At 47.3% G+C, this 71,036-nt stretch overlaps 1 protein-coding gene and 1 long non-coding RNA gene across 4 annotated transcripts; one reads left to right on the top strand and one right to left on the bottom strand.

The window, feature by feature from the left end:
• Window positions 1-21,956: 21,956 nt before the first annotated feature.
• On the top strand, window positions 21,957-40,134 carry LOC103345257 (L-threonine 3-dehydrogenase, mitochondrial). 3 transcript variants are annotated; one of them, XM_008248938.4, is made up of 9 exons: window positions 21,957-22,065; window positions 30,452-30,651; window positions 32,343-32,385; window positions 33,639-33,709; window positions 34,857-35,006; window positions 35,115-35,287; window positions 36,755-36,845; window positions 38,499-38,768; window positions 39,681-40,134. In XM_008248938.4, the coding sequence occupies exons 2-9, from the start codon at window positions 30,468-30,470 to the stop codon at window positions 39,818-39,820; spliced, it is 1,122 nt and encodes a 373-aa protein (XP_008247160.2). In that variant the 5' UTR covers window positions 21,957-22,065; window positions 30,452-30,467; the 3' UTR covers window positions 39,821-40,134. The 3 variants fall into 3 exon arrangements, with proteins under 3 accessions (XP_008247160.2, XP_017193231.2, XP_008247167.2); XM_017337742.3 differs by having other exon boundaries at window positions 22,051-22,171; XM_008248945.4 differs by lacking the exon at window positions 21,957-22,065 and adding an exon at window positions 22,077-22,209.
• Window positions 39,211-64,463, bottom strand: LOC138848789 (uncharacterized). Its single transcript, XR_011386862.1, has 3 exons — window positions 64,260-64,463; window positions 58,613-58,779; window positions 39,211-39,393 (listed from the first exon to the last, which is right to left on the bottom strand). It is a non-coding gene; the product is annotated as an uncharacterized lncRNA (long non-coding RNA).
• Window positions 64,464-71,036: the final 6,573 nt, after the last annotated feature.

The raw sequence follows: 71,036 nt of genomic DNA, 5'->3' as shown, positions 1-71,036 counted from the left end.
TCTAGGTATAAAATGTGAAAATATCATCAACAAAAATATTTGGAACTAGTAAGTTACTATAAGTTGCAAGATACAAAATTAATATGCAAAAATCAATTGTTTTCCTACAAACCAGCAAGGAAAGTTTGGAATTAAAACAATATCATTTACCTTAATCCTCTGCTCTAAATAAAATACTTAGGTGTAAACCTAATCAGATACATATAAACTCTATGAAGACAAACTCAAGAAAGAGATCAAAGAACTAAATATTCCATGTTTATGGATAGAATAATTCATTATGTCAAGATGTCTGTTCTTTCCAACTTGATCTAGAACAGTTAAGTCCTATGCAGATTCTCAAGTTATTTTGTGGCTATCAACAAATATATCGTAAAGTTTATAAGAAGCAAGACCCATTAATAGCCAGTATAATATTCAAAGAGAAGAACAAAAGGAGAGGGCTAACCCTACCCAACTTCAAGACTTCCTATAAAGCCATAGGAATCAAGGCTATGTTTCTTACCTCATTTCTAGAAGTTTTCTGTCAACCTTTGACATTCCTTGCCTTGTAGAAGCATTACCTTCATGTTCACATGCGAACTCCCTGTCCGTATCAAAATTGCCCCCTTTTAATTCTTAGTCTTATGGGATTATGTCCCACACTACAGACTTCATCTTGAAATATATCAACAACAACCTTATGTTCAAATACTAGGTCTTATTCTGGGGGTTAGGACTTCAACGTGTGAATCTGGGTTGGGGGTACAACTCAACCCATAAGAAACATCATGATGGTGAATAATGCATTCAATCCACAGATCACAGAAATATTACAAGTGGGGAAAACAAATATATATGTATACATGTATGCATATGTGTGTATATATATTAATAAATATAACCTCCAATTCCTTGAAGTTCTTCACCATGAGAACATCTGCTCAGCAGGTCCAGGTGATCTTGCAAAGGGATACAATGGAGGAAATAAAGGTAACACTTTCTAGGTGGATAGTTATATTTTGGCTACCAGTAACTGAGTTCATTTGCTTTAATAAAGGTGGAAAGACTGTTTCTGGTGCTTTCTACTGTCATCTTCCTGTTGTCACTCTTGAGGTTGATTCTTCCTAATATTTACCCTTCTAGGATTTGCTGCCACATCCCCCAAGGATTGTAAGACAATGCACACGAATAGGACCAAAGCTTAGCATAGCCCCTACTGGAGCTTCCCAAGGAACTATTCACGAGTGCTGCAGGACCTGGCTAACAGGTTTGGGAAGAAAATGCGTGGGAACGGATATTAAAGGCACTATACTTGGAGTTGTGAGCATAAGATTGGGTGAGGAGGAGCAATGATACAGGGACACGCTCCTGACTCCAAATTGCCATTCTGGAAAGAACACCTGGAGCTGATGCATGGAAAAAGTACAGCCTTTAGTAAATTAGGTGGGGATGCCTGATGGCTTGTTCAGTCTGGGCAGAGTATCAAGGAATGAACCAAAAGGCACAGCGAGGCAAGCATGGTAAATCTGTGCAGGTACTTCAAAAATTTGCAGAGAAGTAGAATTAAAAGAGTTTATTTTTGGGTAGAACATGATGAAATCCATCCACATGAGGGCGTGGGTGATCCCATGAGGCTGCCTGTCCTGCCCAGGCAGGAGCTTGAGCATGCCTCCCGGGAAGGATCCCCGCAGCCTGGCTGCTGGCAGGTGGTGGGAGCCCGAGGCACCTCCCCCGCCCCAATCAGGTAAACTGCTCCTGAGTGTGGCCCAGGCCCATCAGGAAAGCTACCGTAGCCTCTGTGACCTTCAAGCTGATTGGAGCTCTAGCCTATAGAATTAGTGTTGCCTTGAATCAGTTACACCTCTTCTGCCTGCTCTTTTTAAAAAAAGTGTGTGTGGTCCTTAATAAAGTAGACATGTTCGCTGAAACTTGTCTCCAGTGCTTCTTGAAGAGCGCCGTCGCCCCACCATGACGACAGCATGAGGGCCTTGAGGATGAGGGGTCTTTACACTTGATCTTAGCCAAAAGACTGAGAAGCAATATGAGTGGTCTTTAAAAAGTTAATGGAAATGTATTATAAGAAAACCACACAGGGCTGGTGCTGTGGCATAGTAGATTAAGCATCTGCCTGTGGCACCGGCATCCCATTTGGGTGCCAGTTGGTGTCCTGGCTGCTCCTTTCCCAATCTGGTTCTCTACTTATAGCCTGGGAAAGCAGTAGAAGATGGCCCAAGTCCTTGGGCCCCTACACCCATGTGGAAACCTGGAAGAAGCTCCTGGTTTTGGAGAGGTCCAACTCCAGCCGTTGAGGCCATTTGGTGAAAGCTTCTTTCTCTGACTGTAACTCTCTCAAAATTTTTAAAGAAAATTGCACAAATTTCAAGATTTCATATATGATCAAGAGTGAGCGAGTTGAAGACTGATGCCATGGGTAGAGTTGGGCTCAGCGGTTAAGTTGTTATTTTGGGAGCCCACATCCATGTCAGGCACCTTGGTTTGAGTTCTGGCTCCACTTCTGATCTAGCTTCCTGCTAATGCTCACCCTGGGAGGTAGCAGGTGGTGGCCACAACCCGGGTCCCTGTCACCCTTGTGGGAGATGTGAATTCAATTCCAGGCTGCCGCTGCGGCCTGGCCTAGCTGCAGCTATTGCAGGCATTTGGGGAGTGAATCCATAGACAGCGCACCACTCTCTGCGCCTTGCAAATAAATACAAGTAAAAAAATTTAAATGTCAGCTGGCACAATGGGAAGGAAAAAATTCATATTTCCCTATCCAATTTCCAAATAAGACCTTTTTATTTTTAAAAAGACTTTTTTTGAAAGCGTTGGGGGTGGGGGAGACAGGAAGGGGGATCTTCCATCCACTGGTTGACTCTCCAGATGGCCACAACAGCCAGCACTGGGTAGGCTGAAGCCAGTTTTGAGAGCTTGATCCAGGTCTCTCACTTGGGTGCAGGGGCCCAGGTACTTGGGCTGTCTTCTGCCGATTTTCCCAGGCCATTAGCAGGGAGCTGGATCAGAAGTGGAGCAACTGAGACACAAACTGGCACCCATGTGGGATGCTAGCACCACAGGTGGTGGCTTTACCCGCTTTGCCACAATGCAGGCCCCAAGTAGGATTTATTCTAAGACCCAATTCTACTTAAGGGATGACTCCACAGCACCGTGGGGAGTTTATGTATCAGCAGTTTGCACCACTCTTTCCCTAAAGGGATGTGACCATTTACCAGAACAAGTATGTGCCTGGGAGAAGTGAATTCACAGCTCTTTTGTGGCTCTTAGATGAAGCATCTGAACTGGACCCCTGCCATCATCATGCTTATTAGAATACAGGGCACTCAGCATGGATGGGGAAGTGGAGCCTTGTGCAGGACCATCCACAGTGGCAGAGATCACTGCCCTTATTAAGGACCACCAGGGGCTTAAAGATGCAGGCGTGTTGATTTTCTATATATTTCCATTGAATTGATGTGACCTTCGCAAATCCAAGTAGGTTATAGGGATGATGGCGAACTATTATAAACTGAAATGATTCCAATTGAGTCACCTGGCCCGGATGTTGTCTCTGTATGAAATCAGACCCACACGGCCTTTAAAACTCGGCATGCCATTCATCTGGTGCACTGGTTCTTTTCAGAAGCAGCCTGCATTCCCTTGGCAAAGCCACATCCAGCCAGTACACATTCATGAACTTGTCCTAGGCCTAGGTTAATTTTCTACCCTCTGTTATAATATAGTATTAAGGGACCTTGCTAGTTTGCCAATTCCTGTTCTATTCCACAGATAGCCAGATTAAAAAACCAGCAGGCCAAATCTTCACTGCTTGTCTTCATAAGCTGGAGTTGTGGCATAGCAGGTAAAGCCGCTGCCTGCAGCGCTAGCATCCCATATGGTTGTCGGTTTGAGACCTGGCTGCTCTTCTTCTGATCCAGCTCCCTACTAATGGCCTAGGAAAGCAGTAGAAGATGGCCCAAGTGCTCAGGCCCCTTCACCCACATGGGAGACCTGGAAGAAGCTCCCAACTCCTGGCTTTGGCCTGGCCCAGCCCCAGCTGTTGTGGCCATTTGGGGGAGTGAACCACTGGATGGAAGATCTAACTCTTTCAAATAAAGAAATCTCTAAGGGAAAAAAAATCTGATGAGAGGCAGACATGTAGCCTAGTAGGAGACAGTGGTCCCACATCAGAGTGCCTAGGTTTGATGCTGGACTTGGGCTCTGACACCAGATTCCTGCTTGTGCATATCCTGGGAGGCAGTGGTGATGTAATTGCGTTCCTGTGCATCTGGAGAGAGCTAGCAGATGGGAGAGCTCTGTCTTAAATCTGTCAGCTGTCTATGAATGTCATAGGATTTGAAACATACCAATACGCTCATATAACTAGAAGATCTAGCATCATATTTGATGCTACTATCCATGCAACTTATCAAATAGTACCAAGATCTCCCTCTCAGAAGCTCCAGGGGTCCTCTGGAACATCCCAAGGTTCAAGGGCAAAAGACCCCATTTGATTGAGATCTGTCAAAAATATCAAAGGTTCAAAACTTGATCAAGATCATAGGTTACCGCACATTAGTCATTCAACTAACCAAAATATCAAATGATTTCAAAAATAGACAAAGCCACAGCATCACAGGAGAAATCGGGTATAGTTAGAGGCGGCTCAGTTTACCTAGAGAACAAGAGGACCTCATATACTCTATTCCCCATAATGAGCAGGTCAATTCTCCAAGAAAGCCTTGTTTTAATGCACAGACCCGAATTCTAATGCGCATATTTCTACCCTTAATGTTGAGTTCTTTCAAAAAGTTTAATTTCCTTCTAATTTTAGCCAGTTGATAAGATTCTTTTCACAAGATTCATCAAACCTAGAGCCTGGCTCTCCATTCTGTTATTTGTCTCATTCCATTCCTCTTATTTTGGAATCACTGATTACCCTACTTTAAGAACTTGGGAGAGGACAGGCGTTTTGCTTGGTGATTGAGACACCTACATCTCCTATCGAAGTGCCTGGGTTCAAAACTCAACTCTGGCTCCCAGTATCAGCTTCCTGCTAACGCTGATCCCGAGAGGCAGCAAGCAATGTCTCAAGTACTTGGGTCCCCATCAACCTTGTAGGAGATCCAGGTTGAGTTTCTGGCTTCTGGCTTCAGCCTGGCCCTTCCCCAGCCAACACAGGCATCTGGGAAGTGAATGGGAGCTATCCGTCTCTCTGCCTCTCAAAAAATTTAAGAACATTTGTTTGAAAGGTGAAGTTACAGAGAAAGACAGAAGATCTTCCATCCAAATGGCTGCAATGGCCAGAGCTGGGCCAGTCTGAAGCCAGGAGCCAGGAACTTCTTCCAGGTCTCCCATGTGGGTGCAGGGGCCCAAGGACTTGGACCATCTTCTGCTTCTTTCCCAAGCACATTAGCAGGGAGCTGGATTGAAAGCTGAGAAGCCAGGACTCAAACTGGCACCCAAATGGGATGCTGACACTGCAGGCAGAGGCTTAACCTTCTATGCCACAGCACTGGTTCCCTGAGAATTTTTAAAATAAGAAAAGGGCACTGGCATTGTGGTGTAGTAGGTAAAGCTGCCACCTATAACCCTGACATCCCATAGGGCACCAGGTCAAGTCCCAGCTGCTCTACTTTCCACCCAGCTCCATGCTAATGTGCCTGGGAAAGCAGTGGATGATGGCCCAAGTGCTTGGGCCCCTGCACCCACATGGGAGACCTGGAAGAAGCTCCCGACTTCTGTATTTAGTCTGGCCCAGCCCTAGCCATTACAGCCATTTAGGGAGGAAACAGTAGATGTAAGATCTGTCTCTTCCTCTAACTCTTCCTTAGAAATAAGTCTTTAAAAATATAGAAAAATTGATAAACTATAGAATATGGAAGATTTTTAAAAATAACTTCAAACATGTCTTACTTCTAAGCATAAGGAGTCATTTGTATTTTTAGTTACCAAATATTAGAATTTAACTTTCAGTAATTTCTAGTAAAATTCAGAAAACAAGCAATCTTGAACTTTTACATCAGCATGTTTTATAGATGAACACTATTTTACGATTTCCAGCTCAGGCAATACCATGCAAAGACTTTTAGTGTGTTGCTGAGGACCAAGTTGAAGAAAAGCCAACTATGCAAGGTGAAGTTCCCCTCCACTTATGCTGCAACAGAGCTTTCAAAAGGGACCGGCTGTTGTCAGTCTTCTGAAGATGAACCCATCACTGGCTAGAAGGTGTCACCACACCCTGAGGTTGCAATGAGCCACTTTTTAAAAAGAATTATGAAAGAAAGAGGAGAAACATGAGAACTTCCATTTGCTGGTTAACTCCTCAAATGGCTGAAGCCAGGAGCTTGGAACTCTATCCGGGTCTCCCACATGGCTGGCAGGGGCCCAAGCACCCGGACCATCTTCCATTACCTTTCCAGGCACATTAGCAGGGAGCTGGAGCAGAAGTAGAGCAGCCAGGACTCCAACCTGGCTCGCATATGGGAGGCTGGCATCACAGGTGGCAGCTTAACCTGCCGCACCACGCTGCCGGCCCCACCCACTTCTATTTTTCTAGAGCCTCATTCATGTTCAACAACCATTTGCTCCAAGGTATTTTCATCATCTGCTGTTCGCCCTGTCAGCATGGAAGTCGGGTCAGAAGGCCCTTATTGTGTTCTTGATGACCTAATTATTGCTCTAAACCAGATCTCAGGCCTCAACATCACCACCTGCCAAGACAAAGAAAAGCAGAAGTAGGAGCTTTCTTAAGACAAAATGATCAAAGGTGAGGCCTGTTATAGACGCCAGTATTCTGCCTTCTCCCAAATGGGCTAGGCAGGGAGCTAGTTAGGGAGCAGTGGCGCCAAGAGGCCTATGTCAGTCTCTGTTATGTAGCCCTGCCCCACTACAAGACTCCACCCCCTTCCATGCCAATTCAGCATTCACATTCCCATGATGCACCTGAGCCTTGTCCATCATGAAGATGCCATGATGAACACGTGTGTGCTAACGCCACGTGAAGATGCCAGAAATCCTTCCCAGAGTTCACCACACACACACACACACACACACACCGAGCCCCATCCAAACTCCACCCTATTTGTATATTCAATTTCGGCGTCACTGCCACCCAGCAAGGGGGCAGGTGAACTAGGATGCAAGCGATTCGCCTCACGAGGCTGCCTGCGTTCGCTTCTGAGCACGTGCTATCTCCTTACATAAGTCCTGCTCCCACATGTGCACTTTATGTCTTGGAATTCTTTCCTCCAGCAGAGACGAACACACGGAGCAGCGCCAGCTAGGGGACGTGTGTACACCACAACATCGCCACTCTGGAAGGCCCCAGGATTTATTCTTCCTTCTTCAGGGGCCGGGAGGGACATACTTCCAGCAGCTTCTCAACCCAGCATGTGTTGCTCTCACTCGGGTCCAGGGCAGGGCCCATTAACAGAGCAAATGAAGCATCTTCTATGCCAGACTAAGACACCTGAACCTACTGCGCTGAAATCAAGATTTTAACCAAGGCACAAGGGCAGTTAAAGAGGCAGACCCACCATTCCATGATCCCCTCCCCCCCCCCATTAAGTCTTCTGTGCGCTAACTTAAAAACATTCTATTCTTTCTGTGGAGTCATTGATCTTTAATGTGCCCCACAAGTTAACAAGTAAACAATTATATCCAATCCCTCAACATGGTCCGTCTATCCAAGTTATTTCCAGTAAGGTTCGTCTATTTCTGTTTCTCTTAAGTATAGATTCTGGGAATTCCTACATATGAAATGAGCTGAATACAAATGGAAAGTTTCCAAACCCTTGACCTACTTCAGTTTATCTTCTGATCCAGGCAGCATGGCAAACCCCACCAGGGTCCTGTGCCCTCTCAGCACAAACCCGTCGTGGGGACCAGCCTGAGGTTGAGCATTCCCCTCACGGCCAGAGCCCTGGATGGAGTTCCAGAAGCGGGAGTGAGACTCCAAGGCTGCAGATGAAACTTGCTGCTCCCACTGACTCCAGTTGAGGCTTTTCTCATCCAACCCCCGCAGACACCCGAGGCTTCCCTCCAGGACCCAGCCCTGTTCCTACTGAGCTCAGTCCGACTTCTGGCCGACCGGGTCAGACATCTGAGACTCCCCTGCAGGATCCACTGCTTTTTCTGCTGAAACTTCCCAACCCATCCAGGTCCAAAGACTTGCTCAACCGAACTCCACTGTAAACGCGCATCTGGGGGGTCTTCACAAAGAGAGAACTCATCCATAAACCCCAGAAACAGCAAGAGAACAGCACAGTGAGCTCAAAGGTATCTGTGAGGGGTTCTCTATGCTCCCCGCGGTCTCTGGGGCTTCTGCTTCTTCCAACCATGCCAACGCTGTGAACAGGAAAATTCCTGAGGCCATTACATTTAGTAGTCATCTGAGCAGAGCAGAGCAATACCAAAGTGATTCGTGCAGCGAGCAGCTCCGAGAGTCAGGGTTACTTCTGAGAACTGCAACCAGCACAGGTGTCTGAAAGCATTTATAGAGAAACAGAAGGAGGCTCACGAAGCATCTTACTTGGCAACAGCCTAGTCAATCATTTACCGCTTAACTGGCCACAGGACTTCTTGCCATCAACCTTGGTTGCATGATGAAACTCTAGTTAGTTTGGTCTGTTGGGCCCAAGGTTGGTGCCCATTCCAAATCCATGGGCACCTGTAAAATTTCACTAAACACAAAAGCACGATTCTTAAAAGTGAGGTAAAGGGACAGTGCTAGGACTCGTGATACAGTGTATTTAAAAGGTCAATGCTCTGGGCCAGTGCCGTGGCTCACTAGGCTAATCCTCTGCCTTGCGGCACCGGCACACCAGGTTCTAGTCCCGGTTGGGGCGCCGGATTCTGTCCCGGTTGCCCCTCTTCTAGGCCAGCTCTCTGCTGTGGCCCAGGAAGGCAGTGGAGGATGGCCCAAGTGCTTGGGCCCTGCACCCACATGGGAGACCAGGAGAAGCACCTGGCTCCAGGCTTCAGATCAGTGCAGTGCACTGGCTGCAGCGGCCATTGGAGAGTGAACCAACGGTAAAGGAAGACCTTTCTCTCTGTCTCTATCTCTCTCTCACTGTCCACTCTGCCAGTCAAAAAAAAAAAAGGTCAATGCCCCAGGGACAGATGCCCTGGCCAGCACCCTGGTGCCCTGTGATTTGATCCAATTTCTTCACCTGTCTGGGAGGAACGCCACGTCTTTCTTCACCGAATGGGGTGCATATGGTGACTTCCGTAATCTTTAAAGTCTCTTCACAAGCTAAAAGTCAGTTACTAGGGCTTGAAAACCCTCACTAATTTACTAGAACACAGAATGTAGTCACTTTAGGGTACGGAATTAGCAATCCCCTTGCTCTGAACTGGCTAGAGGCAGTGGGATCCACACAGGCAAGGCAGGGAGTTAGTGAGAGACACAGGAGCTAAGAGGTTTGCAGCAGTCCTGTGCCTTGGCCCTGCTCCACTAAAAACTCCACCCCTTAACTTGCCAGTTCAGCACACCCACATTCCCATGATGCACCAGAGCCGCCTCCATTGTGATGATGCTGTGATGAACACATGTGTGCTGAGCCTACATAGAGAAGCCACAAGTCTGTCCCAGAGATCAACACGCACACTGAACCCCACCCAAACACCCCCTGCCTTATACATTCAATTAGGGCGCCAGCCCCTAAGCAACAAAGGGGGCGGCTGAACTGGGGTGCACATGATTCTCCTCATGGGAGCGACTGTCCTTAGAAGGCTGGCCACACTGACTTCAGAGTGTGCTTTCTCTGTGACACCTTAGGACACACCCTGCTCCCGCTCCTGTACTCTACGCACAGACAGGAACTTGGGACACATCCAGCTTGGGGACCAAAAAGCCAACAGGCAGGAGAAGTGGGGGAGCAGGAAACAGACACGACTCGGACATGTGCTGAGTGAAGCTTTTATTTCTGTCTCTTTCAAGGATGTAAAATGTGCTACTGTGCTCCATTTAAGCCTCTTTTTTCCTCTTCTTTTGTCTTTGGCTCACAGCTTCTGTGCATCTCTTGAGAACCTAAATACGTTAGTGTTCTGTCTTAGTAGCTGGGAATGAACTGGAAGCTGAACCCCCATGGAACACAGGACGCGGGGGACAGCTGATGGGAAAAGGCAATAGGTGCACCCTGAGAAAACCAGGGGAGTGAAGAACACAAGCTGCCGTGCCGGAGGGACCTTATGGGTCTGCCAGACCAGGGCCCTCCTGGACCCAAATGCACTCTGCAAGGCAGGAAATGCAGGCCTCTGGTCGATTCCCAGTTCCCAGCCATGGTAGAGCCAGCACAGTGAGATGCCCTGCCTCTGAGCTGGTGCAGGAGTGCATGGGTGTAGCCGCTGTGATCACCTGCCCACCTGCAGGGTGCAGGCACACAGCACTGCTCCATCGCGCCCCCAACCTGGCAGGCACTGTGAGGGATGCGGCCTCTGCCAGGCTCCCCAGAGGTGGTCTGGCTTTTTTTTTTTTTTCTTTTAAGATTTTTATTTATTTGAAAGTCAGGGTTACACACAGAGAGAAGGAGAGGCAGAGAGAGAGAGAGAGAGAGCGAGAGCGAGAGAGCTTCCGTCTGCTGGTTCACTCCCCAATCGGTCGCAATAGCTGCAGCTGCGCCAATTCGAAGCCAGGAGCCAGAACCCCTTCTGGGTCTCCCACATGGGTGCAGGGGCCCAAGGACTTCCACTTCTTTCCCAGGCCACAGCAGAGAGCTGGATCGGAAGAGGAGCAGCTGGGACTCGAACTGGCGCCCATGTGGGATGCCAGCACTGCAGGCAGCGGCTTTACCCGCTACACCACCGTGAGTAGTCGAGCTTTTTAAAGCACAGCTCCGGCATGGATGGTGAGTGCATGGCTAACCCCTGCCTTTTGCTCTCAGGGCCCCACGCTTCCTTCATCACCCTTCCTACTTGCCTTCTGGAGAGGGAGGGGTAGGTCGCTGAGGGACCCCATCACAGGAGTCAGGGAGGGTGCTTCAGGGGCAGGTCCCAGGCAGCCGGAAATTCTGGACCGGATTCCCATATCCAGCTTCTGGATTTGAGATCTGGGGGCGGGAATAGGTAACCAACCACCTTCTGGCGGGAGGTGGGACCAGGTACCGGGCTTCTTGTTCTGATAAAACCTGTAGTTTTGACAAAATCTGCCCCCCTACCCCACGCATTTATTTATCTACCTGATTGGCCTAACATGGCTGGCGTGCACACTCTGCCATCATTCCTGGCCATGTCAGCTGGCCAGGGCAAATAGGGCAATAGGCCCAGCTGCAAAGGGCACTAGGCCCAGGGCCAGGCTCACTCCTTGCCCAGACATGGGATTTGCAGGGCTCCCATGGAGTGTCAGCTTCCATGGGCAGTTGATGTGGGCCACTCCACTCTGTCCAGGAGAGCTACCTGGGTCTTGGTAGCTCTCATGACCAAGTACCCCACCCCTTGCTGGTTTAGCCCTGAGGTTCAAGGCCAACCTTGGGTGCAGGTTTTAGCTCCAAGGTCTGAAGATGCCTGGATGTGGGTCTGGCCCTGAGGTTAGAACCAGACCCCATGTGTGCTTTAGCCTCCCACCAGGGCCCAGGAACCTTGGGTGCAGCAGAGTACCTAAGCAACAAGGGCCCTGGGCATGGTGGTGACCCCTCTAGGAGCCAAGGGCTATAGGTGCAGTGGTGAAGTCCCCAGAGATGAACAGAGTGCAGGGGGGTTGCATCTGAGGTTTGGGATGGGATCCCAGGTCTGTCAACCCACAAGGAGGTGCAGAAAGGGCTGGGACACAGAGCCACAGGAAGCCCCCATGTCGGGCTGCAGAAAGGAGATCCTGGGATACCAGACTTCCCCTAATGCCAGGGCTCAGGGCGGACACCTGAGCATGACCAGCCTCATGCAGAGTCATGCCTGCCTTTTCTCTTCCTGGCTCATGAAGCTGTTCTTCCGCTATGGGTAATTCTACATTCATTCTCATGGACCCACTCCTAGGGTACCTACTTAATTATTGGGAGACTTCAGAAACCTGTCATGGGATCCCAGACTCCCATTAACCAGCTGGTACATATAGCATTTTAGGTGTTTAATAATGGAGACAGGGCTGAAGAGGGAAAAGCACTTCAACAGGAAAAGCAGCCAGGCAGCAGCCTCATGAGAGCGATAGCAGCACCCAGCACCCAGCAACCCCAGGGTCAGTGCAGGAGGTGTTCTGCCATGGTTAAAAGGCCCAAAGGAAATGTTTCCGGTGTGGGAAGCTGGACACTGGCACAGGGCATGTCCCTACCTGAAAAGTCTACCTGGCCTTTGCCCTCCATGCAAAAGAGAGGGGCACAGGAAGTAGGATATTGCCTTCAGCTCTGAAGGGAGTGGAGGTCTCCCAGTTCCCCCATGCCCTTATCTGGGGGCTGACAGGGCCCACGACCCCTATAATCACCTCAGGCTTGGAGCTCCAGGTGACTTTCCATGTCGCAGGTAAGAACAGTGGTTTTCTAATTGATACGGGAGCCCCTTACCCTGTACTGAGTTCCCACGTGGCCTCCCAGCCTCCTAGAGCTGTCATCGCAGGAGTTGATGGCAGACCTCACCCTCAAGAGTTTACTTCCCCTCCGCCTTGCAGATAGAAGGTATTCTCAGCGCTCACCAGGTTTTGGTGGTGCCACCGTGTCTCCTTCCCTTGGCAGGGACTTGCTATCATCTCTGGACTTCTCTCAGGTTCATTGCCCCTAAGTCTTAATATTTTTTTTTTTTTATGCTGCTAATACGTGCTAAGACAAGTCCCAGCTTGGATGGTCTTTCTGCTGAAATCGGAGACAGGGTGGATGCCCAAGTTTGGGATCAAGGCCCACCTGGATGGGCCACATGTGCTGTCTCTCATGGTCCTCTTAAAGGACAGGACGGCGTTTTGCCATTGACACCAGTAACCCCTTCAAACCAGAAACTAAGTGGGGACTCCAATCCTTGACTGGTAGGTTTCTCAACCACGGAGCCCCAGTTCCATGTCAATCCCTTTGTAATACCCCCATCCTACCTGTTTTGAAGCCAAAGGGGGGTTACAGAATGGCTCAGAGCTCAGTACCATGAATGAGGCAGTCATTCTGCTTCCCACTGCTGCGCCAAATCTCTGCCCTACACTAGATCAGGTAGCTAGGGCACTTCATGGGACACAGTCCTAGACCTAAAGGATGCCTCCTCTGCAAACGGTCCCAGTATCTGTCCTCAAATGGACTGATTCGTCCTCAAAGATAACTCAACAGTACAACTGGACTTCCTCAGGACTCTAGATAACCCTTATCTGTTTGGCAACACCCTCCCAAAGGAAATTAGGAAGCTCCAATTAAAGATGGATCCATTCTATAATAGGTAGAAGATATTCTCATTTGCAGTTCCTCTCAGGAGGACTCAGTTGAAAACACCATACAGATCTTAACGTTTTAGGAGACTAAAGATATAAAGTCTCCCCAACCAAAGCTCAGGTTTCTAAACAGGAAGTAACCTACCTGAGAGGTCTGTTTCAGTTGACCTACAGATAAAACAGTGCTCATAAAAGTTAACACCATCAGGGCTGTGGCATAGTGGGGAAAGCCACTGCCTGAAGTGCCAGCATCCTATACAGGCACCGGTTCAACTCCCGGCTGCTCCACTTCCAATCCACCTCTGCCATGGCCTGGGAAGGCAGCAGAAGATGGCCCACGTCCTTGGGCCCCTGCACCCAAGTGGGAGACCCCGGAAGAAGCTCCTGGCCTGGGGAGTAAACAAGTGAATGGAAGACCTCTTTATCTCTGTGCCTCTGCCTCTCTCTAACTCTGCCTTTCAAATAAATAAATAAATAAATCATTTTTAAAAATGTTAACACTATTACATTAACCCAAGTTCCTTTTTGTTCATGTGACTTAAATAAATCTGATAAATAGGTTGTTTTAAATTCATTGATAAAAACAAAGTAAAGATGTTTTCAGAGCCATTGACATATTTTGTGCCTGGATTTGCTTACTTCGAGTAGATATTTAAAATTATAAAGGTACAATTTAGACCTAAGAACAAACAATGCAGGTGAAAGTATGAAGCAGTGTTCATTACCTCCTATGTATGAAGTACAGTTTAGTTTCTACAGCTGTTCTTTGGCAAGAACATGACTTGAGATAATAACAATGCTGTCTAATATATTAGTTTCTTAAGTTATCTAAGCATAATTGTTTAAAGTAAATTGGGTAAATGTAAAGGAGATAAATGTTTCTAAATATAAGTTCATGTACTCTTGGCTTCTTAAAATCTTCAAAAGGCTTTGCTCTAAGACAATATAAGATGATTGTAAAGTTTCTAAGTGTTAAAATTCTACATATCTTTTATTGAAAATGTTTTTGTCTTAATTTAGAGGCTTCAAAGGATTATTTCTTTTTTTTAAGATTTATTTATTTATTTATTTATTTGAAGGTCAGAGTTACACAGAGAGAAGGAGAGGCAGAGAGAGAGAGGTCTTCCATCTGCTGGTTTACTCCCCAGATGGCCACAATGGCCAGAGCTGTGCCAATCTGAAGCCAAGAGCCAGGAGCTTCTTCCGGGGTCTCCCACACGAGTTCAGGGGCCCAAGACTCGGGTCATCTTCTACTGCTTTCCCAGGCCATGGCAGAGTTGGATCGGAAGTGGAGCAGCTGGGACTTAAACCAGCGCCTGTATAGGATGCCGGCACTTCAGGCAGTGGCTTTACTCACTGTGCCACAGCACCAGCCCTAATGGTGTTAACTTTTATGAGCACTGTTTTATCTATAGGTCAACTAAAACAATTGGCAACAATGGCCAGAGCTGAGCTGATCCGAAGCCAGGAGCCAGGAGCTTCTTCCAGGTCTCCCACATGGGTGCAGGGGCTCAAGGACTTGGGCCATCTTCCACTGCCTTCCCAGGCCACAGCAGAAAGCTGGACCAGAAGTGGAGCAGCTGGGTCTTGAACTGGCGCCCATATGGGATGCTGGCGCTTCAGGCCAGGGTGTTAACCTGCTGTGCCACAGCGCTGGCCCCACAAAGGATTATTTCTAGAAATAAGTGGGGGCCCACGCCGTGGCTCACTAGGCTAATCTTCCGCCTTGCAGCACCGGCACACCAGGTTCTAGTCCCGGTCGGGGCGCCAGATTCTGTCCCGGTTGCCCCTCTTCCAGGCCAGCTCTCTGCTGTGGCCCGGGGGGTGCAGTGGAGGATGGCCCAAGTGCTTGGGCCCTGCACCCCATGGGAGACCAGGATAAGTACCTGGCTCCTACCATCGGATCAGCGTGGTGCACTGGCCGCAGCGGCCATTGGAGGGTGAACCAATGGCAAAGGAAGACCTTTCTCTCTGTCTCTCTCTCTCACTGTCCACTCTGCCTGTCAAAAAAAAAAAAAAAAAAAAAAAAAAAAAAAAAAAAACACCCCTGTGTCAAAGCAATAAGGCTAAGAACAGCCTCAGTACCTCAGTAATTTCTATGTATTAGTGATATCTACACAAAATCTTCATCTTTGATTTTGAAATCTGTTTTTCTAAGTGTAGTTTCTCCTTTTAATAGTTTCCGTTTAATTGGTAACTCTGTCAAATATCTAGTTAGCTCCTCTAAGCTATGTTCTCCTTGGTTCTGCACCTGTTATGACCCGACACTAAAAATGTTTATCCTAGAAGCTTGGGATGGTAGGCTGACTGGATTCTGTACTCCTGGTTTTTCTTGATGTATTTGAACTGTTCCATGTAATTAGACAATTTCTGCTTTTGTTTCAAAGAGGTCCTCTTCTATTCAAGCTGTGCATGTTCTTTTACAATGTGCTGCAACTTAGAACCTTGGCCACAGACCATTCCAGCGCCTGATCAAGCTTCAGCACCTTTCCATCAGGCTTGGCGCCCGGGTTATCTAGATGAGCACACTACCAGGAGAAACTCGCTGCAAGAGTCTTAGTTACCTTTTGGTAATTAAATGAGGGAGAGAAATTTTATGTTTTGTCAAGATCATCTCCTGTATTCTCTGCTATCTTTGTTGGGTTTTGAGTGTTTAGACAACTGAGTCTTAAGAGTTGAGATTTTTGTTCTTTTTTTTTTTTTTTTAATATTTAAGTGTAATTAAGTCTGGTCTAAAACTGAAGTACAATTAAATCTGGCCTATAACTGGTTAAATCACCCTGATTAAATGAATGATTATGATTATTTCATAATGATCAGGCATCCTACTTGACCTAATGTTTCTGAAGCATTTGATATCTTTGACAGGCATTCTCAAAATCAAAGTTCTAAATTAAGCTCTTCGGCCTTGAGAGTTCCAGCTGGGCCCCTGGAAATCTTTAAAGGATGTAGCTCTCATCTTACAGAGATAATAGCTAATTAGGTTCATTTTGGTTATATGGAAAGTATGGTCAAGTTATAAAATGATAAGCTTTGTTACATTTATGTAGGTGTTATTGATGTAAATATTCTAGAGATTATAGAACATGTCTAGAGATCTGATCTTCCTGGTGGGATGTTATCGTCATGATTATTAACTTAATTAAAAACATACAAATAGGAATTTGGGACCTTTCAAAGTTCTCTAGAATTGCTGCCATGCCGTCATTGCTTGGATGGTGGAATAGTTCATAAGTCACTGCAGAGCTTTTTAAAAGTGCTCTATGCAATGGAACAACGACATCACCTTGTCCATTGCTAAACAGTTTCCCCAAATTTCAATCATGTTCTTGTTCTTCTCTGGAAATATTTATAATCAGACTCATGGACAAGACTCTAACAAATACTCTTGAACACAGGATCATGACAGCCTTAAGATCAACGGACTGGGCTGGTGTTGGGGCACAGGGAGTTAAGCTGCCACCTGCAGTGCCAGCATCCCATATGAGCGCCAGTTGGTGTCCCAGCTGCTCCACTTCTGATCCAGCTCCCTTGAAAGCAGCAGAGGATAGTCCAAGTGCTTGGGCCCCTGCATACACATGGGAGATCTGGAAGAGGGTCCAGGCTTCCGGCTCCTGGCTTTGGCCTGGTCCAGCCCACCCCGTTGTGGCCATTTGGGGAGTGAACCAGTGGATGGAAGATCTCTCTCTGCTTCTCCCTCTCTCTCTAACTCTGCCTTTCAATAAATAAAATAAACCTTAAAAAATCAATGGACTAATGAAGAATTTCTAGAACTCTGATAAAAATCTAGTAAATTTATAAAACTCTAATGGAGATCAAACAAGAATTAGTTAAATAAATCAATGAAATAATTAGTTAAAATGAGACTGAATGCATTGATGAAATTTCTGGATTTCTATGTTTTTAAAACATATTGTTAGTACTATTTTTTTAAAGATTTATTTAGTTATTTGAAAGACAGAGTTATATAGAGAGAAGGAGAGACAGAGAGACCTTCCATCTGCTGGTTCACTACCCATATGGCTGCAAGAGCCAGGGCTGGGCTAGGCCAAAGTCAGGAGCCAGGAGCCAGGAGCTTCTTCCACATCTCCCAAGCGGGTGCAGGGGTCCAAGGACCTGGGCCATCCTCTGCTGCTTTCCCAGGCCACAGCAGAGAGCTGGATCAAAAGAAGAGCAGCCAGGCTACAAACTGGTGCCCATTTTGGATACTGTCGCTGCGGGTCATGGCCTAACCTATTGCGCCACAGCGCCAGCCCCAGTATACTTAAATGTTTTGTCTTTTAGATTTAAAGATTTTTTTCTGTTTGAAAGACTAGGGTTTGCAAGATTTTGGTGAGCCATGTCTTTGTAAACAAAGATGAAAAGGATTTACGTTTTCTCTACTTAATGCTTCAAAATTTGAAAACTTTTATGAGAGCTTCTGCTTTTCATGACACACGGGTTCAGTAAGCATCTGTTCTCTTCATAATAGAACACAATTAGAAACACTGGTATATCTAAAAATATATATGGAACGCCTGATTTCAAGAGCTCCACATAGTGGTGAGCAAATAAAATTGTTACTATTAGTAGGCCCTGGAACTTCAAAAGATGAGGTGCTATAGCTGTAAAAGAGAAAAAAATAAATTAATTCTGTCTTGGTTAGATTGGCTGACTTTGAGAGTTTTTTTTAAATCTGAGCTTACTGTGTAGTAAATCAGCTTTTCCTACTGTTCTTAAGGTGAATAGTCAACAAACTACAATATGTCAGCTATAAGACTGTAACTCTTTATTGTTTTTAACATGCAAACTTGATTTTTTCTGTCCTTGTTGATTTTGTTAAATATTTTCCTTTTTGAGTTTTGGGCTTATTGCCTGTCAAAATTCTACAAAATGACAACTGCCAGCAAGATCATGCTGTGAGATGGTGGCTATCGGCCCCCCAGAAATGATAGCTATTTTTACAAAGGACTGCAGGTAAACTTGGCCTACGGCCCCCCTTTCTATCTCTTTGTTGAGGGACTGTCAAAGGGTTTCTGACACTCTCTCCTGGTTGGCAATCTCCACCCCTCCCCCATCTGTGGGACCAGATAAGACCAAACATCAGGAGGAAGTTGATGCTGACACACAGGCAGGGCTTAGCTATAGGATGATGATCGATGGTGTTTTTCAGCAAAAAGATGTCAAGGGGAGAATAAGGAAGTTAAGATGGAGTCACTGGTGTCAACCATTATGAAGAAAGGGTTCTTATGCATGACTGCCTGAGACTCACCGTCACAATATGCTGCCAGAGCTGCCGCCTCCACAGAGGGTCACCACTCCGAAGATAAGCTAACCAGGCCCGCTGCTTGCACTCCTCACACCTCAGGCTAGAATCTGTATCCAGCACCCTTCCTAGGGCGGGTAGATCCCAGAGAACTCTTGGACTACTTTGCAAACAGGAGGCAAGGATGAGATGAGGCTGAGACTATTGATGCAAAATCTGAAGAAGGAACTGCCCAATGATGTGTTTTTCTAAGAGCCTGGACATAGTCACCTGAGGCCGACAGCTTGTCTGGGCACACCAGCAGGCACCTGCCATGCTCTGCAGGAGGCAGAGTGGTGCACTCCGGGGCAGCCCACCTCACCATGCACTGCCACTTCTGGAACAAGGGGGAGGTTCCTGGCTCACTGCGGCTGTCTGGGAAACACTGAGCCATATTATCTGATCATCTAAACACTACTCTAAAAATTGCATCATCTTTAAATCCAGCCACCTTGCATCCAGAGCCTTCCGGGGACCTAGGTACAGCAGGTTGTACCTGACTGACGTCTCATTGGAAGCTCCAGGTTGGAAATTCTTTATAGATGAAGGCAACTTCATGGATTAGGGAAATTAAAAGACTAAGTACGCAATAGTAACCTTTCAGGAAACTCTGGAAGCAAGAGCATTGCCGTTGGAGTCGGTGCCATGGCTCACTAGGTTAATCCTCTGCCTGCGGCACCGACATCCCATATGGGCGCTGGGTTCTAGTCCAGGTTGCTCCTCTTCCAGTCCAGCTCTCTGCTGTGGCCCGGGAGGGCAATGGATGATGGCCCAAGTGCTTGGGCTCCTGCACCCGCCTGGGAGACCAGGAAGAAGCACCTGGCTCCCGGCTGTGGCAGCCATTTTGGGGGTGAACCAACAGAAAAGGAAGACCTTTCTCTCTGTCTCTCTCTCTCATTGTCTAACTCTGTCAAATAAATAAATAATAAAAAAAAGAGCATTGCTGCCAGATACTGCTGCCCAAAAGGCTAACCTCGTGGCCCTCCCCCTTGCCTTATGCCTTGGAAGATGCAAGAGAGTCCACATATATACCTACTCCAAGTATGCTGTTTCTGTATTTACATGCTTACTGGGCTAATTAGGAGGAAAGATGATTGTTCTTGTCAGATGTGAGAGGTTTCCTACCGAGGAAGGCGATACTCCAAAGCCAAATGACTTAAAATACCCTCGCAGCCACCTGAAGGGGAAGTCTGTGCCTTCGTGCAACCCTAAAGGTTCTTGGAACACTTTCCTAGCTCTCTGAGATATGCCCACCCAGTTTACTGCTGTGTCTGGCCTCCACACCAGGGCTCCACTGATTGGGGATTGAAAGTGCTGGGCGACAAACTGTCAACCTTTCTAATCTGCATTTTAGGTATCGGAATATTAACATGCTGTTGCTTTTATTACTGCTGTAAAATGATGATACACCTGCAAGAGAAATCATGCACAAACTATCTAAGTCAAACCTACCCTCTTCCAAGGAGCTAGAGACTGGTTTTCTCATTTGTTTTCCTGGATACCATCTGGAATCACCCATAGTATCGTGAATTTACAGAGGGCTAAAGTCATTATGCTATGTATACAGAAATTTTGTAAGCAAACATCTAAACTAACAATCAAACAAATGTTTGACTTGTCCCTGAAAGGGGAGAACCGAAGATGCATTTCACCATGTCAATAAACCTTCCATTCCAAAACAACAGTAACAGCCACAAAACCTCCTCTGCCTCAGCCCAGCAGTCAGAAGGAAGCAGTCAGAATGGCGTCGCCACCCCTAGCCCAGAGATGTAGAATGGAAAGTCGAAGGTGGGCCCTTGGTAACTTCAACAAGTGCATCTTCCCTCCCCTGCTTTTCACACTTTAACAAAAACCAACTGGTCCCCTTGTGCCTTCCTGCAGTTAGTCTTGTAGCTTTCTCTGATTGCCTAAGGGTTCCAGGGTCCAGGGTCGTCTTCCCTGACCCTCCTCAACCACCTTCCTCTTTGAAAGATTCTCCTGCCAGCTTGCCGGTCGGAGAAGAGCGTGTTTGGGCTGGCTGCGGCTGCCTTCCTCCAGCGGCCACTCTAATAAAGCGTCTTCTTCCGTGTCCTTGCTGCCCAGCCTCACGCAGCCGGGGGCCTCATGCTGTTCCGGTACCCATCCGGCCTTGGTGTGCAGCCTGGCGGGCACCCCAAGTTTTGAAGCCAAACGCATAGAAGGTGAAACTGGGACCCAGGCTTTTGTCCTCTGCCTTCCCCACAGGTGCCTTGCCTGCCCTTTATCAAAAGGAATTCACCGACTTGAGGGAGTGGATCCAATGGCCTTGCAAGCTGTTGATCACACAGACAAGGAGTCAGGTGCTTCTCCAACAGCCAAGAGCCCTGATGGCCAGTACTGTCCCGGGTGGTCTGTGTAGGGGCATTCCAGGTCCAGGCAGAATGCTGCTGCCTCCTTCCCGTAACCCCCAGACCCACTGAAGCCCACCAGGCCACCACACATCCCCTAAAGCACACAACACTGACCAATCAGAGGAAGGTCAGGAGCGCCACCCACTGACCAGGGACTTGAATACGTGCTCATCACGCACCTTGCAGCCCCAATTTCAATCGTTAAGAGCCCTCACCCCTAACTCCCGCAGGAACTCGGGGATTAATCCTCGCTCTGTGCTTCGCCTCCACGTCAGTGACTGGCCTTCCGCGCGTCTGCCTAGTGGACCCAGTTTGGGGGTTCCACAGCAACACCTCCAACCAGCTTGGGGTGTTGTTCGGCAAGTTTCAAAACCTATCCGGGTAACTGGACCATGCTGCAGAGTTTGAGAACCATTGCCTTCCACACGCACTCCTCAAGCCAGCGCAGGCCAGGAGGGCTCGGCCCCACCCCCACGGGTTCAACCCCACTGGGCTGCAGTCTGGCCTGAGAATCTGCATTTCCAGCAAGCTTCCGGATCCTTAGCCTGGGGGCAGGAGTAATCGTCCAATTTGAAAAACGGTGTTTCCCAGCTAAATAATCGGAATGAAGTGCCTCGTCCAGGTCTCTCCAGGACCGACCTTTGGAATCCGGGTCCTGGGCCGTTTCCTAAGCAGATCTCCCCAGTTGTCGTCTATGCGGTCCGCATTCCTTTCGCAGATCAACCGGCTCCGGGAGCCGGGAAAGCCCAGCGCCGAGTTCGCTGTCAGTGGCTACGGGGGACCTAGTTCTGCCGCGTGGAAGTGCCGCTGCCGTCGGGGAAGGGGATGAGCGCGCGGGAGACCCCAGCCGTCCCCGGATTCCTCTCGGTGCGGTGTGAGCTTGAAGGGTGCGCGCCGGGACCCGCTGTGGGGGGCGGAGGGAGGCGTTACCGTGGCAACCGGCGCGCTCCGCGGGGAGAGCCTGCGCCGCGCCAGGGGATTGGTGCGTGGAGGGGCGGGCTCGGGCGGCGAGAGGATAAAGGCGCGGCGACTGCTGCGTGCTCCTGTCTGCCGGCTGCGCTCGCACGGAGCGCGTTCTCTCCCGGGCTCCGGCGCCGCGGCGGAAGGTCAGTGCGGGCGGTCGTCCGGCATCTCTCTCCGGGCGAGTGCCGGGGGAGCAGAGTCCCCGTCTCGGAGCGCAAGCCCGCTGCGGCCCGTGACTGGCCGGAGCCGGTGCGTGTAGGTGCGGCGCCGCAGACTCTGCACTCCGGGTGCGAAAGCGGGGCGCCGGCGATTGTCTTGGAGCTGGGAGGTCCGGCGGGGCCCGAGGTGGGGGAGGGCCTGGGTGCGACACGCGTTCCCTTTTGCTTTCGGGAAGTCCCCCTCTGCAGGGAACGGGGGCGGGCACGGCTGCTCCTACAAAACCAGTTTGCCCGGTCTTCCACTGAGCCAGCGCCCCGGGAGGATGGGACTCCGCATCTGTTCCGCAGGGGGCCCGGCTGCGGCGTGGAGACCCGCGTGCGCCTGAAGCCCCCGCGTCTTGCTGGTCCTGGCCCCGGGCGCCGAGGTGGGCGGGTGTGGACGGGCGAAGGGCCGCCCGCCCCGCAGAGCCAGACTGCCCTCTGGGACCCGGTGTAGCTCCCTGTGCGAGCTCCGGGAGATTGTCCCCATCCTCTCTGGCTTTCGGAGCAGTCTCGCGGGACGTCCAGATTTTTCATTGGGTCAGGGGTTAAAAACCAAAGAAAAAAACACTTATCATGGATGGAGATTGACACCGGTCCGAGCAGTTTGCCAGGTGCTTTTCTTAGGCTGGCTGCGATTCCTAGATCTGATATGGTGATACTAGCATTGCTGCCTTTCAGAAGATGAGGAAACCTGGGGTTTGCTATGGTGATGACCCAAGTCGCAGAGAGGCAGCGGCGGCGCCCGGCCTGGAACCCCTGGCTGACGGGGTGCTCTCCTCCTGCGGAGGGGGCGCGGAGGAGCGGTGATGAGCTGCGTGGGCCAAGGGCGGCGGGAAGGCGCTCCTGGTTCCTCTCTGGCCCTTCTCCGAGGCACTTGGTTGTATCTCTTGCCTTGGGGCAGAACCGTCGGGGTGGTGGGAGGGAAGGGGTTGGGGGCTCAGTGTACCTGGTTTCCCTTACCCCCTCCCCCTCGCCCCTTGGTTGTTCATATCTATCTACTTGCGCGGGTCATTTGATCCTGCAAAATGAGATCCCAGTTTCGGGGTTGCCATGAGGGTTAAATAAAAGTTCAGGAAAGCAAGTAGTTCATCAACTTTCGAGGTACTTGATTTTTTTCCCCCTGAATCATTACCATTAAGAAGACAAGGGTATTATTTAATGAACCAGAGAATTTAAAGCCGAGACCGCCTTGCAAACGTGTCTGGTAAGGGCTTTTGCTCCTTAAAGCAGAATGAGATAGACAGTTGAGGGGCTGGCACTGTGGCATCGCGGGTAAAGCCTCTGCCTGCAGTGCCAATATCCTATATGGGCGCTGAAGAAGCTCCTGGTTCCTGGCTTCGGATCAATGCAGCTCCAGCCGATGTGGCCATCTGGGGAGTGAACCAGCAGATGGAAGATTTCTCTCTTTCTCTCTCTCTGCCCTTCAAATAAAGAAACGAATCTTAAAAAAAAATAAAAAATAAAAAGAGAGAGAGAGAGAGAAAAGAAACAGATGGTTGAGGTGGGAGAACCCAGGGGAGTGAGGGTGGACGTGGTCATCAGTTCTGGGGCAGGGGCCAGGACACTGTGGAGCAGGCAGCACTGACCGGCAGAGCAGGGAGGAAGCCTCACTTTTGAGGGTGTAGGAATGAAGGCACTGGCGACAGACAGAAGCATTTTATCTTTAGTTTCAGGCAGGTAACATTCAATTTAGCAATTTAAGTTTTAATTTTTTTATTTATTTGGAAAGGAGGGTGAGAGAAGAGGGGAGGGAGATCATCTATCCCCAGGTTCACTCCCCAAATGTCTGCAGCCACTAAGGCTGGTCCAGGCGGAAACCAGGACCCAGGAACTCATTCTGAGTCTCCCATGTGGGTGGCAGGGGCCCAAGAACTTGAGCCATTGTCTGTTACCTCCCAGGGTGCCCATTAGCAAGAAACTGGATCCTGTATGGGATGCAGGCCTCAGAGATTCCAAGCAGCATTAGACAGCTTAGACACCACCTTAAACGTTTTAAAGCATTTAGTTACTAGTGTCAGCATGTGGTTGATCTCCAGAACTTTCTCCATGTTGCAAAACTCAGGCTCTGTGCTCCTAAATCCTTATTTTCCCTCCTGTCTCTCCCCAGTCCTTGGCAGGCAGCCTTCTATTTTGTGGTTCTGTGATCTTTGATTACTTTGGGTAGCTCACAGGAGTGGAAGCTATGTCCTAGGTGTCCTTTTGTGACCAGCTTATTTCACTTATCCGAGTGTCCTTGCAGTGTATCCATGAGCACGTGTTGAAATTTCCTAGTTTTCTGTCTTTTGTGTTTTCCCCTAAAGGTTGCTTTATTTGAGAGAGAGAGAGAGAGAGAGAGAGAGATCTTTCATCTGCTGATTTACTCCCCAAATGGCTGCAACAGCTGGGACTGGGCCAGGCTGAAGCCAGGAGCAAGAACTCCATCTGGGTCTCCCACAGGGGTAGCAGGAACTCAAGTACTTTGGCCGTCAGCCACTGCCTCCCAGGTGCATGAGCAAGGAGCTGGATCGGAAGTGGAGCAGTGGAGACTTGAGCCTGCACTCTGACATGGGATGCAGGCATCCCCAGTGGTGGCTTACCCCACTCTGCCACCATGCCTACTCCAAATTTCCCTTTTTAGACTGGATAATTTCCACTGGATTTATGGGCCACATTATTGTTGCTCATCCACTGGAGGTGAGATTCTTATAGTTCTGTGTTTAAGCACTGGAAGCATTGTTTTACCTGTAGTCTCTGTGGCTGAGAATGATTAGAGCTTACAAATTTTGTGAAATCTTTGGGAATATTAAGGGAGGACAGATGACACATCCTTAAGGAAAAGGCCTATTTTCTTGGCCTTTGGTATTTCAAATAACACATTCTGTTTCAAAAACATTAAAGGAATCATCTATCTTCAGAGTGTTCACAGTTGATTTTTTTGTTCCCCTGAGAAACTAAAGTACTATTTTTCTGAGAACAGGAGCATTGCATTTCTTTGGTAATATAGACAAAATCTGCCTGGTTATTCCTCACTACCTGCTGGGAGTTGCCCCGGAGAGCTGACATCTTTGTCTCTTGGCGCCTAAAACCAACACGTGCAAAACCAAGCTCACTGTCATCTCACCTGCTGGCTTCTCCAGGAAGCTGGCCCTTGCAGCAGCCCAAATTAGAAGCTGTAAGGTGATCCTCTGCAAACAGCCAAGTGTGTATCTCCATCACTTCCAGCCCCCCCTTCCTGGCGCCCTGCTGTTAGTGCAGGTCAGAGTGCAGCTGGGAGAGGAGAGTCAGTGGACCTGTTTCTTTTTCATCCCTTGCGGTTAACGGTTAATGTATGCTTCTACCTGGGAGAAGAAAGTCCGTGGACTCTCACTTGATCTTTAAGGAGGAGGCACTGAGAGTACTCTTTGATGGTGTCTCTCTATAAATTTAATAATTGGCTTGGCACAGCAAGTTCTACTTTAGAACGTTTGTTCCCAGACTATGAACTGGAGAACGCTGGGGGCTGCTGCGAATGCCTGTAGGGCCTGTGAGGTCATGACCCTTTATAAAAGAATATGAAGATGTCACTCGCCATTTTCATTTTTACTCTCACTAGCGCAGAGTGGAGTTTTCCAGAGGTTACACAGCTTGCAAAGAACTCTTCCTCTGATGGCTGATGAAACGCATGCTTGTGCATCCCTGTGTTTCTGGAATCACTCGAGATAGTCGGCTTAGGTTACATACGTGTGTACGTTTAGAGGTGAACTCAAGTGTGTTAGCCTGTAAATGCACAGTAGTTCTGTTTTCACCATACCTGCTATCATCTTGAATCTCCTTCTCTTTTAGTAAGTCATTACTCTGAAATCCCAGAGTCTTCCTTTGTCTCTGGAAAAAATAAAAAAGTAAGTGTAGTTTGTAATCTTGATTTGAAAACTCTTCTAAATTTTTAAATATTATGAAATTATCTTTGATCTTAGAATTTTCTAAAATAAATGTATATTAATTTATACATTTATATTCAGGGTAGATCATTGGTTTAAAAGGGGGATGTTAGAAGATTTTTCAACCTCAGATCTACACCATCCATGTCCTTAAATACAGTGTATCAGAGTCCCTGACTCATGGAAGGGAGGAAAATACTCCAGAGAAATCTGCAAAGTACAAGATTGTCTCAGATGTTACTCACTTACTGTTCGTGTCCTATGCCACAGAGCCATGTTGAATAGTACAGTGGTGCTAGTAGCAACATTTTGAGTCCAGCCATTCAAGGCCCTTTAAAGGAATTGAATGCCTTAGCTGTAGGTAAGATGAGCCCTTTAAAAGCCAAAAATTACTTGTTATAGCTTTTCAAACTAGAATGGTCAAAGGTATTGAAGCACCAAACAGGACAAGCTAACCAAATTGCATCGGGCTGGCAAAACGCAACACAAAGCCTTGTGGGGATGAAAAGCATTGGGAGAAATCATAGCGCTGCTCTTTTCCAGTGATAGAGTAATTTTGTCAAATTAGAGTTAGCTGCAGACCTGACTGAAGACTGGGGATCCTGACAGTAGAAGTGTATTTTGGCTTTACAACTGGAAGAATTTGCAGTCATGGCTCGATGGACCACTTTGCTTATATTCTGCTGTCAGCACCAAACCGTCATGGAAGAACCCCCTTTTAGTGAATGCTTGGCAGCGTATTGAAAGTGTTGAATAACTTTTGGGAATTTCATGATTTATTCTGGAACAACTGCATTGATAGTACATGAGTACCATTGGCCCTTTTGTGGGTCAAGGCAGGGGTACCACGCTGTTAGGAGTGCTATCTTCTTCACTGCTGTTGTCTTTTAATCAAAAATAACAAGAAATTGCCAGCCTACGACTGTCACAGATAACATGAAAATGATGACTTTTTGTTAAATCCTGACTTCTGAGTACACATCTTTTTAGTGTGCTGTGCAGTGAATGGAAGTCCCGTACAGTATTCTTGTTGCACATCGAAGTGTGATTGTTTTGAGGCAAAGCATGTGCGTGGTTGAATTGTGAGCTGAACTGGCCACTTGTCTTCCTGGATCACTGTTTGGCTTCAGAGGGTGACTGACAAACATGGTTAGTCCCCCATGGATAATCGGCAGACATATTCTATAAAGTGAGCAGAGAACACCTGTCGCCTCAAGGAAACAGCTGATGGTATTTGTTGCCGATCGACTTGTGTCTAACATTAGGAGCCTCATGGCTTCCCCATACTCAGAGGAATTTTCTGATTAGGTCAGTGTGATATTAGCCAGTATGACTTTCTGACCCTGTGTGGTGAAATGTGTTAACATTTAGAAGCTGTATATAACTCATCGATGTTTTCCCAGAAAACCAGTGCATGATGTTATGGGATATGCAGGTATAAGAGATCCATTCAAAGCATAGACTGGGTTTTTAGTGTAGCAAAGCACAGAAGGTGCATTGGTAAGATTTCTATTTACACTGTGCAACCAACCTTTAAGAAAGTACCCTATGGTGAGTGGAGTCCTATCAAAGATGAGTATCAAGAATTATCTGAAAAGGCTGATAAAATGCCATTCCGTCTTCCAACAACTTCACAGTGTGTGTTTGGATTTTCTTCATATGCTTCAACCAAAGCAGCAGGTTGAGTGTAAAAGCAGAGATTCAAATCCCGCTGTTTTCTAAAGCAACCATCAAAGATAAGACAAAGTGTAAAATGATGGCATCCTAAATTTTTTTTTGGAAAATGTTTTCATAAATATGTTAATTTATTTACTCTTAAAAATATTAAAAACTTCTTGGTTTTGATTTCTGACACAGTATATATTGATGGATATAACCCACATTAACAATAATCCCTCTTTGGAATCCTCAAGTTTTAAGAGCATAAAGGAGCCTTAAGACCAAAATGTGTGAGACCTGTTGCCTTAGGAATTTTGTATTTTCTTGACAGCAGCAAGATAATAACATTGACTTGGAAAGGATACAAGCTGTAGGTTCTCGGAGGTGTCCAGGATGGACACATGTTGTTTTTAACATGCATTGTTAGTCACACAGTTCCATTCTAGAGGCAGCTGAGCTTCTTGGTGGTTGACCAGAGCTGGGCTCCAAGGGGTGCTGTTTGCTACAGTGAAACCCAGCCTGAGCACAGAGTGCACCAAATGTCAGAGTTTCTAACAGTGGGCTAGGGAGAGTCCACACGACTGTGGGGTGTTCACTTTGTTTAACTAAGACACACTCCAATGAAGAAATTCTTGAATTCCTCCTCCTGCTAAGAGAAGAAGATGCATAGAATTGAAGCTCTTTTCAAGGTTTGCTTTTTTTTTTTTTTTTTTTTTGACAGGCAGAGTGGACAGTGAGAGAGAGAGACAGAGAGAGAAAGGTCTTCCTTTGCCGTTGGTTCACCCTCCAATGGCCGCCGCTGCAGCCGGCGCACCGCACTGATCCGATGGCAGGAGCCAGGAGCCAGGTGCTTTTCCTGGTCTCCCATGGGGTGCAGGGCCCAAGCACCTGGGCCATCCTCCACTGCACTCCCTGGCCATAGCAGAGAGCTGGCCTGGAAGAGGGGCAACCGGGATAGAATCCGGCGCCCCGACCGGGACTAGAACCCGGTGTGCCGGCGCCGCAAGGTGGAGGATTAGCCTATTGAGCCACGGCGCCGGCCTTTTTACTGATTCTAAGTCTTTTCAGCCTTAAAAAAAAAAGTACTTTTGATTCTGGCTAGCCATTATTTTGCTTTTGGGAATTGTCTTTGAGTTTCCAGTGTTCTGGCAAGTGTGGTCTTTCCGTGGCTCCTTCCCTATCCCTTTGAACTTGCTGAGATAAGTAACTTTAAGATCTCAGGCAGTGGAAGGCTGGCCCTAAAGCGGCCCTCTGAGGGCTGCCCGAGGAAAGGCTGGGGCTTCTCCTTGACTAATGTGGCCCATCCTGGACACCTCCCTTCCAGCTTTTCCCCATGCGCAGTGAAGCCAGAGATGTCCCCACAGCTGGAAGATTCGTGTCAGCTCACTTGCTTAGGCACAGGAGCCAGGGGGAAGGACCTTGCAGGCTTACTCAGCGCTGGGCTGAGCCGCTGGCCTTATGGAAGCTTCTGGGGCTCCTCCCGCCTTATTCCAACAAACCACAGAACAAAGCCCTGCTGACTCATAAGGGCTGTGAAAGTGTGTGTTTTCACAAGTCGGCATGTTCCTTTTGTTTTCCATAAGTTGGCCTTGGATTGATTAGGACAGCTTCGGGTGCCTTGTTGAGTACAAGTTCAATATTTGCTAGAAACGTGCTTCACACTTCCCCCTTCAGTGCAAGCTGTGAGGTGGTTGAGATGTGAACTCTGTTAACTGTGTGGGGTAGGGCACCAGAGAAGGCTCATCCGCCCCATGTGTGGAGTCAGGGTGCAGATGGGAGAGACCTGTCTTTAGGGAGGGTGGGGAGTTTGCTGTCAGAACCAGCGGAGCAAGCTGGGTGGCTCTGGTATACTTCTGTGACATGCTTGCCTGGTTGTTGGGGGTGTACCGGGGGAAATGGAAGTCTCAGGCCATGTGTCAGACTGCTGAGGAAAGAGGAGTTGGAGTCCATCAAATATATACATGATCTTGGAAGCAACGAGAAAGAACGTGCAAAGACAAAAATGATCCACAGTTTACTAAACACTGCTGTGGGCCTTTTGCTTCTAACCATCTGCTCCTCTAGTCTGGTGCATTCCAAAGATAGCATCTGAGTGTTAGCACAGGATTTTCAGGACCCTGTTACTCAGTCGGGGACTGGTTTGTACCCTCCGTGCTCAGACGAGTTAGTAACAGTTGTAGCCAAGATTGAAAACCTGAGCCGCCACTGGCTGCTTTCATGGTGCTTATAACTCTGCATCATAACCTCCACTGCTGTGTTCGAACCTGGTAAAGTGTCAGCTTTGTGCAGTGTCGGTTCTGAATCTGCGTATGAGCAGGATCCAGCTCCCAGCCAGCCTCTGATGGCTTTCTCCTGGCAAGCTCAGCAGTCTTTTTTGTTCACCTCCTGTAATCCCAAAGTGCGGCTTTGTCATTAGTCGACCATCTTGGTGTTAATTTCAGTGAGATTGGCTCTCTGCTCTTTTTCCCTGGCCTCTTGCCAGGACAGGGCTTGCTGTAGCCCTGCGCCTCCAGGGCGCATGGCCTTCAGGCCATGTGCTCTAGGCTTCCTGGCCTAGATGCTCATCCACATGGCTGGTTCCTGGTGCTTGGTATGAACCCCTATTCACCTCTCTCCCCTAAATAAACCTCTCACTCTCTTGTGCACCTTTCTTACTAAATAAAAGCTTAAAACGTAAAAAAAAAAAAAAAAAAAAAAAAAAAATTTCAGTGAGATTGTATTGCCTTCAGAGGCCAGGGGAATAAAGGGCTAACTCTGCTCCTTTTTCCTTACAGAGCGTTTGAGGACAACATGCCAGTCGTTAGGATGCTGAGGCAAGCGCTGAGTCAGGCCATGCAGAGTCCATGCTGTGGCTGCCGGACCTCCGTGGTGCCTGTCCGGTTTCTGGGTGTCTCCCCTCGGCAAGTCCCTGTGGACGCCAACTTCCACTCTGCCTCTTTCTCTGAAACGGACCATCCACGGGTCTTGATTACAGGTTAGTGTTCTGGTCCTCCTCTGCTTTTTGCCATGCTGCTGGCTTGATTGTTTTCTGTGTGGCTTCTGAGTAGATGTGCCTTTGTTTTTGGAATATGTAGTTCGCCGTCAGTACCTCTCCATCCTGCTTGTCCCTGTAGCAGAGAATGGAGCAAAAGCAAGCTGGACTAGATGACTTCCAGAGTGTGCATTATTTGCTATGCTGTGCAAAGCATCTCAGAGTCAGACATTTGTAACATAAAACCTTCAATTAGACCGTTAACCTTCATTGATCTGACACTGCCTTTTCCACCATTGGCTTTCTCTAGAATATTTCAAGGCTCAAATCGTTTTTGCATCACTGTTGCCAGCCCTTGGTTTTCTTGACTTCTGTTGTCATCATTGTCTGAAGGGACCTTGGAACTCCAGGGGCCAAGCTCTTGCGCTGGAACTTGGTTCCCTCCCATATTAGGATTGGTCTGGGAGACAAAGGTTAATGGACAGGATGGGTGCATGACCTAGAAACTTGGAGCCAGGCATCGCTTTTCTTCACCTAACTCCTCAACCTAGACCCCGTATGGTGCCTCCCAAACTGTTGATTGCACCTTTGTGTGTGGGAAGTGAGAGAGGAAAGTTAGCTCCATCCTGAGCTCGTTGTCACCGTTGGGCGAGTCACCGGATCCTGGGCTCCCCCATCCTCCTCCCTCCTGTGTGCCCAGCGCCTTACTCTGTTCCCTCACTCTGCCCTTTGCCCTGTCATTTGTGGAGTGCTCCCAGCCAGCCCAGACTCACTGTTGATTGGATTGCTTGTCCTGGCGCCAGGTGTCACTCCCTGGGCTTGGCGTTGTCTTACCTTCCCTCACGGCTCGTGTTCACACTGTCTCCTCCCCTTCTCACACACAGTGGATTTCCTTCCCTCTGTTCTTGCCCCCTAGGTAGAGCATCTTGCCGTCTGTGTGGGTGTTTTATTCTTCCCCACCTGCACTGCCAGGCCTCTCCCTGGGCATCCTGATTTTAGGCCCATGTATGCAAATGTTTACAGGAAATCCCACCTGCCCCAGCGATCTCTCGTGTGAAGTTTACTGATGTCTTCCTTGGGCCATGCTCACAGGCCCCTGGCTCCTTTGCTTTTTTCCCCAGCATTTTTAAGCCTCCAGGTTAGGACACTGTACTGTTCATTTTCAACGTCCTCAGCAGCTCCTTGTCAACTTGGTTATCTGCCTTTTTTCCAAGTGACTTCTTGCCTTGTCCTCCTTCTTGGCCTTTCATACCACAGTCTGATTCTGATGGATGTTGGGATTCTGGGTACCTGCTGCAGAGGTGGGTGTCGAACCATTTATGTTTGGTTGTGAATGTTTTGGGCACTGCTAAGAGACAGGCTTCAGAGCCCATCAGAGTGCTGGGAACCAGGGGTGAATGCCTGCCTGGCTCCCTTGCTCTTCCTCCAAGCCACTCCATGCTGTAGACAGTTTTGCCTCCAAACCTGACGTCGCCCATGTTGAACTCTGTCCTAGCTTGGAGGAGGCTGCTGTATGTCCTCAGTGCTATATGGTGTTGCCAACAAGTGAAGTCAGTGGAAATTGTTCGCTTGAGCCCAGGACTTCATTCGGTTGGCTGATGTTGAAAAATAGTGTTATTCAGTTATTCAGTTCCGGGAGTGATTGAACAGGTTACATTTGGATTAAAGTCTCATTGTTTTTCTCTTCCCTATAGGAGGTCTTGGCCAGCTGGGAGTTGGGCTTGCCAACCTTTTGAGGTAAGAGCCCTAAAGCCTGAAATGTAAAATGTTAATTCTTTGAGTTTGTCAAGCTTGTATTTGGCGCCATCTAGTCATCTTTTCTTTCTCATTTTGCCCCCCTTTTTTTGTTTTAAATATTCATTTATTTATTTTAAAAAGTTACACAGAGACAGAGAGGCAGAGAGAGAGAGGGGTCTTCCATCCGCTATTTCACTCCCCAAGTAGCCACAATGGCTGGAGCTGTGCTGATCCAAAGCCAGGAGCTTCTTCCAGGTCTTCCCATGTGGGTGCAGGGGCCCAAGGACTTGGGCCATCTTCCACTGCTTTCCCAGGCCATAGCAGAGAGCTGGATCAGAAGAGGAGTAGCTGGGACTTGAACCATTGCCCATATGGGATGCTGGCACTGTGGGCAGTGGCTTTATCCCCTACACCACAGCGCTGACCCCTCCCCTTAACTTTTTAAAGACACCTAAAATATTTAAAATATGCTTCATTTTGCCTCTCACTATCACACGCTTGTAGCGGGCCTCGGCTACACACTGGCCTTTTGCTCGCTGTCTTTGCTAACTTGGGAAAAGTGAGAGCTGTAACTCCAGATGAGTCACTTGGTTTTTAGTTGTTTTGGAGGCAGAAGAAAGTAGATGTAGAAACTGGACAGACAGTGTGGGAGTTGGAAATCATGAGATAAAAGGATAAGAAAAGAGGGGAACAGAATGAGGAGGGAGAGGTAAGAACTCCAGGGGTAGAAGAGGGCATTGGTGGTGAACATAAGGTTGACCATGGGTATGATAGAAACAGCAGGTGTACTGGGTGGGTGTTTGGCCTAGATGTTAGGGTGCCACGTGGGGACACCCATGTCCCATACTGGAGTTCCTGCATTTGAGTCCCAGTTCCATTTCCAATTCTAGGGTCCTGTTCAGGTGCACCCTGGAAGGCTGTGGGTGATGCTGTTAAGTACTTGGGTCCCTCTCACCCGTGACACCCAGACTGAGTTCCAGGTTCCTGGCTGTTTGCCCACATTTGGAGAGTAAACCAAGATCTCTCTGTCTCTCTGCCATTCAACTAGAGAAAAATAAACATTTTGAAAAGGAAGAAAGAGAAGACGGGGTTATGGGCAAGGAAAGAGGCTTGAGCATGAGAGAGGCCAAAACTACAGGTGTTTGTGTCCAGATCTGTAGGCTGACAAGAAATTACAGCTCCTATTGAAAACATAGGATGTTTTAGGGCATCCCAGACGTTACCAACGTGGATGTTTTAACTTTCCCCACTAGGAAACGATTCAGGAAGGACAACGTGATTCTGTCTGACATAAGGAAACCCCCTGATCATGTCTTCCACAGTGGTAAGAGATTAGTGGGCCTTGCTTTTGTTTGTATCTTTCATTTTAAATTGCAATTAAAGAGGTAACGCACAGAATCGGCAGGTGTGGCAGCTTCTAACCACGTCTGTGAACTGGGGAAATCAAGGCATAGTTATGTCACTTAAAGATATTTTTACATTGTTAAATTTTTTTGCCCCACTTCCACTGTACCTTAAAAATATTTTACATACTTTTCATGCTGTTGCTTGTTCAAGTGGTTACAGGCAAAGGAGAGTCTTTTAGGCTTGGGGAAGGTTTTGGGCTAATACGTTTTGATATTTGGATTAATATCTTTGGAATAAAAATGTTGATTGTTTTTGAGGTGTTAGTTAACTCATTGGCAAAAAGAAAACTAAAACAAATAGAATGAGGGTTAGGACCTTTACAAAGCTGGAGGAAGTGATCCAGTGTTATGTTGTGGAATTGTTCTTCCACGGCTACACATGTGAAAAGCTCAGAATCTTCTGGTCGAATGTGCTAATATGCCTCACAGACGTCATCATAGTGTCCTGGTCTTTCCTGGGTCAGGGTGAGGCCTTTGCAGCTTGCTGTGGGGAAGAGCAACAACTTTAGCTGGCAATGAACAGAACCGGCTCTACATGCAGTGTAAGAAAGAGCTCATGGCTTGTGCTTTTACCATACCAGAGTTTTGTTTTGCTTTGTAAATAAGCAAATTTTTTCAATTTCTTTTAAAATATGCAGTTTTTAAGAGAGTGAGATTACTCTGCATCAGTAGGGCTGTTGTGAACAGCACCAGCTCTGGAGCCAGAGGCCTGGCTGTGACACCAGTTTTCCACTTGTTTTCTGATTCCGGCAGTTGTCCAACTTCTCTGCACCTGAGTTCCCTCATCAGTAAACTGTATTTACCTCCAAGGCTGTGTGGCAGGGGAGCACATGTGAAGCCTGTGGAGCAGTTCAGGCACGTGGAGGCGTTAGCTGGTGCTACCCACGGGGTAGTGTAGCTAATTTGTCTCTTCCTTAGAAAAATGCTGAGCAGTGCGCCCAACTGGAATAGGGAGCAAGTCGATGCCGGTGAAATCCACAAGTCGGTTGACAAGGGAGAAGGGTTCATTTCGCTCCTCGAACCGAAGCTTCTTCACGTCTGTGGTTCCACTTTTCCTCCCTGCAGGCCCGTTTATTTATTCCGACATCTTGGACTACAAGAACCTTCGGGAGATTGTGGTAAACAACCGCATCACCTGGGTCTTTCATTACAGTGCCTTGCTCAGCGCTGTGGGAGAGGCAAATGTGCCCTTGGCGAGGGCTGTGAATATAACTGGTGAGTGTCCGGCTCTGGCCTGGGGTGACCTCTGTTCACCAGTTTTTCCAGTTCTTTGATAAGAATTTTTTTGTTTTCCAGATTATGATCATGTCTGTTCCTTTTCAGGATTGCATAATATTCTGGATGTTGCAGCAGAACACAATCTGCGATTGTTCATTCCTAGCACGATCGGGGCTTTTGGGCCCACCTCTCCCCGGAACCCAACCCCTGACCTCTGTATTCAGAGACCCAGGACCATCTATGGGGTGTCCAAGGTCCACGCAGAACTCATGGGAGAGGTGAGCACTGCTACACTGCTGAGTGCATGTTGGGCAAAATGCTTCTGTGTTTCTGTTCTATTCTTTTTGCCCCAAGCACCTGCTGATTGCGCCTTTTGGGGGAGCTTTCCTTGTCCAGAGAAGCTCTCCATAATTCACTGCATTTGCTAAGTGACAGGCACCTGCGGCTCCTGCAGAACTCAGTGTGACCTGGGCACTTTCCACAGCCATTTGATGCTATTCAGCTGTCCCTGCTGTCTGCAGGCGGCCCCCTTGCCTTGTCAGCTGCCTGTCTGACTTGTACTGCACTGATTTTTTTCAGACTTCCAACATTGGTAGTCACCAATACTTTTAAAACCTATGGAAAACCATGAATGTCTTCTTGGTTTTATTTTCTGTTATAAAGAAATATTTTCTGTTTTAAAGTTATAGACAGAGAGAGGGAGAAACAAAGAGAAAGGTCTTCCTTTCATGCACCAAATGGCCTTGATGGCCAGAGCTGGGCTGATCCAAAGCCAGGAGCTTCTTCTGGGTCTCCCACGTGGGTGCAGGGGCCCAAGCACTTGGGCCATCTTCTACTGCTTTCCCAGGCCATAGCAGAGAGCTGGATCAGAAGTGGAGCAGCCAGGACTAGAACTGGCACCCATATGGGATGCTGGTGCTGTAGGCAGAGGCTTAGCCTATTATGTCACAGTACCAGCCTCTGGTTTTATTTTATTCCTAATACTCTTTGTATAGCTATAGTACATTTTAGTTGGTATCTGACTCTTGTTTTTTTAGAAAAAGATTTATTTATTTATTTTAAAGGCAGAGTTAGAGAAGGAGAGACAGACGAGAGAGATCTCTTCCATTCGCTGGTTCACTCCCCAAATGGCCACGACGACTGGGGCTGGGCCAGGCCAAAGCCAGGAGCTTCATGTCTGCCACATGGGTGCAGGGGCCCAAAGCAATTGGGCCATCTTCTGGTGCTTTCTCAGACACATTAGCAGGGAGCTGGATCAGAAGTGGAGCAGCCGGGACTCGAACCTGTGTCCTTATGTGATGCTGGTGCTGTGGGCCATGACTGCTGGCCCTAGTATCTAATTTCTCATAATCATTGCTCTCTCACCCACTGCCCTCCCCGTCCTCTTCCGAGGCCACACCGCAGGAACACACTCACACAGAACTGCTGAGGGCAGTGAGCAGAAACGCCACTCCTCTAAGTGTGGCGATCCCTACCACAGACGGATTTGTCCTGTACAGTGCTGCTGTGTCGCAGCAGTCATCTGCTGGTTCACTACCCAAGATCTAAACTTGAGGCGTTTATTAAAGAAAGTGAATGACTCCTAAAAATTCTAAAGTCTTCCTTCTCTTTTGGAGTGTTTCACTATAACTTCATGATATTTCAGAAAAAGGCCAACTTTTCTTCTTATAATTTGATAGATTTTTGTGAGTTAATTTTGTAATTTAAAAGATTCCTGTTTTGAGTACTTTTTCTCTCTTTCACAGTATTATCATCACCGGTATGGGTTAGATTTCCGGTGCCTGAGATACCCCGGGATCATTTCAGCAGATTCGCAACCTGGAGGGGGCACAACTGGTGAGTGCTGGTTTTCCATCTGTTTTGTAGACAAGACAGCCTTTCTCATAGCTGGCAAGAGTCTATGTGGTGTCGGCTGTGCCATCTGGAGTTCTGCACTCTCTCCCAGATGTGTGTCCGAGAAGCACCCTGGACCCTGGTGACTTAGCTTGTTAAGGGCGGCAAAGTACATGGCCCGGTGGAGCTCGGTGCTGGAATAAGACATAATGTGCGGCCGGCGCCGTGGCTCAATAGGCTAATCCTCTACCTTGCGGCGCCAGCACACCGGGTTCTAGTCCCGGTCGGGGCGCCGGATTCTGTCCCAGTTGCCCCTCTTCCAGGCCAGCTCTCTGCTGTGGCCAGGGAGTGCAGTGGAGGATGGCCCAGGTGCTTGGGCCCTGCACCCCATGGGAGACCAGGAGAAGCACCTGGCTCCTGCCATCGGATCAGGGTGGTGCACCGGCCGCGGCGGCCATTGGAGGGTGAACCAACGGCAAAGAAAGACCTTTCTCTTTGTCTCTCTCACTGTCCACTCTGCCTGTCAAAAAAAAATAAATAAATAAATAAAAAAGGACATAATGTGCAACAGCAGATTCACTACTCGCAACTTGGGGAGGCCAATAAGCAGCAGGCTCCTTCTTTGAACCTAGTCTTTCTTTTTTTTTTATTTTTATTTTTTTTAACTTCAAAGGTAGAGAGAGACAGACAGAAACAGACAGAGCAGTCATCTGCTGGTTCACTACCCAAATGCCCACAATGGCCAGGACTGGGCTGGGCCAAAGTAAGGAGCAAGGAACCAGGATCTCGGTCCAGGTCGCCCCTATGAGTGCTGGGGACCCAAGTGCTTGTGCATTGCCTGCTTCCTCCCCGGCCTGCATAAGCAGGAAGCTACACTCAGGAGCAGAGCTGGGAGGTGCAGGGGTCTCAACCAGTGGCTTAACCACTAGGCCAGATGCCCACCCATAGCCTTTGTTTCTTAACAGAAAGAGAGCTCTATTAAGCTACACTCTAAAAGTGTGCATTGCATCTTTTAAAGGAATGTAAGGATTATAATTTTGGACTAATATTCAGTAATTCCCACATCAAGGATCCTTCTCACATCAGCAGCCCAGAGATACGAGACACTCGACAAAATCAGAGCAATTTTTAAGAAGGCTTTGGCTGTGGTTACTTTCAAAAACCTTTTGCCTAACTGTGATGATTCTTCAGGTGTGATCTGGAGGTGCCTGCCATCCTGGGACCCTTGCAAGGGGTCTCCTGCCAGTATGGAGATGGTGCTTGCCTCTTCCTTCCTCCTCCTCTCACAAGTGCATTGTGGGATCTTCCCTGCTGGTGGTGTTGGGACGGTCTGAGCACAGGCGGGGGCTCCAGCTATCTCCTGTTAAGCCAGCTGCTTAAGAGAGTCTCGGAACGGAAAGTCTGCCATTCTTCTCAGTAAACGTTCTTTGGGCAGTAGTTTCCTTGACATGTAAGGCGTCATACATGTTACATGTAATACGTGGGGTTCTTGACCTTTGAAAAGGTAACCGGTGAACCCTGTGTCACACAGTAAGTGTTGCTGCAAGCCCCGTGGCCACGTCTCCTGTTTTCAGGGCCTGAGGAGGTTTTGAGGTGAAGACGTGAGAACCACTGCCTCGAGCCGAGAGGCCGGGTCATGGTTGTGTTCTCTTTCAGACTACGCCGTGCAGATTTTCCACGATGCCACGAAGAGTGGCAAATTCGAGTGCAACCTGAAAGCGAGCACGAGGCTGCCCATGATGTACATTGACGACTGCCTCCGGGCCACCCTGGAGGTCATGGAGGCACCCGCCGAGCGCCTCTCCATGAGGACCTACAACGTCAACGCCATGAGCTTCACCCCCGAGGAGCTGGCCCAGGAGGTCCTCAAGCACATGCCGGAATTCCAGATCACGTACCACGTGGATCCTGTGCGACAGGCCATAGGTCAGTACGGATCGCGGCACCCGCTCTCCAAGCCTAAACAAAGCTTCCGCCGTCACTCTGGGGGCCCAGGGACACCAGCCTTGGAGGGGGACGAGAGCTCAGCTCCTTCCCCGGGGGTCTTGGAGAAGGAGCCTGTGTTGAGTCGAAAGCAGCAGAGGCTTTGACTCAGAGGAATGACACCTAGCGCAGGGGAAATGCTTCCACTCCAAACAGCGTGTCTGCGTTTCACCGTTTTTATAAACAGATGGCGAGGGCAAATGGAAGCAGCTGAGATGATAGGAGAACAGCTGCCACGTGTGGCCCAGAGCCCCGATTGGAGTATAAGATTCCTGCCTTACAAAGTTGTGAGACTTTAACTTGTAAAATTCACAATGCATGACAGCATGTGCATAGTCTTTTTTTTTTCTTCTTTTTTTAAAGGTTTATTTATTTGAAAGGCAGAGTTACAGAGGGAGAGGGAGAGGGAGAGAGATCTTCCATCTGCTGGTTCATTCTCCAAATGGCTGCAGCAACCAGGGCTGGGCCAGGCTGAAGCCAGGAGCTTCTTCTGGGTCTCCCACATGGGTGCAGGGCCCCAAGAACCTGGGCCATCTTCCGCTGCTTTCCCAGGCACATGAGCAGGGATCTGGATTGGAAGTAGAGCAGCTGAGTGTTGAACCAGCGCCCGCAGGGGATGCTGGCATCCCCGCTATGCCACAACGCTGGCCCCAAGTATAGCAGTCTTAAGTGGAGGACTGTATGCATAATATGTATGTGCATAATAGCACATACATAGTCCACCTGTTGCACTCAGGTGGAATATCAATATCCTCTTTCATTTCTGGTATGATAGACCCCTATATAAAGTGTCGAGGACTAGTTTGCCAATCTGAAACCCAGATAACCTAAGCTACTTTCCCTATCTTTTCCTAGCGGATAGTTGGCCAATGAACTTTGATGATAGCAACGCCCGGAAGGACTGGGGGTGGAAACACGATTTTGATCTTCCGGAGCTGGTGACTACAATGTTGAACTTCCAAGGCTCTGACACCAGAGTTGCCCAAGCCAACTGAAGGAATCCAAAGTGAAGGATCTCCTGTGAATTCTGGAGGGAACCATCCGACCCCCGGGCACCTACATTATTTGGACTTGAGGGACTAATTGGATTCGATTCCAGCAGCTCATATTGAATCGCTGCACGGAGAATGGAGTTAGCTTCAAGCATTTGCAAAGTGTTAGAGGTTTGGTGTGCGCTTTGCCTAAACACACATAGTATGGAGAATGAAGTTGTGATGGTTTCCATTCCATTAATTAATATGAAGAAAATGTATCTAAGAACATGAAAGTATGTGAGATTTCTATTTAATTAAATTCAACTTAAATGTCATTCCTAAGACTCTGTTACTCTGTTGATTAGAGACCAAGTATTACATTATAAAGACCTTCAAAGAAGCAACCCTAATTTAAAAATATTCTTCACTGTCCCAGCAGAATGTCAAAAGTGGTGATGTTAATCCATTATAGTGTGTGCAAGAGATTTTTAACACTCCTTTGAAAATTGTCCTGTCGGAGTTATTTTCTTGTAGGAAGATGTATCTGCAGGGAATGCAGACTAGCAGAGATGAGGGAGCCAGGGGAGGGCAGCCCCTCCCATTCTGCCGGCCCTCCTGCTAATTACCTCTCTGTCCAAGCCCAAGTCCCTGGCGTGGCAGTGTCAGCATCACACAGGTTTCTCAGAGCGACTCAGGAAGTGGGAGATGGGACTCAAGGTGCCACCGATTATTCTAACCCAGCCACAGCCAACTAGTTTAGAACAATTTCAAACCCTGTTTCAAATCTTTTATTTTAAAGGCTATAAAAACAAAGTACTCTTTAGAAGGGCAGAGTTATAGAGAGGAGAAAGAGGGTGAGACAGAGATATTCCATCTGCTGGTGTACTACCCCAGTGGCTGCAATGGCCAGGGTTGGGCCAAACCAAAGCCAGGAGCTTCATCTGGGTCTCCCATGTGGGTACAGGGGTCCAAGCACTTGGGCCATCTTCTACTTCTTTCCCAGGCCATTAGCAGGGAGCTGGATTGGAAGTAGAACAGCCTGGACAAGACTAACTAGCACCTGTATGCCACAACACTGGTGGCATGTTCTTCAATCTAGCCTTCAGAAGAGGTACTTCACAATTTTTTTTTTTTTTATTTTAGACAAGGTGCTAACAAGCTGCCATCTGCCAGCTCACTCCCCAAATGCCCACAATGACTGGGGCTGGGCAGGGCAGGAGCCAGGAACACAGTCCAGGTCTCCCACCCTAGCTAGCATGAATCCTATTACTTTAGCCATCAGTGCTGCATTCTAGGGTCCACATTGGCAGGACACTGGAGCAGGAGCCACAGCCCAGCACTGAATCCAGGCACTCTGCTATGGGGCTCGGGTGTCTTAACTGCTAGACCAGAAGAGCTCCTCTTGAACCCTCTCATGCAATTGCTCTGTAAACACACATAGCCTACACTGTCCAGCTACCTCAGGATACAGCACACATGAAGTTACTAGAAATTCCCGCCTCCTCCGATTCATCATGGATGTATTTGAGAACAGCTGTCAAAGACTAAAAGTATGTGCCTGAGACAAAATGGTAAACAGTTGAAATTCTGAGTAGGTAGATCACAGCATGAATTATTTTGGAGGCATAATGGGGTTTAAAATCTCTCTGACTTACATGGAGGACTTTTAAATGATTGTTTAATAGTTACCTTAATGCAGGTTTTCACCTACTTAGTAGTTAAGCATACATTTACAATCTTGGATTTTATTTTCTAAAATCAAACAGCTAGTAATGAATTTTTCTTTACAGCTTTGATAGGAAGCTTGTATACCGTAAATTCACTCATTCAAAGTCTGTATAATTCAGTGGATCTTAATACATTAGAGTTGTGCAGCCATGACTACAGTCTACACGTCACCCCACAGAGCAGCCACATAGAAGCCCTCCTCAGCCAGGGTGGCCATCAGTCAGCTTTCTCTGTGTCCGCAGTGGTCTCCTAAGTGTAATGTGGTCTCTTGTGAGTAGCTGCTTCAGGCATAGTTGTCAAGTTTCATCCACATGTAGCATGTATTCTTTGTTGTTAAATAATACTGTTTCATGTCTGCCCCATTTCTTTACCTATCACCGAGGGATCTTAGGCTGTCTGTACCTTTTAGCTATTATAAATAATGCTGCTGTGAACATTTGCAGAGGTGTCTGAGGTTTGAAGCTATTTTTTTTCTTGTTGTTTATAGTTTGAAAAACAGTTCTTAAGTCTGCGTAATCTCAATTATGTTAAAGGAAGCAATCCCCTTCGCTTCCATGAGAGCAGAGGCCACCGATTCCAGTGGTCCTTTCACAGTTGGGCCTGGGGTCTCCCAGCGTTTCCCCCAGGTTCCTCAGGTGACCTTGTCATTAAGGCCCTGCAGAGGGATTTGTTCCAAATGGCCTTGTTTGTTCTCTCTAAATGTAAATGCACCTCCAGGAGAACTTGAGAGAAGAGGAGAAGACAAAGGAATGCTTCCATTTATGTAATTGATTCTGGTTCACTGACATCTTTGCACTCTGGACTAAAATTAGAAGTGCCTTTCTAAGGAAATGGTGCACACCTGGGACTTCCAGGAGAGGACTCAATTGCCTTGCTATTAAAAACCTGTCCTTTTTTGAGGGGGAGAAAGGGTGTTTTTATGGTTAATTTGGAAATGAGCTGAAGACCTACTTAGAAGGAAGAAGTGTGGGTTTAATCATAAAAAATTAAAAAAAATTTTGTAATGTGTACACAGTTCATTTTAAATTTTTTTTGGTTCTTATCAGTTGTTCGAAAGGCAAACAGAGACAGAGAGATATCTTTTATCTGCCAGTTCACTCCCCAGATACCCATAACAACCAGAGCTGGGCTAGGCTGTAAGGAGCCCAGAACTCAATCCAGGTTTCCCACATAGGTAACAGGGACCCAAGTACTTAACTCGTCACCTGCTTCCCGGGGTGCACATGAGCAGGAACTGGGACTCAGTGTGGGCTTCCCCAGTGGCATCTTCCCTGCCGCACCCAAAGCCCATCCCTGATTTTTGAATTAAAAAATTGCAAGGTTGGCTCTGCGCTGATGTTTTCAATCCTGAAAATTCACACAGAATACCCACGCGGTTATCGGTCTCACTGACGTGTTTCCGTGCAACACGTTGTGATGTGCCTTTGTGCTGCTCCGCGAGCAACAGCACAGCCCAATGGCCACTGGTGGCGGCCACAGTTAGAACACACACCGGGCAGTGTGTGTCACTGCACTGCTCCAGGTGCTTACAGGGGCAGCTGGTGGAGGCTGAGAGCATTTTCTGACTTACACAGGCCAGATCGCCAATGTGTTACTGTATTTTATGGTGAGGGCATGAGTGCTTTTAAATACTTTGAATGTTTTCATTTGTAAATGTTTAAGAATGCTAACAATTTAAAAGACAAATTGTCGTCTTCTCTAAACCCAATCATTAACACCAACAGATGTTAACAGTAGCATGTCTTCTATTTTTTCCTCCTATACAGGCTAGAATTTGACGGTCAGTTTTTTGTCACTATATAAGTAGTGCTAGTTCCAAGATGGCAGAGTAGGGAGGAAGCTTACTGCTCTAGTCTAAGAGAAAATAGTTTAGAAAAAGTGGAGAGCTGGCGCCACAGCTCACTTGGCTAATCCTCCACCTGCAGCGCCGGCATCCCATATGGGCACCAGGCTCTAGTCCCGGCTGCTCCTCTTCCAGTCCAGCTCTCTGCTGTGGCCCAGGAAGGCAGTGGAGGATGGCGCAAGTGCTTGGGCCCCTGCACCCGCGTGGGAGACCAGGAGGAAGCACCTGGCTCCTGGCTTTGGATCAGTGCATTGCGCCTGCCGTAATGGCCATTTAGGGGGTGAACCAACGGAAGGAAGACCTTTCTCTCTGTCTCTCTCTCTCACTGTCTAACTCTATCTGTCAAATAGAAAAAAAAGAAAAAGAGAAAGTGGAGAGAGTGCAATCTCAGGAAAGAGTTAGGGAGAAAACGGAAGAGGAAACTCTACCGAAATTAGAGGGACACGGTAGACGTACATGGAGGGCGTGGATGCCCACAACTCAAGACTCCAGCAGCCGAGAGCTTCTGCACCAGTGTTGGAGAGTGAGGTGGCCAAACCACAGCAGCCCAAGCCACTGGTGCTAAAGCTGCAGGAAGAGCCTAGAGGGAACCTGGGGATAGTGTACCTGCCAAACTAGAGATGGAAAACAAACAAACAAAAAGGGGTGGGGGAAGGGACACATTTTTCTCTCTCCCTAATCACTTTACAATGGTGTCCTGTAACAAGCCAATAGAGTGGGCACCATTTTGGAGATATGTAACAGCTTTACCAGCTCATGTATGCAACCAAAAACAGCCCAACAACAGCCAAGTGGAGACTCCTGACTCTGGTGCAGGGAACTAACAGGGGACAGGGAGGCTTCTGTGCCGGGTCTGTGAGAAAAAAAAACAAAAAAACAAAAAAAACTGAGGCCATGTGGGAGGACTCACAGTGTGGCTGGGACTGTGGGCAGTCACTGTGGGAGACTCCACAAGCTCAGGGGCTCCTGGTCACCTGGTGAGGGACGTTGCTGGGGAATCTGAACTTACACTGAGGATTGCACAGATCCTTTGTGTGGTCCTTGAGGCAGAGGGGATGAATAATATAGTCACTGCAGCTGGCACTCAGACACTGGTCTTCTTTGAGGAGAGGAGCTCAGCTAAGCAGAATAAACTCCCTTTCTGATTAATAAAGGAGATTTACCACGCTAAACCTGGATGTGTCACCTTAGACACACCCTTCACCATGGAGAACTGAACAGAGCTTCCTGGCCACATCCATTACAAGCCTTTAGAAATTCACTGAAAGCAGACACTCCACTTAACTACTGAGGCATGGTACAAACATAAAAGCTGCCACAGCAGAAAAAAAAAGAAGAAGAAGAAACAACCAATGAGTATTTCCATAAATGCCAAACAACAAATGCATCAATTCAAGGAACAAGAATAAGGAAGACAACATGACACCCTTAAAAGGAGACAACACTTCAGTACTAGATTGTGAAGATGATGAGAAGGAAGAAATGCAAGAAATGGAATTCAAAAAATTGATCATAAGATTACATGGAAGTAATCAGAGGCAAATGCACAAACTACTGAAATCCTTACAGGACACAAAAGAAAATTTTTTTCATGAAACTGAGATCTTGAAATCAAAATTAAATGAAGAATTCAATAGAACAAATAAAAAATGCACTGGAAAGCTTTAACAACAGAATCGGTGAGGCAGAATAAATAATATTGGACTTAGAAGACAAAGCACAGAAAATTATACAGTCAAACCAAAAACAAGAAGAGGAAATTAGAAAACTAAAAAACATTTTTGGGAATCTACAAGATACTATCAAAGGATCCAAGGTTCTAGGTTCTAGGAGCTCATGAAGGAGTGGAAAGAGAGGATTAAAAGGCCATTTTAGTGAAATAATAACAGAAAACTTCCCTAACTGGGAGAAAGAAAGGGACCTCCAAGTATATGAAGCGCATAGAACTCCTAATAGACATGACCAGAAAAGATCTTCACCACGACACATTGTAATCAAACTCACCACAGTAAAACATAAAGAAAAGATTCTAAAATGTGCATGAGAGAAACACCAGATTAATTTCAGAGTCTCTCCAATTAGACTCAACAGCAGACTTCTCATCAGAAACCCTACAGGCTAAGAAAGAATGGTGAGATACAGTCAAAGTCTTATGAGAAAAAAAGGAACAATCCAGAATACTATACCATGCAAAGCTCTCATTTATGAATTAAGGTGAAATAAAAACCTGCAATAACAAACAGAAATTGAAAGAGTTTGTAACTGCTCATCCAGCCCTACAAAAGATGCTTAAAGATATGCTGCACACAGAAACACAGAAATATCACCATGAAAGAAGATAAAAGAAGAAAATTTCCCAGTAAAAGTACAAAGGAAATTCAAAGTAAAAAATAGGAGTATTTTTGGTAAAATGGCAGGGCAAAGTTATTACTTAATCAATAGTCAACTTGAATGTAAATGGCCTCAACTCTCCAGTTAAAAGACACAGAATAGGGGCTGGCACTGTGGTGCACCAGGTGAAAGCCCTGGCCTGAAGTGCCAGTATCCTATATGGGCGCTGGTTCTAGTCCTGTTTGTTCCTCTTCCAATCCAGCTCTTGGCTGTGGCCTGGAAAAGCAGTGGAAGATGGCCCAAGTCTTCAGGCTCCTGCACCCACATGGGAGACTCGGAAGAAGCTCCTGGCTCCTGCTTTGGATTGGTGCAGCTCCGGCCATTGCGGCCATCTGGAGAGTGAACCAAAAGATGGAAGACCCCCCCCCCCGTAACACTTTCAAATAAATAAAATAAATCTTTTTTTTAAAAAGACACAGACTGGCTGAATGGATTCAAAAACAAATCCCTGGCGGCACCGCGGTTCACTAGGCTAATCCTCCGCCTGTGTGCTGGCACCCCCAGTTCTAGCCCCAGTCAGGGTGCTGGATTCTGTCCTGGTTGCTCCTCTTCCAGGCCAGCTCTCTGCTGTGGCCTGGGAGTGCAGTAGAGGATGGCCCAAGTGCTTGGGCCCCTGTACCCGCATGGGAGACCAGGAGAAGCACCTGGCTCCTGCCTTCAGATCAGCATGGTGTGCCCGCTGCAGCACGCTGGCTGCAGCAGCCATTGGAGGGTGAACCAACAGAAAAGGAAGACCTTTCTGTCTCTCTCTCTCACTGTCCACTCTGCCTGTCAAAAAAAAAATTCCAACTATTTGTTGCCTACAAATATTTGTACAACAAAGATGTACACAGACTGAAAATGAAAGGATGGAAAAAGATGTTCCATGCCAGCAAAAAAACAAAAAAAAGACAGGTATAGCCATCCTAATATCAGACAAAATAGACTTTAACACAAACACTGTTAAAAGAGACAAAGAAGGGCACTATATAATGATCAAGGGATCAATTCAACAGGAAGATGTAACTATATTTACATATATGCACCTAATTACAGGGTTCCTGGCTATTTAAAAGAAATGTTAAGGAATCTAAAGGAAGACATAGACTCCAATACAATAGTAATGGGGGACTTCAATACCCCACATTCAGCAATGGACAGATCAACCAGCAGAAAATCAGCAAGGAAACAGCAGATTTAATTGACACTATAGACCAAATGTACCTAACAGATAACTACAGAACTTTTCATCCTACACTAGCAGAATACACATTCTACTCACAAGTACATGGAACTTCCTCTAGGATTAACCACATGCTATGCTATAAAGCAACTCTCATCAAATTCAAAAAAATCAAAATCATACTATGCATCTTCTGGGAACACAATAGAGTGAAGCTGGAAATCAGCAACTCAGGAATTTCTAGATCATATGCAGACATACAAAGACTGAACAACATGCTCCTGAATGAACAGTGGATTGTAGAAGAAATCAAGAGAAATCAAAAAATTTCTGGAAACAAATGAAGACAACACAACATATCCAAACTTATGGGATACAGTAAAATCAGTGTTAAGAGGAAATTTTATAGCAATAGGTGCCTACATCAAGAAATTGGAAAGGCACCAAATAAATAAGGTATTGATACATCTCAGGATCTACAAAAACAACAGTAAACCAAACCCAAAACTAGTAGGAGAAAAGAAATAAAATTAGAGAAGAAATCAACAAAACTAAATCCAAAAAATAATATAAAGATCAGCAAAACAAAGAGCTGTTTTTTTGAAAAAATAAACAAAATTGACATACCATTGCCCCAACTAACCAACAGAAGGAAAGAGAAGACCCAAATCAATAAAATTAAAGAAGAAAAAGGAAATGTAACAAAAGACACCATGGAAATACAAAGAATCATCAGAAATTACTATAAACAACTGTATGCCAACAAACTGGGAAACCTAGAAGACATGGGTAGATTCCTGGACACATATAACCTACCCAAATTGAGCCATGAAAACACAGACAACCTAAACAGACCCATAAAAAAGATGAAAATTGAATCAGTAATAAAGGCTCTCTCCACAAAGAAAAGCCTAGGACTAGGTGGCTTCACTGCTGAATTCTACCAGCCATTTAAAGAAGAACTAACTCTAATTCTCCTACTCAAAACAACTGAACAGGAGGGAATCCTCCCAGATTCTTTCTATGAAGCCAGCATCACCTTAATTCCTAAACCTGAAAAAGATGCAACAGAGAAAGAGAATTACAGACCAATTTCCCTGATGAACATAGATATAAAAATCCTCAACAAAATTCTAGCCAATGAAATCCAACAACACATCAGAAAGTTCATCCACCTAGACCAAATAGGATTTATTGCTGGTATGCAGGGATGGTTCAAGATTAAAAAATCAATCAATGTGACATACCACATTAAGAGACTACAGAACAAAAACCATGATTAGCTCAATAGATGCAGAGAAAGCATTTGATAAAATACAACACCCTTTCATGATGAAAACTCTAAGCAAATTGGGTATAGAAGGAACATTCCTCAACACAATCAAGGCAATTTATGACAAACCCATGGCCAGCGTCATATTGAATGTGGAAAAGTTGGAAGCATTTCCACTGAGATCTGGTGCCAACCAGGGATGTCCAATTTCACCATTGCTATTCAATATAGTTCTGGAAGTTTTAGCCAGAGCCATTAGGAAAAAAAAAAGAAGAGAGAGAGAGAGAGAGAGAGAGAGAGAGAGAGAAATCACAGGAATTCACAGGGATACAAATTGGGAAGGAGGAAGTCAAACTATCCCTATTTGCAGATGACATGATTCTATATATAGGGGATCTAAAAGACTCCACTAAGAGACTATTGGAACTCATAGAACAGTTTGGAAAAGTAACAGGATATAAAGTCAAGACACAAAAATCAAAAGATTTTGTATACACAGACAATGCCATGGATTAGAAAGAACTTCTATGATCAATTGCATTCACAATAGCTACAAAAACAATCAAATACCATGTAATAAATTTAACCAAGAATGTCAAAGATCTCTATGATGAGAATTACAAAACATTAAATAAAGAAATAGAAGAACATACAAAAAATGGAAAAATCTTCCCTATTCATGGATTGGAAGAATCAATATCACCAAAATGTTCATTCTTCCAAAAGCAATTTACAGAGTCAATGTGATACCATTCAAAATACCAAAGACATTCTTCTCAGATATAGAAAAAATGATGCTGAAATTCATATGGAGGCACAGGAGACCTCCAATAGCTAAAGCAATCTTATACAACAAAAACAAAGCCAGAGGCATCACAATACCAAATTTCAAGACATACTATTAGATAGTTATAATCAAAACAGCCTGGTACTGGTACAAAAATAGATGGATAGATCAATGGAACAGAATAGAAACACCAGAAATCAATCCAAACATCTACAGCCAACTTATATTTTACCAAGGAGCTAAAACCAATCCCTGGAGCAAGGACAGTCTCTTCAACAAATGGTGCTGGGGAAACTGGATTTCAACATGCAGAAGTATGAAATCAGAACCCTACCTTACACCTTACACAAAAATCTACACAACATGGATTAAAGATCTAAATCTATGATCTGAAAGCATCAGATTATTAGAGAACATCTGAGTAACCCTGCAACGTACTGGTACAGGCAAAGAGTTCTTGAAAAGACCCCAGAGGCACAGTCAAAGCCAAAATTAACAAATGGGATTACATCACATTGAGAAGTTTCTGTAATGCAAAAAACAGTCAGGAAAGTGAAGAGGCAACCAAAAGAATGGGAGAAATTATTTGTAAACTATGCAGTTGATAAAGGAGTAATAAGCAAAATATACAAAGAGATCAAGAAACTCCAACAACAAAACAAACAACCCAGTTAAAAGATGGGTCAAGGACTTAAATAGGCATTTTTCAAAAGAAGAAATTGAAGTAGCCAACAGACACATGAAAAAATGTTCAGGATCACTAGTTGTCAGGGAAATGCAAATCAAAACCACAATGAGGTTTCACCTCACCCCAGTTAGAATGGCTTACTTACAGAAATCAACAAACAACAAATGCTGGTGAGGATGTGGGGAAAAAGGAACACTAATCCACAGTTGGTGGGAATGTAAACTGGGAAAGCCACTATGGAAGACAGTACAGAGATCCTTAGACATTTGAGTGTAGACCTACCATATGACCCAGTCATCCCACTCCTTGGAATTTATCCAAGGAAATTGAATCAGTACATAAAAGAGTTATCTGCACCTCCATGTTTACTGCAGTTCAATTCACAATAGCTAAGACATGGAATCTACCTAAATGCCAATCAACTGAAGACTGGATAAAGAAATTAAGGGATATGTACACTATGGAACACTACACAGCAGAAAAAAATGAAACCGGGCATTTGCAACAAAATGGATGAACCTGGAAAACATCATACTTAGTGAAATAAACCAGTCCCAAAGAGGCAAATACCATATCTTCTCCCTGATCTGTGAGAACTAATAGAGCACCTAAAATGAAATCTGTAAAAGTGAAATTGACACTTCAAGAAGGGATGACTTGAGCTGACCTTGTCTTGACTGTGGAAGGAACAGGTTTTTTTTTTTCAGTTTTTTTCTTTATACTATTTGTTGAACTCTTAACATGGAGTTAATCATATGTGTATAAAGTCAATTGAAATTGATCTCAGTAAAAAATAAGAGTGGGAATAACAGAGGGAGGAGGAAGTTTGTAACTATAAAACTGTATAGTTCTGCATATTTCTAAGGGTACAGTTTAAAAACTTGTCATGGGGCTCCAATTCCCACTAAGCTTGGTGGTAAAAATGCCATCTTAATTGTTAAAGTGATCATATTAAGTGTTAAAGTGAACATATAGATAGGATTAAGTGTTAAAGAGATAATATAAATAGGATCAAGTGCCTGAAATAATAATACATAGAATTAAAAAGGAGAGAATGTTCCAACATGGGAAGCAGTCCACACAGCAGACTCATAGACTGAAAAACACCCTAAACAGCACTCTGACCTCAGAATCAGCCCTTAAGGCTTCCTTGTCTGGCTGAAAAGCCCATGAGAGCATTTCAGGCATGGAAAGCCAAGGCACTGTGGCAAAAAATGTTCTACACGAAGGATCTCTGTGAGTGAGACCCCAGTGGGGCCTTGTTCAAATACTGATTCAAAAGGCTTCCATAGCTTAGGCAGCTTATTTCAAGAGCCTCAGCTGGTCACTGATGTCATACATAAGAATGTTAACTGTTAAATTAACAACAGGAGTCACTGTGCACTAACTCTCCATGCAGGACCTCTGTCCTCAATGAGTTGCATTATGAGAGTTAACTGTAAAACTTGTTCTCAGACTGTGTGTGTGTGTGTGTGTGTGTGTGTGTAAATTGTTGAAATCTTTACTTAGTATAGAGTTGATCTTCTGTGTACAAAGTTAATTGAAAATGAATCTTAATGAGAATAGGACTGGCAAAGGGAAAGGTAAGAGGAGGGGGAAGGGTGGGAGTGTCAGTGGGAGGGCGGGATGGTGGGAAGAATAACTATATTCCTAAAGTTCTACTTTTGAAATTTGTATTCCTTAAAAAATAAATTTAAAAAACTAGTGCTAATGCAACATTGTCAAAAGTCTTAGGAAAAATTCATTTGCAATTTTGCCACCAAATATAGTAGCTATTTTAAAATATTTCCCCATCTCCCATGTGCATTTCTAGTATCTTAAATGTAGTTTTTTAAAAAAGATTTATTTGAAAGTCAGAGTTACACAGAGAAGGAGAGGCAGGCAGAGAGGGAGGGAGGGAGGGAGGGAAGGAGACAGTTCTTCCATCCATTGGTTCATTCCCCAGATGGCCACAACCACCGGAGCTATGCTATCTGAAGCCAGGAGCCAAGAGCTTCCTCTGGGTCTCCCATGTGGCTGTAGGGACCCAGGACTTGGGCTATTTTCCCAGACCACAGCAGAGAGCTGCATTGAAAGTGGAGCAGCTGGGACTTGAACCAGTGTCCATATGGGATGTTGGCACTTCAGGGGGCGGCTTTACCTGCTACGTCACAGTGCTAGCCCCAAATGTAGTTTTAATATTTGCTATTTAAGGGGCCAACGCTATGGTACAGTGTGTTAAAGTCCCAGCCTGCAGTGCCAGCATCTCATATGGGTGCCAGTTCGAGTTTCAGTTGCTCCACTTCTGATCCAGCTCCCTGCTGATGTGCCTGGGAAAGCAGCAGAGGATGGCTCAAGTCCGTGGGCACCTGCATCTACTTGGGTGACCTGAAAGAAGCTCCTGGCTCCTGGCTTCAGATTGGTTCAGCTCTGGCCATTTGGGGAGTGAACCAACAGATGGAAGATATTTCTCTGTCTCTACCTCTCTTTGTAACTCTTTCAAATAAATAAAGATAAAACTTTTTTAAAAAATTGCAATTTAAAAATGACTATGGGCTAGTGCTGTGGCATAGCAGGTAAAGCTGCCACCTGCAATGCCAGCATCCCATATGGGTGTAGGTTCAATTCCCAGCTGCTCCACTTCTGATCCAGCTCCCTGCTAATGTGCCTGGGAAAGCAACAGAAGATGGCCCAAGCCCTTAGGCCCCTGTACCCACATGGGGGACCCAGAGGAAGGAAGCTGCAGGCTCCTGGCTTTGTATCCACCCAGCTCCAGCCATTGCAGTCATTTGGGGAGTGAACTAGACAATGGAAGACATCTCTCTCTCTCTGCCTCTCTGCAACTCTGCCTTTCAAATAAATAAATAAATCTTTAAACAAAAATAAAAATGTCTGCAGTTGGAAGATCTCTCTCTCTCTCCCTCCCTCTCCCTCTCCCTCTCCCTCTCCCTCTCCCTCTCCTCTCTCTGTGTAACACTGACTTTCAAATAAATAAATAAAAATATTTTTAAAAAGATTTTATTTGAAAGAGTTAGGGAGGGGAGGGGAGAGGGAGGGAGAGGGAGGGAGAGGTAAAGAGGGAGGGAGGGAGGGAGGGAGGGAGAATATCTTCCATCTGCTGGTATACTACCCCAAATAACTGCGATGGCCAGGGTTGGGCCAAACCAAAGCCAGGAGCTTCATCTGGGTCTCCCTCATGGGTGGCAGGGGCCCAAACACTTGGATCATCTTCTGCTGCTTTCCCAGGTGCATTAGCAGGGAGCTGGATTGAAAGTGGAGCAGCCGGGACTCAAACCAGCACCCATATGGATGACTTTACCAGCTACGCCACAATGTTGGTCTTTTTTTTTTTTTTAATGATGTCTTTTAATCAAAAGTTTCACTTGTAAAAAGGCTTAGAAACATAGGCTTCACTATGAGAAAGTGATTTTCTGACGACAGAACTGTCTGGTCAATTTTTTATGACTTTCATACCAGAGACACTTAAGGTGTCTGAACAGAAGAAGCGCTGTGAAAACCCCAACAAAAAACATTCAATTCACTCAACCTATACAGCTTTTATGATTATAGATGAGAATTTAAATACTCCCACAGACAATTAACATTAGTTATAGGGGCTTCAGATTTTTTTGTTAACCAGGATATCAGCTTTATGAATGTTATTCATATTCTGCTTAGCTTTTGTCTGTAAGGCCACTTTTGGATCATCTGGTAGATTCAAAGCAAATCATCTTTTGAAGTTGTTTGAGAGGCAGCAATCTTCAAGTCCGTGAGTAATTTGGTCAGTAGACAGGGATGGGTATTTCATTGCAAACCACAGCCAACATGTGGGGGAATACTAGGGCAGTTGGCTCTCAAGGCCCATGCTACAGTTGTGCAGTGTCACAGCACTGCTTTAAAGGACTTTGGGTCTTATTTCCAATCACACCACATACTCATACCGAATAACTATACTTTCAGAATCCTAGAGGTCACTGCTCTTTGCTTCTCTCCTTCTTGACTTCTACCAACACCTGATGTTAGCATAAAGTCAGTATAAAGGATAACTTGGGGAGAAAATTTTGCTTTATATTATATTATATATATTTTTATTTTTATATTTATATTAGGAGGATATATTATATTTATATTAGGAGTAAATGTGATATTTTCTATTGATACATTTGTTTGCAGTCCCTATAAATTTTTTTTTCTTTTTGAGTTTTCAAAAGATTGTAACTTCAAAATTTTGGGGGCCAGCATTGTGTCATAGTAGGTAGGGCTGCCATCTGCAATGCCAGCATCTCATATGGGCACCAGTTCACATCTCGGTTGCTCTACTTTTGATCCAGCTCCCTACTAATGGCCTGGGAAAGCAGCAACAGATGGCCCAAGTGCTTGGGCTCCTGCTACCTACATGGGAGACCTGTAAGAAGCTCCTAGCTTTAGTCTGGCCCAGCCCTGGCCGTTGCAACCATCTGGAGAGTGAACCAGGGAGTGGAAGTTCTGCGTGTGTGTGTGTGTGTGTGTGTCTCCTCTCTGTAACTTTTTCAAATAAATAAATAAATCTTTAAAAATAAAATATTCTTGCTTCTGTTTCCTGTGCTTTTGGGATCTGATTTTTTAAAGAAATCCTTACCCATTCTAACGTCCTGAAGTGTTTTCCCTATGTTTTGTTCTAGTAGTTTCAGTTTCAGGTCTAGGGCCAGGGTTGTGGCTCAGCAGGATGGTGGCATCCCATGTTGGAATAGTACTTTGAATACATACATACCTGTACCTCTCCTATTCCCAACAGGGGACAGACAGGGGTTTCCAGAGGTCAGGACAAGAGTAAGGTGGGAAGAAAGCATATGGGGCCCATGTGAGGATGGCTATGAGCCTTGTGCTGTCTATATGTCAATGTCTTGGTTGTGACATTGTCATACAGTGTTTCAAACGCTACAGTTTGGTGGAAATTGGCTAAAGGGTACAAATGATGTCCTTGTATTACTATTCCAACTGCATGCAAGGCCACAATGATCTCAACATAAAACATTAAAAATGAAAGTAGGGGCCGGTGCTGTGGCATAGTGGGTAAAGCCGCCGCCTGCAGTGTCAGCATCCCATATGGGCGCCAGTTCGAGTCCCGGCTGCTCCACTTCTGATCCAGCTCTCTGCTTTGGCCTGGGAAAGAAGTAGAAGATGGCCCGAGTCCTTGGGCCCCTGCACCTATGTGGGAGACCCGGAAGAAGCTCCTGGCTCCTGGCTTCAGATTGGAAAGCTTCAGCCATTGCGGCAACTGGGGAGTGAACCAGCAGATGGAAGACCTCTCTCTCTCTCTCTCTCTCTGCTTCTCCTTTTCTCTCTGTGTAACTCTTTCAAATACATAAATAAATCTTAAAAAAAAAAAATTAAAGGAGACTCATTAACAGCCCTGCAAGCTAAACTCAGTTAGCTTTTTGGGGCCTTGTTAGATTGCTCCTCAGCAGCCTCTGCTCCCCACCTGCCCTTCTGTGACCCACCTGCCCTTCTGTGACCCAACCTGCCCTTCTGTGACCCAACCTGCCCTTCTGTGACGCAGCCCCAGCAGGGTGGCCAGGACGCCTCCTGCAGCCTGGCAGGGAGGGAGGCCTCCGCTCCCACTTGACATCTGCTAGAGCTGGATACTGAGGCGTGCTGGGTCCACAGTTTCTTCTGCCTGTTTGCTAGCAGCACACAACTCCTTCTAAAACCTTTCTGTTTGGGTAGGTTGCCTATTTCCAGAGAGCAGGCTCTGGTGGGAGCTTTTATTTTTCTTTTTCCTGCACCTATCAGCAATGCCACACCGCCAGCTTCTCCAGCACCCAGTCTCAGAGACATGTGAGACAAAAGAAAACCCAGAGAAAGCACCACGGTGTTTGTTTTCAGATCCTGAAACTGCCAGTCACTCTGCTTGCTTCTTTCCAGTCTTCCCTCTGAAAACTTCCTCACAGTGTCTCCCGTTTGTTTCTAAAATCACGCTCATAGGTTCTGAGAGGTGAATCACTGGGGGTCCTGTTGTGGTGTGAGCATCGCAGAGTGCCCTTACACGACCCTAGACCGTCACGCCTCCTGTTCACCCACACCGTGTCATATAGCCACTGGTGCATATGTGCTCCCTGACCGGACGTCCTCATGTGGCCTGTGACTGTGTACACTATATATTATACAGGGTGTGGGTGTGGGTGTGAGTGTGGGTGTGGGTGTGGGTGTGGGCGTGGGGGTGCTATCCAGGGCTTTTAGTCTACTCAGGGAAATGTAGGGCAGCTCCTTCTTCCTAGAGGTCTTAAACTACTATAAAACAATTTTTAAAATTTATTTACTTGACAGAGACACACAGAGAGAGAGAGAGAGAGTTCCCATATGCTGATTCACTCCCCAAATGCCCACAATGACCCCATGGCTGGGGCCAAAGCCAGGAGCCAGGAATTCTACCGAGTTCTCCTGCATGATAGTAGGAATGCAATGACTTGAGACACCGCTGTGGCCTCCCAGTGTCTGCACTAGCAGGCAGCCAGAGTCAGGAGTATCGAACCCAGTGCTCTATGTACATGCAGGCCAAACACCTCCCCTTGCCCTTCTTTTTATTTTATTTATGTATGTATTTCTTTATTTTTAAGATTTATTAAATTATTTGAAAGGCAGAGTTACAGAGAGAAGGAGAGGCAGAGAGAGGTCTTCCATCTGCTGGTTCACTTCCCAGCTTTACCTGCTACGCCACAGCACAGGCCCCTATAAGTTGTTATTGACCTACAGCTGAAGTTGTAGGAGCAAAACTATGAGCCCACTAAATATGTCTTATTGCCTGATGGGTGAGCTGCCTGTCTGTCCCTGGAGGGTGTTAATATGTTCCACTATGTTCCTCATCTACTGGAACTCTATTAAGACTAACTTTAAAGATAAGCGATGTTGGGGGCCGGTGTTGTGGTGAGACTGGTTAAGCCGCTGCCTGCAATGCCATCATCCCATATGGGCACTAGTTTGAGTCCTGGCTGCTCCACTTACAATCTGGCTCCCTGCTGATGTGTCTGGGAAAGCAGCAGAGGATGGCCCAAGTCCCTGTGGCACCTGCATCCATGTCGGAGACTGGATAAAGCTCCTAGCTCCTGGCTTTGGCCTGGCCTAGCCCTATCTGGTCATTGTGGCCATTCAAGGAGTGAACCAGCCAGTGGAAGATTGATATCTCTCTATCTCCCTCCCCCTGTAAAACATTTTCTTAAATAAATGATGCAGGGCTGGCGCCGTGGCTCACTTTGTTAATCCTCCACCTGCAGTGCCGGCATCCCATATGGGCACCGGGTTCTAGTCTCAGTTGCTCCTCTTCCAGTCCAGCTCTCTGCTGTGACCTGGGAAGGCAGTGGAGGATAGCCCAAGTGCTTGGGCCCCTGCACCCACATGGGAGAACAGGAGGAAGCACCTGGCTCCTGGCTTTGAATCAACGCAGCGTGCTGGCCATAGCAGCAATTTGGGGGGTGAACCAACGGAAAGAAGACCTTTCTCTCTGTCTCTCTCTAACTCTGCCTAATAAAAAATAAATAAATAAATAATGCTCATATACACTGAAGACACGTACAGTTCCTAGAAAGTAAGGAAATTAAATTTCTAATATCAAATCAAAATATTTTAGAATACGGATTCACATAATGAAGATTAACCTTTGACAAATGAGGCTAGTTTGGTAAATTTGATTCAAAAAATAACCATGTCACTTCCCTTATTTATCATACGGCACAAGCATGCATTTCATTTTACTTGGCTTATCATTCCTAAATTATACAAGTGTGCATATCAAATTTCAGTTATTACTTAATGCTATATAATGTTTACGATGGTTTGATAGGGAAATATGTGTTCAATGAAATTCAATCATGATACTGATAAATGTTTTCTTTCAACAGTATATATTTTTATAGCTGGAAGATAATTTCTAAGATCTTTCAGAGATTTGGAACCTTAGGCTAATGCTCAGCTTAATTAATTAGTGGATAACCTAGATATCTAAATACTAGGAAATGCAGAAACAGGCTACTAAACATAATTTCAAGTCGCGTATTGTTGCTTCTTAGTTGTATACTACTGGCAGGCTGTCTCTTGGCTGTGTTTGTTCTCATGCTTTCAGAATGTGTAAAGGGGATGTGTAGCCATGGAAGATTAAGTCATGAACTTGCTATTCTGCCAAAATGCTTGTCCAAGACACCCAGGTCTCACTTATCCAAGATGCCTTTACTAAAGGCATTTGGGTCAAGGTTATGAAAATGTGTACAGTGGTTAGCGCCACACTGGAAGCAACAGTGGGACTGGCCAGCTCCCTGCTATGGGCTGGGAAAGCAGTAGAAGATGATCCATGTACTTTGGCCCCTGCACCTGCATGGGAGACCTGGAAGAAGCTCCTGGCTCCTGGCTTTGGCCTGGCTCAGCTTTGGCCATTGCAGCCATTTTGGGGAGTGAACCGGTGGATGGAAGACACCTCTCTCTCCCTGCTCCTCCTATGTATGTCTCCTTCTCTCTCTGTAACTGCACCTTTCAAATAAATAAACATTAACAAACCTTTAAAAAAAGATGCAACGGTGATAGAGAACTGTGCTTGGGCTTTTGGTTTTTCAAGGAGAGACCCTTTTCTCCTCCACCTTTTTGGGAGAGACCTCAGAGGACAAAGCAGGAACTCCTTATCTTCCTCCCAGGTCTTCTGCAGAGTGTCTCTCACTTGGCTGCTCCCACCTTGGCATCTGCTGCTTGGGGGACCCAGGTTCCCCTGAGGTTTGGTTCCAGGATGACTGTGTGGCCGAGCGTGATCAACACTGCTCATTACGGAACTAGCCGCCAGGAGATGTGACCTGCTATGTGAAAGCTGGCTAGAATAATATTTGTTTTAGAGGATTGTTGTGAGAAAGAAGTGAGCAGAGCAGGTGCATGTGCGAGCACATTCGAAGTCAGGATGGGTTGGCTGATTCCTCAGCTTCCCCAGGGAAGCCAGAATCCGACTTACCTTTTGTTCTTGCCTCTCAAGGAAGCTGATACAGCCAGCATAAAACCCACTGGGAGCTCAGGAGGGCCAGCGCTGTCCTGGGCCAGGTTCCATAGAGGCCGCGTGCGTTTGGTTCTGCCCCACCTTGGCAACAGGTTGCCTGGCTCCCATCCCAGCAGCCAGCAGCCCTGTGGAAACAAGTCGATCCGGTTACTAGCTCGCTGAAGCTTTTATCATTGGCAATGTGCTGATACTTTATCCACTGCTTGCAACAGGTGATGTGTACTTAAGGCTGCAGGAATCAAGATACCAAGACTCCTCAAAGAACCTGAGAAACCTGCTCCAACCTCTCTCAGCCACCTGCGCGACAGGGCCTGGCTGTAGAAGTGAGCGAGGATCTGATATGTAGGGAAGGGCGGGACCTAGAAGCACTAAGCTCATTTCAGTCCACGGTGTGTGAACTGGGGCAGCTAGGACAGGAGATGGGTGGGAGATGAGAGAGGCCCACTGTGAAGGGAAGATGTTCAGGAGGAGAACAGGGCCCCCAGGGGAAGTCCTGTGGGACAAGGGGCGGGCATGGAGAAGCAGGAAGCCAGTCGGGAGAGGAGCTTCTGGAGGTGGTGGGAAGGGAGGGAGGGCAGCCCAGGGAGCAGAGGAGCCTCCAGAGCTTAATGCCAAACAACCTCCCAGGCTCCCTGACTCTCTGCGGAAGACAAAGCTCTAGGAGCTACAAGCCTGGCCTGGGTCAGGCAGGATGTGGAGGAATGCCTGCTCCACCCTGGGCGAACATTCTCCACCAGGAAATACATTCTGGGACTTGCAGAGTCTTGGTTCTCCTTAGATGGCCCTGCTGTAAGCCAAGCCAATCGGGTGGCCATTGCTTTCAGGAACTTGTCGTGCAGGTCAACAGAGCTCAGGGGTTTCCAGAGATAGGACTGCCCCTTGCACTATTGCAGGCTGCAGGATGGAGGGCGTGTGTGTGGCACGGGCCTCCATTGGCCATCTTCAGAGCCTCTTCAAAGCCTTGATTTTTAGAATTGAGAGGTTCTGTAAATGGTCCATCCAGGCCCACATTTGTTCCCGAGCATGTGATGGGAGGCATTCAATGATAGTAGGTCTGATTGAGAGGAGCACAGTGTATGCTTGGAAGGATGGAGGGTAGCCTTGCAGGAAAGGGGCTGGGATTCTGTCGTTGTTCTTGTGAGTCAGGGGTCCAGGCACAGCATGCCGTGTGCTCTGCTTAGGGTCTCACTGGGCTGGAGGCAAGAACTCAGCCCCACCTGGGCCTCTACTGAGGCAGAACCCTCTTCTAAGCTCAGGTTTGCTGGCAGGATCCGTTTCCTTGTGGTTTTATGACTAAGGGCCTTAGTTTCTTTCTGGCTATTGGCTGAAAGTTTCTCTCAGCTCCTGGAAGCTATTCCCAGTTTCTAGAGGCTTCCAGAATTTTCTCCCTCAGGGGCTTTCCCCACATGGCCCCTCACTCTACCGAGCCAGCAGGGAGTGTTACGGTCAGTCTGCTAACCAGACAGAGTCCCACATAACTAACTTAACACGGAAGTGACATTCCTTGGCCGTCATCATATTCTTTGGGTCAGAGGCAAGTTACCTGTAAGTAAGGGGAGAGAATTCCATAAGAAATAAGCAGCAAGGAGCAGGGATCTTGGGAACAGGCCTTGAGGTTTGACAGTGGTGCAGCCCCAGAAGGCCACACACAGAGCTTATCATAGCATTCAAAAATTAGGTACTAGAGAGCTGGCATGTGGTGCAGTGAGTCGAGCTGCTGTTTGGGTTGCTCACATCCATACTGGAGAAGCTAGGATTGAGTCCCATCTCTGCTTCTGATCCAGCTTCCTGCTAATGTACTCCCTGCCCAGCAGCACAGAGTGGCTTAATTACTTGGGTCCCTGTTACCCATGTGGGAGACCCAGATGGATTTCCTGGTTCCTGCCTTCAGCCTAGCCCAGCCTTGACTGTTGAGACAATTGGAGATTGAACCAGTGGATGGAAAAGCACTCTCACTCTCTCTCTGCCTGTCTCTCTCTCACTCTCTCCATCTCTGTCACTCTACCTTTCAGATATATAAAAATAAGTAAACATTAAAAATTATTTATGAGGCTGGCATTGTGTCATAGCAACTAAAGCCACCACCTGAGACACCAGCATCTCATAATGATGCCAGTTGGAGTCCCAGCTACTCCGTTTTTTTAAAGATTTTATTTATTTATTTGAGAGGTATAGTTACAGACAGTAAGAGAGAGAGACAGAGAGAAAGGTCCTCCTTCCGTTGGTTTACTCCCCAAATGGCCACAACGGTTGGAGCAGTGCCGATCTGAAGCCAGGAGCCAGGTGCTTCTTCCCAGTCTCCCATGGGAATACAGGGGCCCAAGCACTTGGGCCCTCCTCTACTGCCCTCCCGGGCCACAGCAGAGAGCTGGACTGGAAGAGGAGCAGCTGGGACTCAAACTGGTGCCACTATGGGATGCCGACACCACAGGCAGAGGATTAACCTACGGCGCCTTGGGGCCAGCCCCTGCTCCATTTTCAATCTATCTCCCTAGTAATGGCCTGGAAAATCAACTGAAGGCAGCCCAAGTGCTTGAGCCCCTACACCCATGTGGGAGATCTGGAAGAAGCTCCTGGCTCCTGGCTTTGGCCTGACCCAGCCTTGGCCACTGTGGTCATTTAGGGAGTGAACCAGAGGATGGAAGATCTCTCTCTCTCTAAAACTCTGTCTTTTAAATAAATATTTTCCTAAAGATTTTTTATTTATTTATTTGAGAGGTAGAGTTACTGACAGAGAGAAAGGTCTTCCATCTGCTGGTTCACTCCCCAAATGGCCACAAAGGTCGGACCTGGGTGGATCCGAAGCCAGGAGCCAGGAGTTTCCTCCAGGTCTCCCACACAGGTGCATGTGGGCCATCCTCCACTGCTTTCCAAGGCCACTAGCAGAGAACTGATTGGAAGAAGAGTGGCTGGGTCCCAAACCAGCCTCCATATGGATGCCCGCACCACAGGTGGAGGCTTAGCCTACTATGCCACAGCACTGGCCACAAATAAATATTTTAAAAATAATTAGAAATGCCCTTTAAACAATTATTTACTGAGACTCAAAGAGAAGAGGAGGTAAGGAGAGCTTTCCACGTTACTTCTACTGCCTTTTGTGAATGTTCTTCTTGGCTTCCTGCTGGAATCTTCCTGGCCAGGTGACAGGCCAAGACCACTGGAAGATGCTCCGCTACCGCCTGCCCCTGCCCCCACTGCTGTGTGACCTGGCATCCTTTTTCATTCCATGGCCTCCTCTGAGGTCATGCTTCCTGTCTTTCCTTCCGTCTTCATGTCTAACTGCAGCTAACATCTTCCCCGATTCCCACTCCCTTCCTCCAAGGAGCTGCTCACCCCACCCCAAGTGGCTTTCCCAATCTTTCAGTTTACTTACTTATTTGTTTGAAAGACACAGACTGACAAAGAGAGAAGGAGAAACAGAGATCTTCCATTTGCTGGTTTACTCCCCAAATGGCCACAACTGCTGGGGCTGGGGTCCCAACTCCATCTCCCACATGTGCGGCAAGGCCTAAGCACATGGGCCATCTTCCACTGCTTTCTGGGCACAGTAGCAGGTAGCTAGATCAGAAGCAGAGCAGCTGGAACCTGAACCCATGCCCTGGTACGGGATGCTGGCGTCGCAGGCTATGCTTAACCTGTCACACCACACAGTGCTGGCCCCAGCTTTCCTGGCTTCTCATCCCATCTGTCACATCTCAAAAGGCTCTAGAACCCAGCACACATCTGCATGCTGGGTGGTACTTTTTTTTTTTTTTTTTTGAAAGGAGAGAAGGTGCCATGTTTTCGTCCACTTTCTGCGGCTCTAACAGAATGCCCGAGATAAGGTGATTTACAGAGGTTTACTTAGGGGCTGCCTCGCCCCGCTTCCTGGGGCCAGGGTGGCTGTGCCACATGTCCCATCTGGAGGCTGGGAAGCCCGGCAGCCTTTGAAAGCAAATGCAGATGGCTCGACTTTAGGGGTCCGTGCTTGGCCCCCAGCCATCTTGCTCCCACCTCTGCATAGGCCTGCCCACCACGCCATCCTCTCCAGGCCTGGCTATAGTTATGCCAGAGAAAAACAAGGCAGGTGTGTGCCATGCTGGAGCGAATCCCAGACCTCACTTAGCTTATCAGCGGCTCTGCCCTTGTGCTGGGGCTCAGACCGTGGGAGCCGAGAGTGTGCGCCCCACTTGCTCAGGCCTGGGAAGCTGGCAGGAGGGAAACCCCAGCTGGGCTCACCCTTCCTCCTGCAGGCCCCTTTGGCTTTTCCTCCCTTGTCTTCTCTCCCCACAAGGACCTGCAGGGGGTTTGGGGGCAGTGGATCCTGGGGCAGAATTGCTCCCCTGCCTTAGGCTCTCTGGGATCTGTGAAGATCCACTGCTCACTAAAGCTTGGTCCCATGGGCTTCTCTTCTCACCAGCAGGGCTCCCGTGCTCCTGAAAATCAGCGACACGTGTGGGAATGCAGGGTCAGCACCCGGGGAGGGGCTCTGGACAAACAGCCCTGGGATGTGGCAGAAGCCGGCTGCCATGGAGAAGGGGGGGGGGCGCAAAGCCACAGAGGCTCCCCACTCTTGGAAAGGGCTTGAAGACAACCTCACGACCTGGAGAGCTGCAAGGAGCAAACTCTGCACCTGAGAGACTAGGATGGCACCAGCCCTGAGCTGCAGGACAAGAAGCTGGGAGGGTGATCTGGCTGGACGAGCAAGTTATCGTGCTGTGATTTACGGCCAAACCAGACCTAAGACACTTAGAGACCTCCAGAGGGCCCTGGCTTCTCAGCCTTTGTGAACCAGATTTCACAGGAGCGAGAAAGGGAGGCCACCGAAGTTGTTCTCAGGAAACAACTCAGACAACCAGATTGCAATAGGCGACGCCTGTTCAGACTGGTCAGGGCAGGTGTGGTGAATGTGACTCAGCTCCCTGGGGTCAGATCCCGATGGGCAGGGTCCTAGGACGTGAAATCAGCAGGTTGCTGACTCTGGTCCAAAAGTAACTCTGACTCTCCCCAGCCTGCTGCTCTGGCTGATGAATAAGCACGTGTACCTGCTGGGGAACCGAACCAACAAACCAAGGAGCAGGTGCTCACCCCCGGCGGCTGCAGCCTGGCCATGTGCGGCATACTGAGAGAGGGGAGGTCAGCAAGATGGCTGCGGGCTGGGGCTCTAGCGTCTGCTCACACCTTTCAGGAAGGTTTCTAGGGACTCCAGTACCCAGTAAACGAGGCAGAGGCCTGAGCTTTGTGTCTGAGTGATGCTGGCAGAACAGGGCCAGCACCTGCAGGTGAGGGGACCTCTAGGGTAGGTATCCCTGCCCGTGCACTAGACAGGAACCCATGATTAGCTGGGTTGCATTTATATGCTCACCAGCCCCTCCCCTGCTGGGCCACCCAGAGAGAAGTCACCGGCCAGCAGCACTGGCCTCCTGGGCCCTGCCCCAGACTGGCTGAGTCGGAAGTACCAGATCCCCAGGCGACTTGGGTGCACACAAAGGTCTGAGAAAGACTCTGCTAGACCCTGGGAGTGTGGCAGTCTCTCTGGGGAGGGGTGGCCTGGAGAGCCCCACTGTCCTGGTCTCAGGGTCTGGCCCCACCACTCCAGCCCGGGGCCCCACTGCAGCTTCCTCACCTGCACAATGAGGGCCATCACGGTGCCAAGCTGATGAACGGGCAGGTATATGGAGGCGCCCGGCGCGGAGCAGGCGTGGGAGCCGTGGTGCTCCTTCTGCCACCTCCTTCCTGGCAGAGGCTCCAGGGCGCTGAGGAGTGGGTGTTCCTGATGCTTCCAGGGTGTGCTGATGCGGGCCCAGGCGATCACTTCAACCAGAGTGCCTGCACCTAGGATGAGACGAAGCAGGTGGCTCAGCCACGGGGGGGGGGGGGGGGGGGGGCTGGAGGGCCAGGCCCCAGGATGGGCAGCGGGGAGTGTCTGTATGCACTGAGTCTGGTGGGGAGGTAAAACTCAGCAATGGGAAAAGGAGCAACTCGGAGGGGAGCCATGGTCTAACCCCCAGAAACACAGTGGGAGATGGGGGTTGTAGCTGGAAGTCTCTGGTGCATTCTTGGATTAGTATAGATGGGCAGGACGGGAACTAAACCAAGTGTTCAGCACCTAACGTTCTCCTCTACGTGCTGGCTTTTATCATTTTTAGATTCCTTTTTAGCAACTGTACCATATGTCATACATACAGAACATGCAGAAAAGAAACCTGCACAGTTTACCAAATAATTATGACACACAGCCCTGGGTAGCCACCAACTAGCTCCAGAAACACAGCCTGGCAGCGCCCCGAGTGTCTGTGGGGCACCCACTCCTTTGTGGGAGGCGGCTTCACTGTGTTATCCACTGTAACGTTGACACGTATGTGGTGAGGCTCCAGGTCACGGTCCCGTTTTGCATGCGAGATGCAGCAGGCTCGCCAGCCCCTCCAGGGTCACCTGGCTGGCAGGCAGCAGGTGAGAAGGCAGGTGAGCAGTGCTGTTTCTGCAGGGGAGGGCAGGGCTGGAGGGCCAGACCCCACGAGGCTGAACAAGGACTCTGGGACTGAGTTAACTCTGCTGGGCAGAGAAGGGTGGGGAAGGGACACAGACGGCACTGGCCCTGCAGCGAAACCTCCAAGCCTAGCCGGCTCTTAAGGGAAGGCTAGCACTGGGTTGCCCCCAGTGCTCACGCTGCTGCAAGGGAGATAAGTGAGAAAACAAATCACTGGGCAATGGCAGGTCAAGGTAAACCCAGGCAGAAAGAGGAGGGCACGTGACCATTATGCAACCCTCCGAACCATAAGCAGCTGGGTGCTTCTGAGTCCTGTTTACATAGAATTAGAATTTCTAATAAAGGGTACGGGACAAGGCCACCCTCCACCTGCCAGGTTCCCACACACCCACCCCTGCCCTCCAGGTAAACTTTTAGTTTCTCCTGCATACTTCCAGGCCTTTAAAAAGGCGTCGCCAAGCAAATCAAATGCCATGCTCCCCTCCCCTCTTTCACATAACAATAACTTGCTGTCCACACGGTTTTCCACCTTGCTCTTTGTCCCTACTTTTAAATTGGGTTAAATATGCATAACGCAGCACTTACCATCCCAGCGTGCTTCAGTGCACTCTCTAGCAGTGTTTAATACACTCGGCATCGTGTGACCACTGCTACCGTCCACCTACAGAGCCCGTCATGTTGTGCCATTGAAGCTCTGCACCCATTGACAACTCTGCACACCTTCCTCCCCTGGCCTCTGGCAACTCCCGGGCTACTCTCTGTCTCTGTGAACTCGACGACTGCTGATACCTCATGTGAGTGGCATCGTACAGCGTTTGTCCTCATGGGACTGGTTCACTTCACTGAGCATAATGACCCGAAGGCTCACCCACATGGTAGGAACCTTGTATTCCATTGTATGTATAGACCAAATTTTTCTCACTTATTCATCCATCAGTGGGAACGTGCATTGCTTCCATGTTAGAGAGAGAGAGAGAGAGAGAGAGAGAAAGAGAGAGAGAGAGAGAGAGAGAGAGAGAGACTGCTTTTAACTCTTAGGTATATATGCACCTGACTTTTTTTTTTTTTTTTTAATTTTTTTTGACAGGCAGAGTGGACAGTGAGAGAGAGAGACAGAAAGGTCTTCCTTTGCCATTGGTTCACCCTCCAATGGCCGCCGCAGCTGGCACGCTGTGGCCGGCGCACCACGCTAATCCGATGGCAGGAGCCAGGTACTTGTCCTGGTCTCCCATGGAGTGCAAGGCCCAAGCACTTGGGCCATCCTCCACTGCACTCCCAGGCCACAGCAGAGAGCTGGCCTGGAAGAGGGGCAACCGGGACAGAATCCGGCGCCCCGACCGGGACTAGAACCCGATGTGTCGGCGCCGCTAGGCGGAGGATTAGCCTAGGGAGCCGCAGCACTGGCGCACCTTGCTTTTTTAATTTAACCATATCTTAGAGATCTGTCCAGACGAGCAGCAGAATCATCTCACACGTGAAAAGACTGGGTCCCAGAGAGGGAAAAGGATTCGCCCAAGTCCCATTGTTGTTAGAACCAGAGTTGGGCCTCCAGGAAGGCCTCCTACCCCCAGACCAGGAGACTCCCAGGCCAACACTACTTTTTCATTTGTATTAAAATCAATACTAGCTCACAGGCTCAAGGCCTGAAAAGATCGTTCTAAGAACAAATATGAAGGATGAAACTTACACACACACACACACACACACACACCCCATCATGAGCTGGATGTAAGTGCCTACAGATTGATGCGCCATGAGCTGAGCAATGCCTGGTCCTTTGTGTGCACTGCATATCAGAAAACAGCACAGCCAGCACAGCTATGGTTGTCTCAGTGTGGAGGGAGGTTGGCTCCATAAGTCCTGCTGTTGAGTGTACTGGCCAGTGCTTTTGTGACCTTCACAACAGCCCTTCCTTCGAGAAGTTTCTCTCTCATTTCAGGGGGGAATCATCCTCATAGTTCCTTGTCCCCTGCCCCAGGGCTGCCACATGGCCCATCCGAGTGTCCAACCCCCTGGGCATGTGGTGTGCACGGTGGTCCAGGCACAGATGCACGTGGTTAGCTGTGGGTTGGCTGTGATCCCCAGCAGGTATGGATGCTGACACCCCACCTCCACGGCCTTAGTGTTTGTCTTTATTAGGAGACAGGGTGTTGACGGAGGTCACCGAGGTCCCCAGGGTGGGCTCTAATCCAGTATGGCTGATGTCCTAGGAGAAATCTGGACAGAGACGGTCACACAGAAAGGGGAGGTGGTATGAAGACACAGGGAGAAGATCACCTTCTACAGGCCAGGGAGAGAGCCAGCCCTGCCGACACCTTGCCATGGCCTCCCAGCCCCGGAACTGAGAGTGAAGTGAGCTGCTGGCGGTAGTCAGTGACAGCGGCCCCAGGGATGCAATGTGGGATCCTTCCTGGGAAAGAAACGCTTTTCCTCAGACTCGCTGAGAGCATTTGAATCTGGATACCTTTTCCTCAAACGGGAAGAGGGACTGCCCTCCGAAGTGAACTAAGCAGAGACATAGGAGATGGATGGAGGGGATGAGGCCTGGAAGCCCTTCAGCCTGTCACCCAGAACTTTCTTCAAAAGGGGTCTCCGGTATGTCTCCCAGCCCCTTTGAGATGGGTGGGGTTGAGAGTGAAGGGGAGAAAAATTAACACCTTTTTCTACCCCGGCAAGGCTCGCGGTTGACAGCCTCTGACAAAAGATCAGCAAGAGAAAAGGATGGACCAGTTCCGATAGTCTTCCAAAGTGAAGACTCAAAGACCTAGGGAAAACTACAGATTTTAATGCCAAGTCTAATGCAAGAAGTGGATCATTGGAGAAAGAGGGGGCACGACCCCGTGGTCATAACGGGGCGGGGGTACTCAGCAAGGTTAATGGGCAGAACAAACTGAACTCAGCTTTGGCATCCAGACAGCAGCCATTTGGGGAAATCCCTAGATTTGGGGTTGGAGTGAGGGCAGGCAAGGGCAACTGGATAGACTTTCCTGTCGATGCGGCGTGTGTCAGCGACCTCACTGAGCAGGCCGACGAAGCAGCAGGCGTGAGGCTGTGTCCACACGCCATCGTGGGACCCCTCTGAAGTCTAGGTCAGGTTTCAGCTGGCAGGGATTCAGGAGAAGAGGAGTTCCATTTCTCTCCCACCTTTCATCAGGAAAGATGGGAGAAAAATTGGAATTGTCAGTTTGGATACTTGAGACCATACAGTGGGAGGAGAACAGAAGAATTAAAGATCCACTCCAGACTGTAGATAAAGACCAAAATCTTAAAATCAATGAACTATAATAATGGGTGACCTATAGTTTTCTCCTGAAATGCGATTTTTCTGTCTATAGCCTTCTCTCTATTTCTACCAAAGATAACCAAAGTAAGACTAATTTGTTTGCAAAATAAATATAATCCTATTAGAGTTGGCCTGGTTATTTGCATAAGTGCAGCAAGCATAGTGATATGCAATGCAGGCTCTGTTAACATTTGTTTTGCTGGAACTTTTGATAAGGAATCTTAGAGTTGAATTTGGAAAGCTTCTTCAGCTGGGAAGCAAAGCCAAGGCCTTGCCATCAATTCCTGAGTATTTGGGTGAACTCTTCTCTAGGTCCCCCAAATATCCAGAGATTCCCGGGACCTGCCAGGAAGTGACATTCCTTTTTCATTTTTGAAGCTTGGAACACATCTGAACCAGACCAGTTATAACAAGGAGGGCTTCACTGGTGGGATAAAGCTAATCTTCATTCCTGAAAACTGGTCATATCTGAAAATATGGCATTTCAGCCAAATCCTGGGTAGCACAGCCAGGATTTCCAACTGTGCCCTGTTACAGGGAGAACAAATTCTTAGTGACCTCATGCAAAAAACCGTTATCACCATGGAAATCAGAACACTCACGAATAGCTTCTGAAAGGATCAGATGAGAAGGAAAAGTCAGTGTTTTCATTTTTGCTCTCAAATACGCTTTACCAAGTTACTGCAAACTGTAGATACATTACAAGAAAAGGAATTTTCTTAAAAAGAACCAGCAATTTTTCAAACTTCATCAGTTCATTAGTCCCATATAATGAATCACTGTCCTGCTTGCTCGGTTCATGGTTTTGTGAACTCATCCGTCTCTTTATCAGAGTTCTGGAAATTCTTGTCTGGTCCATTGGGATGATCTGAAAGTCATCAGGAGCTGTACTCCAGAACATTGGTCAAAGTCTTTTTCATGAACCTCCTAGAAAAAGCAGCACTTCTGGACCACTGCTGGTGGGAATGTCCTCAGAGAAGAATCAAAGTAAAACAATATTTTTCTGTGGATGGCAAAAGACTTAAAATTGTTAAAGACTTAAAGTGACCCTGATTAAAAATCTGAGGAATGTTCATTATAATAATGATATCATTGACAAAGAAATTGGTTATTTCTGAGGCATCTAACACTGTAAACATAGTAACTGAAATTATGAATGATAACATACCAGGACATGTCAGACTTCTAGAAATTTCATACATCTTCTGGAACACTCATACCAATAACATACCCATAAATATAACTTAAAGAAGGTTTGTCATCACCTATTATTTTATGTTTCCCATACAATTTGTCATATCAAATAAGCCTATTTAGTTTAAGATCTCGCTTTTACAAGGTGAGACACAGGGGATTTCTGGAATATCCTAAAGTTAGTTTGAAGTCAAAAGATTTAGCTCAGGGGCCAGTGCTGTGGAACACAAGTAAAGCCGCCGCCTAGGATGCTGGCATCCCATATGGACGTCAGTTCATGCTTCACCCACTACACCAAGGTGCTGGCCCGACACCTGCCACTTTCTTTTTCCTTGTTCTCATTCTGGAACAATCAGAATTTCAGTTCAAAATTAACTGTATTCCTTCTTACTTCAACAGAAAAGACATCCTAGTGCCTTTTAACTGTCCTTCCCCACCACATACCTTCCTTTTCTTGTATATTTTGCAAACAGAGTTGACTCCCTTATTATTCCTGGTAGTCTTGATTACACACACTGATGAGAATTTTAACTCTTAGTGTTCATGGTCTGTTACATACGAACCACCATGCTTTGGAAGTCCCCCTCCAAGGTTCACGGTGGAATTGAATTACCCCTGTAACAGTATTAGGAAGTGGGGCCTTTGAGATGTGAGTAGACCTCGGGGACTCTGCCCTGGTCAATGGGATGATGCCATTATCGCAGGACCAGGTTCCTCATACAGGATTGAGTTTGGCCCCTTTTGTCTCTCTCACACCCTCTCTTTCCCATCTGCGGGCACCTGGCCGGAGCTGGTCCTGCAGTGCTGGGTCTCCTAGCTGCCAGAACCGCGATAGTTACACATCACTCAGCCTGGGTTCTTCTGTGACACTGGCACCACTTCGGAACTTCTGGGACCCTGCAGTTCTTCACAGCACACCTTTTCCCATGTAACAGACCGAATGTTGAACTTTTCTATACTATACATGAAAGCAAGACGCCAAAGCATATAAACTTAAACTTCTGCTTGGTAATTCATATTTCAGTACCTTAGCTGGCTTAAGAAATTACCCAGACTTCCAATGAATACCTGTGACTTCCTTTAACTTAGCGTAACATGAGGGTTTCAAGTTACCAAAAAAAATTTTTTTTGAAACTAAATGTAAGTAGACATTTTGCAGAATTATCACATTCTGTAACCTATTCTATAAGTATCATTGAAAAATCCATATCCTGGTTCAGGACAGAGTGAGTTAAAGTTGAACAATTTTGATGTTGAAAAGTTGAACAAAGTTCTGCCACCAGGGGCCACCCCTGTGTTGGAGAAAGAGCTCGAGGTTCTGGCGCTCGCAGCGCTTGTCCGTGGTCCTAGGAGGCAAAGGCCAGTCTGTGTGCCACAACAGGAACGCAGCTGTCGGGTGCACGGCTCTGTGGGAGGCACCAGGGACCTGGTTTGTG

The sequence above is a fragment of the Oryctolagus cuniculus genome, chromosome 2 (genome assembly GCF_964237555.1).
Source record: "Oryctolagus cuniculus chromosome 2, mOryCun1.1, whole genome shotgun sequence".
NCBI classification, from domain to species: Eukaryota; Metazoa; Chordata; class Mammalia; order Lagomorpha; family Leporidae; genus Oryctolagus; species Oryctolagus cuniculus.
The sequence above is the reverse complement of the archived record's forward strand: the minus strand, read 5'-3'. Positions and strand labels throughout refer to the sequence as shown.

What these genes read in the sequence shown, in the direction of transcription:
- LOC103345257 (XM_008248938.4), top strand. Translation starts at nt 30,468, where the DNA reads ATGCCAGTCGTTAGGATGCTGAGGCAAGCGCTGAGTCAGGCCATGCAG. An exon ending in TGATCATGTCTTCCACAGTG is followed by an intron (nt 33,710 to 34,856) that starts GTAAGAGATTAG and finishes TCCTCCCTGCAG; the next exon opens with GCCCGTTTATTTATTCCGAC. An exon ending in ACCTGGAGGGGGCACAACTG is followed by an intron (nt 36,846 to 38,498) that starts GTGAGTGCTGGT and finishes GTTCTCTTTCAG; the next exon opens with ACTACGCCGTGCAGATTTTC.